Consider the following 71366-nt stretch of genomic DNA (forward strand, 5'->3'; position numbering starts at 1 on the left):
ATTAACGAAATCAGGGCCCTGTCAGTGGCAGGAGATAATCCGAAGCGAAGGAGCTGAGGGGAGGGGGCAAGGGAGAGCAGCGAAGGACAGGGAGTCAAGGCAGGGGATGTGCGGGCTCCCCCAATTCACCGTGGGGGCAGGCTGAGGCTTATTGGTGGTGGTGGGGGGGATATATTCTGCAGAGCCAAGTATGGGTACCTAGGCAGCACCGGAAGGGGTCTTGAGGTCTCCATAACCCATAACTGGACCCAAAGAAATATTTGGGACTCGGGGAGTCCAGGCCCTGATAGATTTGGAGATGGTTTGCTTTTTCATTTCTCAAGGGGGTGGCGGCGGTGCATATGCAGAAGGAGCAGGAGCGCGAGGGACTCTGTGCTCCAGACTTCCTCGGCAATCCGTTCCCTCCAGGCATCATCTCGCCCACCCCTTCCCCATGCCACTTCCACCCACCCACCCTACAATCGTGTGTGTCGCCGGGCAGATAGATCGGGCCTGACAGTCCCTGGCTCCCCCCAGGCCCCCTTCACACATGAGTCAATCTGCTTTGCATTTTTAATTGACGGCGTGTCGCAGCAACAGAAAATTGTACTTAGCTCGCCCGCCCCCCCTTTCTGACTCCCCGGGCCGCCATGTGGACAGCCCTCCTCCTTCTCTTCACAGAGATGCTTCCAGTTATGCTGTGCACCAAGAGGTCCCTTCGGATTGCTAGAGAGCCCCGTTTTTTGTTTTGGCTCCCTCAGTTTTAGCCTCCCAGTGATGGTCTCTGCCAAAATGCCCAGAATGCTCTCTTTCTCTTTTCTCTGCTTGGTCCTGATGTGATAACTGCCTGCAATCTCTCATTTGGGCTTCTCAGTCCTGACCCCAGGACACTGTTGTTTTCCGCCACCCAAAACCATCCGCTCTGATGAGCCCTCTTCAGTGCTGTTCAGTCCTGCAGCTCATTATCATTATTTCATACCAAAACTTTAAAATACATATTTTAAAGGGATCATTTGCCTAAATTCCCTAGCTACAGTATACCTTTAAATCATATATGGTCATATCAAATATCCTGTTTTAAAGCAAATGTGGCATGGTGGTTAGGCTGTTGGGTTAGGACCTGGGAGACTTGGGTTCAAATCCCTACTCACCCGTAAAGCCCGCTGGGTGACCTTGGGCCAGCCACTGTCTCTCTGCCTAACCTCTCACAGGATAAAATGGTGGAACGGAGAGCCGCCTTGAGCACTTTTATGGGAAGGTGGGGGAGCTGAATATAATAAATAAACACTGTGCTGAGAATATCCATCATTTGCATCTCACCAGTTTCGTTTTTGTTTCAATATACAGCAAGCATTCCTGTTGAAAAGTCTTCATTGTTTGTGCTCTTCCTTTCCAAATATCATGCCACAATGTCCCCCACTTTCCTTACCGCCGATCAGTTTGTAGGGAGATTATTGCTGCTTCGTGATTCTCTCTGTAGCTCTTGAGGGTTCATCATTAAATTCTGACCAAGTGCTAATGAGAATTACAAGGCCTCCTCTCCCACTTGGGCTGTTTGGACCATGCCTGATGCTCCTCTCCTGACTACATTTTCTCTCTTGTAGGTTCTTTGGTCTTAACCCGTCACCACCATTATTGCTGGTTTTGGGCTACTGGGTCCTTATGTGCTGTTCCCGATTAGGTATGGATAAATTTCAGTTCCCCACATTTCCATAGGAAATTTTTTTAATCCTTATGAAAATTAATTCAAATTTAGTGCAAATTTATCCCAATGCACACATCTTTGTGCCAAGCTTTGACTAATTTACACATTTTTGCAACTTTCCCTAATGCATTTTTGTGTTATTTTCTCCAATATACACGTTTGTGCACATCTTCCCCCTAATATATGCATTTTTGTACGAATTGGTTAGGGAGGTGTAACACAAAATTCGGAGAAGTACAATTTTCATTTCTTTTTTTTTAAGGTTTTATGATGCAGATTCCTTCCAGTCCTGTGTTACTGTCTAACGAGCAGCTGTTAATAGAAAAATTATAAGTTGTTTCCATATGAAGTCCACATTTGACCGATCAAAAATTGATAAAAGGCACAGCTTGGAGGTTAAAGTCAACGGTACACCTATTGTTCCAAAAACTTCCTTCATTACCTCTTTCCAAAATTTGTGTACATGTTTGCAAGACCACCACGTGCACCAATAAGTCCCTCTTTCATTGCATTCTCTCCAAGAAATAGGGGAGCCGACTCCAGTTACAGTATATGTACAATGCGGACTGGAGTCAATAACCATTGATGGGTTATTTTTAAGGTGGAATGCTCTGTCCCACGAGACTAGGGCCCTGCAGGATTTGATCTCCTTCCGCAGGGCCTGTAAGACAGAGCTATTCCGCCTGGCCTTCAATTTAAATTAGTCTTATCCTCCATTCCCTTTCCCCTTCCCTTTTCTATTACGAAACCCTTCTGGGACCCCACATTTAAACTCTTCCCTGGTCTCCTTGTTGGCCCTAGCAGGACCAACTTGCCAGTTAGCCCTGGCGATCACTTTGATGTTTACTGAACCAGGATTTCCCCCCCCCCCAAAAAAATGACCCTGATTTTTTTTTAAATTTTATTGACATGGATGCTACATTTATGTTGAATTTTATGCTGTTTTTAAGCTGTTTTTTAAAGTCTTTTTTAATCAATGCTTTATATTTGCTGTTAGCTGCCCTGAGCCCGGTTTTAAATTGAGAAGGGAGGGGTATAAATAAAATTTTATTATTATTAAGGCATTTTTCTTGGATACTTGCAAGAAAGGGAGGTTTCGAAGGATAGCTGTGTTGTGGTTCATGTACTGGTTTGAGACATATAAATTCAGTAGTTTCTCATTAAAGTACAAAGTCAGATTGCTCCCGCATCCCTACCAGAGTCCTGTCCTAATTACCTACTCTTTTCTTCTTCTTCGGCTTGTTTCCCAGACCAACCCTTTTTCTGTAGGCCAGGTTTTCCAGCTGTTTTTTGACTACAATTTCCATCATCCCTGACCACTGGTCCCGCTGGCTAAGGATGATGGCAGTTGTTGTCCAACAACAGCCAGAGCTTGGGAAACCCTGCTGTAGGTCGTCCTGCCTTCCTTTCACCTCTCACAAATTTTCCAGCCTTGACCCAACTGGATTGCTGTTTCTGTTCTTTCGTTGCGAGTTGGTAGGTTCTGACCCAATGCTCTGACCCAACCTGCTTTGCCTCTGCTTGTTTTGTTTAACATCAGTGATTGTTAGTCAAAATGGATGGCTACCAGCCATGATAGCTACTGTATGTACTATCTTCACTGTTGGAGACTGTATGGCTCTGAATATTAGTTGCCGTAAGAACAAGATTCTGGACTAGATGGGCTTTCGGCCTGATCCAACAGGACTGATCTTACGTTCTCATAGGTATTTGGAATGTCCATCTTCAGAGGCAATCTGTCACTGAATACTAGTTGCTAGAGGGAGCAGTGAGGAGGGTCCTACTTACAGGCTTCCCGGAGGCACCTGGTAGATCATTTTATGGAAGTCGGATGCTACACATTAGGTCTGGTTTAGCACGGCTTTTTCTTTCTCTCAGGGTGTTCAGTCCTGACCTGATTTCCCCCCTCCCATTCACCTCCTCCTGTTTGCTCTAGCTAATTAGTTGTAATCTGTTGCTGCTGCTTGACCCACAATTTCTGTCTTTCATCTTGAATCCCTGCCCCACCGTGCTTACCTGCCTGTCATCTCCCTTGGGCTAAGTCACGGATCTCTGGCTCTTCTCAGTCAAATCCAGTAGCTTTCACTGCTCTCCTCAGGCCCTATAGATTCTTTCCTTCTGTTCCCAGCGTTGATTTGGGACTGAGATTTATGGATGGAAGAGTAGGATGAGAGCAAAATCTTCTCTTGGGTCTCTGGCTGAAATGGAATCTGTTCTAGCTTGTTGGTTGTCTGAATGAAGATCAAGGCATAGTACATTTGCAGGGTTGGGAATCAGCACTCCTGGTTTCTCTGGGAATGGCACTGAATGTTTCTTTAGTCTGCCTTTATGCAGTATTTTTCGCTCCATAAGGTGCACCTGACCACAAAGCGCACCTAGTTTTTGGAGGAGGAAAGGGGGAAAGCCCCATTTTTTGGGAGATCAGCTCAAAGTTGTGCAGCTTCTTTTGCAAAGGGGAAAAGACCCTTTTTGAGGATCAGCTCAAAGTTGTTGAGCTTACTTTGCAAAGGGAAAAAATCCTGTTTTTATGGGGTTCAACTCACAGTTCTGCAGCTTCTTTAGGAAAGGAAATGGAGCTGTTTCTACAGTTTCCAGACAGATAATCTAATCAGCTAGTCACATGTCGCTGGGGAAACAAACAGCCTCCGTCTGCAGAACATTCAACAATGGAGGCCTGTGCAAGGGGCCGGGGGCGGAAAGGGAGCCAGCAACCGACCACACATTCGCTCCATAAGACGCACAGACATCTCCCCTTACCTTTTAGGAGAAAAAAAGTGCGTCTTGTGGAGCGAAAAATACGGTAATTTCTACACATACTCTCATGGGCCTATGTATTCTGGCAACCAAGAGTCATGATCAAACTTAAAGGCATATTCTACCCAGGCAAAAAACTCAAGGAGGATGTGAAGCAAGGCTGAGATGTACCTTAGGGAGCATCTTACGGAAACAGATAGGCTTGTATGCCCCAGGTCTGATGTTCCCAACCCCTGATTTAGAGGACTTGAGTATAAGAAGTGGGTAACAAAAATTCTTAGGTTATCAGTGAGAGTGCATTATCTGGGGCTTATGTGGCAGTTCAGTACAGAGGAGAATATTGCTCAGTCCACGTTTTTAAGCAAATGGACCTAATTTGCAGCTCCTGGGCTAGTACACGAATCAGAAAACAGTTACCCTTTGGCCTTTTCGCCCTGCCCCAAATTTTGTGATTCAGTTTTCGGATCAGAAACCATATAAAAATGCGTGTTTTAGGACCAACTGCATTAACAGATGTGCGTGTCGGGAGCCAATATATGCATTTCGACAAACATTTTGCGATGAAATATGTATCTATTTATGTATTTTCAGTATTATTGAAATTTCGTATGGATTAAAAAAATTCACAGACTGCGGGAACGGGAGAGGAGAGGCTTAATACGAATAAACAACACGTGTGAGGTTGACGCTGGCTGGAGATAGACGGAGCCATCCATCCCTGTAATTTGGCTGGAGTAAGCGGGGCCTGTGTGAACTTGGGCTCCGGGGTGCTCAGAGGCTGATGGCCTAAGATGAAAGGGGCTGGGAGCAAAGATTCCTGGCTTCTCATTTTTTCCACCCCTGCAGCCTTTGACTTGAAGGTGGAGCTTGCGCCTCTCTCTATGCCGCCTGTCCCATTTCCCCCCTCTCTCCCCATCCCCCGTAGCCCTGACCGGCTATGACAGGCTCCTTCTCTATGATTTCTGCAAGCAACGGCGCATGGTCGGATAGCTGGGGACTTCTCTCTCTTTTGCTCTCTCCCACCCCCCACCCCCGATCCATTGGAGGGAATTAAGTTCAAATCTGACACGACAACTTAGCACAAATGTCACAGCAGCATTGCATCTCCCCCCCCCCTCCTTGGCGCATCCCTATCCTCCAAACCACCCCCACCCCCGTCTCAGTGCCCAGGAATGATATTTATTCCTGTACAACACCCGCCCAAAAGCCATTCTCAGCGCCAAAACAAGAGCGTGCGGGCATATGGGCATTAGGTGCTGCAGAAAGAGAGGCATAAAAGCCCACCATTGGGAGGCCATGTAAACTGGACGGCAACGGACCAAAGGCCGGGGCAAGATCTTCTAAAAAGTAGCCACGGAGGAAAGAGGGGCATTTGAGGGGGCGCCTGACATGATGAGAGGGTAAGGAACGGAAGGGGTGAAAATTAAAAGGTTTTGATGGTGGGGTATAGCCTGGCCACTGGGTGAAAGGGGGAAGAAGGAAGTGGGCACAACGCGGTGGGCACTGCCTAGACAAAGGGTGTGTCATAGTCACATACCCAAAGGGGGTATCCTGCTGAGATTCAAGTACTGCGAAAAGAAGCTTAAAGTCTGGGGTGACCAAGCTGGGAAGGGAAACTAAAACTGGACAGGTGGGGAACAAAGGGCAGGTTTGGGGAAATTATGCCTGCAAGCTTCTATGCGAGGTAGGAACTTGGCTCTTGGTACAAGAGTGGCAGTGGGAGGGGGAGAGGAAAAGGGCGGTAGGTCTGGGGGCAAGAGTGGGATTAAGCTGTTGTTCCCGAACTGCTTTTCTCATTTCCTAGCACAGAGGCAGCACAAAGCGCCTGCCGATTCCTGAACTGCGAGACAGCTTGGTAGAGTTCCTTTTTTGGGTTTGTGTGTGGACAATTTCCCTTTTCTTCCTTCCAGCCAACATGAAGCCCAGGTTGGGTTTGGGCAGTGTCTCGAGATGCAGCCCAGCAGCCCAGCGAAATCCCATCGGTTCATGGCATTTAAGCAATGTGCAGGATGACAGCCCTTGAGAATATTGCTTTTTCTCCCCAGTTCACAAATGTTCTCTTTCGTTGCAGATGGATTGAACCCACTTTGTTCTTAACTAAGTAAGCAAGCAACTGGTACTGACCCGGATATTGCCAGGCACTAATTGTTTACCATCAAGTTCTGCCCGGTTGTAGTTTTCAGAACCAGAGGATTCTAGGTAACTATGGTTATGTTAATTATGTTAATGACTACTGTGTATAAAAACAATCTATGTTATCTGGGCAAGGGAGTGGAATATTGGCAAAAAAAAAATTACCAAATAATTTCCGGGAGAAGGCAGCTGTTTCAGGGTAGAATTTTTTGTTGGTACTCGAACACATCCAAATATGTTGTGGATCGAAGCACCTTGGAATGGATTGTGGATTCTATAGAAACAACTACTCTTGGGACAAAGGTGAAAATGGAGCTCAATCCAGTGGATAAACTGATTTAAGGGACTAGGACTGGAGGAGACATTGCTGGCCCCGAGATCCACGGGGTGGGGGGATATATGTTCGAGGAAGTGTTGTATAATCTCCAATCCCATACTTCGTTTCTGCTCAAAATGTTATTGTGTGATTCCCTCACCCCATGCTTACTTTTGCTCCGTCAAACATTTTCCTGATTGTGTCCATAATTCAAACCCTGCTCTTTCCTTCCCCAAATTTCCTCATTTTAGGTCTGAAAGGATCCTTTACTTCCATGTTACTCTGCAATGGGGCAGGGAGGGCAGCCATTTTTTGTGTGTGTGTTTATCAGTCTGGGAGCAACCCTCACCCTTGCTAGTGTGGACTGCTACGGTTGGGTTTTTGTGTGCGAGTGTTGAGAAGCGGGGGACTGGCTTCCCAACTGAGGGTGAAGAGAGAGGTTGTCTGTTCTGAGGAAAATGGCCGTATGGGGTTTTGAGGTACCTTTGTGAGATGGAACTCATGAATCCAAAGCTCCTATGGGTTTCAGGTGGGGGTTGAAGGAAGAAGATGAGAAACCCGAAAAGTGAAATCCCAATGACTTTTTAAACAGTGTATGTGGGGACAGATGAGTGTTTCCATGTATATTTATAAAAGGAATCTTGTGTGTTTTCCAAAACGGCATTCGTGTGTGTGTGTGTGAGCATTTTGTTATCACCTTAGTGGGTATGTTTGTACATGATGGAAGGCAGGCATGTATGTCAGTGAGAAAACTATGCAATTTGCTTAAGTTTAGTGTATGGCGGCATGTACTGGAGTCTCTCTGTGCGTTTATATAACATCTGCAATAGGCTTGTACACAGCGGCTGCCATAACAAGCGCATGCAGCATGGCGAGGGCTTAAATGGAAGAGGCTGCTACGTTTCTGAACGCGTGCATGCGGCAAACCTTGAGGCATTGCTTTTGTACCGATAATGGGGCTCCCAATCTTCTCCCATGGAGGTGCATATGAGGCCCATTCCTTCTTAGCTTGAGCAACATTTCTGCCTTGGCACATTCAGACCACTTAGTACATAAATAAAGGCTTGCGTGTGCAGAACACACATATAAAGAGGAAGGGGTGTGTGTTCCTGTGCACATTCTGCCCCTCAAAGAGGTCAAGTCCTAGGACCAGCTGACCTTCGAGATGCGGACTTAAGTTCTGGATATGTGTACACGCAGTCTAGGCTCTGCATTATTGAATCTGCTTCTATGATATAGGGTAACTTTGCGACAGCAGAAAAGGAGAGAAGGGTAATTCCAAGAATGGTCGGGGGGGGCGGTCCATCCGTGATGTAGATCCATCTCTCCGAAGCTAAGCAGCCTGGGCCCAGCCTATACCTAGATGGGAGACCAGTTGGGAAACCCACCTCTGCTGCCTTGATTGTAATGGAGGCAGGGCAGGAAATATGATGACAAATAAATACATCCTGAAGACTAGTTATTTGCTTTTTCTGAATGAAACCTGAAATTCTAAAATATGGACCCAGAGAGCAATGCAGCAGAAAGCCTGTGGATTTTGCGGGTGTTTGTATGACTGCTGTTTTGATATTATTGTGTATCACGTCAGTTTTTTGCATTGTGTGCCATGGAGAAGCTGTGGTGGTGCATATCAGGTGTGGCCTGTTCCTGGATGGGTGTGCCCAAGGCATTCTGGGATATTCCCCATGATTTGGTACCCCAGCAGCAGCAGGGCAGTTCTGACTATGCCTACTTAGAAGAAGTATGTCCTACAACTTTGATGAGGCTTATAAGCAAAGTTAGACTAGCCTTCTAAATTTCCAAGGCCAACCAGATGCCCTTAGGAAGCCTGCAGGCAGGGCATGAAAGAAAACAATAATAGCCTGTTGTTGTTCCCAGCAAATGTTATTCAGTGACAAGCTGCCTCTGAACCTGAAGGGTACATATAGCCATTGTGGCTAGTAGCCTTATCCTACATAAATCTGACTCATCCCCATTTCAAGACATCTAAGCTAGTGGCCATCACTGACCAGGGGTGTTGCTCAGGAGTGGCCCAAGGTAGCCTGAGCCCCACATCTTTTACATTAGATATTTGTTTCATAGCATTTAAAGGCAAAAAAAAACAAAACCAACCCTTTGCTTTCAGAGTGGCTCGGCTCACTGCAAACTGCAATGCTACACTCTTAACATGCCCAGAGGTAAAGACAGGGGAGGAATTCAATTCAGTTCCCATTAAAGGTGAACGTACCGGGTTGGCACTTCCCCAAACAAAACGTGAAGTGAAACACAATGAGCTTTCGCAATTTGCAGTTCTCTGAATTTTGCAAGGCTTTCTCCAGCTCAATGTATACAAAAATGCCAGGGTACAGTGTGAAGAAAATGAATGAATATATCAATGAAAGTAACAGACCAAAATGCATTATATTAGGGGAAAGTGCTTTGCAAAAGAATTGTGTAGTAGACACATTTTTGTATGCAATTTTTCCCCATAAGGAGGAATTTACACTAAAATGCTGGTGAATTTTCACAAGGATTCCCCCTCCCCCCAAACAAATGCAAAAATTGATTTGGAGATCTGAACTTAGGGTTGGGGAAAAATTGGAGAGAAACTGAAACTGACAGATTTGCCCATCCCTACCTACAGGCAAATTTATTGGTTGATTAATTACATTTATATCCCACCTTTCCTCCAAGTAGCCCAAAGAGGCATGTGTGCTTCTCCTCCTCTCTATTTCATCCTTAGGACAACCTTGCAAAGTCTAACCACCAACCAATTTGTGTCACGGGCCCGTGCCTGACTTCTTTTTAAGTACCTAGCAACACCCCAGCTGCCACGGCATCTTGGGACAGAGAATTCTGCAAGCTGATGTTCTCCTTCACCTTTCGTAAAAAAGGTTCCGTTTACATTCTCAGCGAGGCAAGTGGTGCTGTTGGTGGTAGGAAGGGGAGAAAACATAGCAGTGCCTGGAGGCATGATTTTGATAGCCTAGAATACAAAAGGTGGATGAAGGGAAAGTCTGGCAAGATGAACAATAGCAGGGCTGCCACAAATTTTTGACGCAATCCAATGACTTTTCTCTTTGAAAGTATACCAAAAACCAATTTTTTTTATTTTCCCCCACAAAGGTGGATGAAGATTGAGCACAAGAATGATACTGAAAGGTTGATAGAAACCAGTTTCAGGGTGTAGAATTTGCTGTTGGATAATGTGGAGTCATGTGTGCATTATTTTCTTTGTCTTGTTGCTGCTGTTTGGCTGGCTTCTATCTGAAATTACACGTGTGACTTAAAAATGTGGCAGTTCCATTGCTTTGCTGTGCAGTTAAAGGCATTTGTGTGTGTCTGTTTCCCTCCTTTATTAGTTAAGAAAAATATAGCTCAAAAGGGGGGAGGGAAGCCCCGCGAACAACAAGACACTGGCGTGATTATTCAGTGCAATGAGTTTTTATCCATTCTGAAGTTCTAATGATGCAGGCATGTAAGATTTCTGTTTGGAAAAATTAAACAATAAATTTTGAAGCAGAAACTCTGAAATACCCTATCTTTCAGGGGATCGGACAAATTTTACATGAGGTTGTGTCTTTCCTCTCCGTTTATTTATAACTCTGATGTTCTTTCTGATTCTGTACTGCACTCATGTTCATGTGCGCTTAGCTCCATCATATTTTTGGTCCATTTTGTATCCCTTTGCTTTTTGATTTGGACCATGGCAAATCATAAAGTATTATGAATGCGTTGCCTGCTGTTGTCTGTAGCTGCGCCTTTGCATTTGTGTTGCTCTACTCAGCTATGCATTATTACCCTGTATTAAACTGAGTTGTAATGGATATTTATTCATCTCTAAGCTATCAGGTTCTGTTGCCTGCTATTTGTCTGGTATGTGACGTTCATCAGTCCGAAAACATAGCAACTTTCAGATGAATGAATCCCATTCTTGTAATGTTCCTTTTGCATTTGTATTTTCAAATTGCTTTCATCTTATCCCAAGAGGTTTGTCTTAAGTGCATTGTTTCAAAAGGTTCAAATAGGAAGGAATGCAAACTTGCTTGAATTAACTAAGCTTTCTGCTGATTTGATTTGTGATTTCCATCTGTTGCTTATGGGGCTATATTGCACATTCATCAGCACTGATTCATCAATATTCTTAATTTTATTGTGCCTTTTATTTTGCTTCCTTGCTCTTTTACAATAACGCGCTTCAAGCAACACAGCCTCCAAACCCAAAATTTCTGTATATCTCAGAACTTGGTTAAATCCCTCAGATTGCCCCCGGAATAGCCAGACTAGATGTTATACAAGAGATCTGTAATCAGGATCTCCTTTTAAAAAGGGGGTGGGGAGCTTCTTGACAATGTGGGGGTCTAAATTTGGACAGGACCAGAGTACTAGGTGTGGGTTGTTCCTACCATTTATCCAGTGCCGTTTTTCCAATTAAAATCCACCCCCGAAGCTGCTATTTGCCACGCAGGTGAAAACATACAGGTTGTCCACCCCCTTGTCTGACCAAAGCTGCTTTTCACATAGAAAAAAATAGAGCTTGTTTTCAACTTGGCGGAACAGCATGAGGATACGGTTAAGCCTGGAGAAGAGAAGGTTAAGGGGTGATATGATAGCCATGTTCAAATATATAAAAGGATGTCATATAGAGGAGGGTGAAAGGTTGTTTTCTGCTGCTCCAGAGAAGCGGACACGGGGCAATGGATTCAAACTACAAGAAAGAAGATTCCACCTAAACATTAGGAAGAACTTCCTGACAGTGAGAGCTGTTCGGCAGTGGAGTCTCCTTCTTTGGAAGTCTTTAAGCAGAGGCTTGACAGCCATCTGTCAGCAATGCTTTGATGGTGTTTCCTGCTTGGCAGGGGGTTGGACTGCATGGCCCTTGTGGTCTCTTCCAACTCTATGATTCTAAGCCCCTCCCCTAGTGCCGTGGTCCCGGTCCAATTCCCAGGCCTTCCCCAATGGCTGTTTCAGACTCCAACAAGCAAAGAGAAACTGTTGGAGAGCCTGAGCTCTAGGAATGAAGGAGAAATTTGATTCCTTTTGCATTCAATGGCGAACTTTCAGGATTCGCATTTTCAGAGACAACATGCGAACTGAAACACAGCCACCCGTTGAAAAATTCGCACTTCTATCTTCAAAGATGGGGGTGGTGATTTTATTGTTTATTAAATTTGTACACCGCCCCCTCCATCCGCAGATCTCAGGGCGGTTCACAACATAAAAACACGACACAAAAGTACAATATGCAGGATAAAAGCAAGAACAAAAAAACCAAAAGCCAATAAACAAAGATACTGAACATGCTGGCAACATCCGCTAACTGCTACTTGGCCCAGGCTGAACAGAGCTGCTCCAATAGGGGTACAGTTTCCTCCAAGGGAACTCTAGTCAATCAGGGCTCATGTCCCTGGCTGGGAGTTGTTGCTTGTGCACATGACGTTATATTCCTTCTAGGCTGGGGTGTGTGTGCAGGGATGTACCTCTAAGCCCATGAGCCTAATCCAGCCTTCCAGTCCTATCCATTTGGCCTAGACACGGTTTTGGGGAAGCAACACCCACCTGCCCTACAACTGACACCAGGGTGTGGGGCAGGTGAAGGTAGGGATTGGCCAAACGAGGCTTTGCAGGGACGGCAGAGTCCTTTGCCAGCCCTGTGCTTGGTGCTTGGGAAGCCCCTGCCTATGTTCGGTACGAATTGTCATGTGTGCAGTCATGTGTGCAGCATACGCCCTGACCGTTGTGCCCCTGTGTGTCTGGCAGATTTGTGTTCTCTGAATGTCGCTGTGAGGCAAATTCTCTTGCGATGCATGTATACAGGCCTCTCCTAAATACAGGATGCGTGCAAAGGACTTTCTTATCCTTGCTTTGCTTTTCACATACTAATTCTGCTGGCTTCGCCCTGCCAAGAGGTGCAGTGAGCTGCAGTTCTGACCCCCACTTACCTGAACTCAACAGGACTTACTTCTGAATAGGCACTGTTGGCGTTGCAGCCTTAGATCGAAGAAGAAGAAGAAGAAGAAGAAGAAGAAAAGAAGAAGAAGAAGAAATCAAGTTTAAAATTTTTTTATGGCGGATCCCATGATTTTATTTCTGCCTTGGGCAGAAAAATTCCCTTGGTCTGCCCTGTCAATTCTTTCAAATGTATGCTAATTTAATATAACTATATAAGTCATTTATATGGGTCACCTGATACTTGGGGCAGCTCACATCGTAAAACGATAAAACACGAAATCATAAAGCAACAAATTGCAGCATAAAGAATAGGCAGCAGCAGCGAGCGAGAAGTGAGCGACAGAACCAGTTTTACAGCCGGACTATAAATGCACAACATGTAAACAGTGGTTCAAAGAGAAGTTAAAACCAAGCCAGGGATCCTGTGTGTCCATTATTGCTTTGTTCCCTTCTGGCATCTGAGGTTGAAAACTTTGCCCAGAGGCAAGAAGCAAACATTTTAAACTTGGCCGCGAGTCTGAAGCCGCCAAGGGGGGAAAGAAACCTCAATGTACAAAGGAAGTGCTGTTGTCAAAGCTGCAAAGGAGCCGTATTCAAAATACTTGCTACTTTTTACACGTCCTTTGTAAACTGAGTACATTTCTTATTTGTGAAACCCAGTATGGTATCCTTTGCCTTTGGTCGCTTCCAAACAACCTCTTTATCAAGCATTCATCCTGATTTGTATGCACAACGTCTGCAGGCAGGTTAGACCAGGTCGGTGATTTATTGAGCGTTCGTTTGTGAGGGGAGCTTAAGGTGATGTCATCTCAAGCAAATGTTATCCCGTGCTTTGCGGTGCATTTCCTCATCGCTTTTCCTATTGCGGTAAAAAAAAAAACCACCCACCGTGGGGGGTGGGGTGGGGTAGGAAGCATTTTCATTGCACGAAAACTCCGATTCAGCTTTAATTGCCCAGCCTGAATTTGCCTGCATGGTGAATGAATCCAACCCGGAAACAGTGACTGTCTGGAAGCACCCTATGTCCTGCAGGCTAAAGGGTTGTGTAATGTGTTTTGGCATCCGCATGCTATGGTATCCACGTAACATTGTAGTCTGGGCTGGGGAAGATGGCACAATGTGTTTTTCTCTGTATGCCAAGTCCTCAGTGTGCAGATGTGGTAGTGACTTCATAGGAAGGGTGAACAACCTTTTTTGGGTTGTTGTTGTTGCTGCTGCTGCTGCAATGGCTGCTATGAGCTGGGCCCAAGCCAGCAGTGGAGAAGACCAAAGCCAAAAGCACACATGAGCCCACTCCTTCCTCCTTTTTCTTGCTTTTCCTGACATTCCCTTTTCTCTGTCCCTCTCTTCCTTTTACACCCAGCAGGGTAAGGACAGATCTTTCACTTGCTGGCAAGGGGGCCGAGGGCCCCCCAAAGTTTCAAGGAGGGGGGCAGGGTCCCCTAAATCTTCTGCAGCAACATGTGCACACTTGTGCATGCACAACATGCGCATGTCACACAGCATGTGTGTGTGACGCAAGCACGTCACGCGCACTGGGCGCCTCTGTCGCGGGGACAGGCTGGTTTGCCTGCTTACTGGAGCCTTGCACTGAACGCTTGCAGATGTCCACATGGAATAAGCCCAGTGTTGGGTCTGTACACTTCTGGGACGCACCTGTTGATGAATGTGGCTGTGAGCTTTCTGTAAGTGGCTGGCGGTTTGTTTCCGGGACCATTTCAAGGTCCTCTTGCTAGTTTTAAAGCTGTACATGACGTAGGCCCCAAGATCTGAAAGACCTCCTCATTCCCTACAGACCCTCCCAGGTGTTATGATTGGCAGAAAGGGGCCCTCTTGGTAGTTTGTTTGTTTGTTTGTTTGTTTGTTTGTTTGTTTGTTTGTTTGTTGAATTTATATACCACCCTATACCCAGAGGTCTCAGGGGGCAGTTCACAGAAAAGATCACAATATATAAAATCAGAATCAGAACAATAACCCAATAACACCCACCCTCCCCCAAAAGAGCCACATTTTTAAAGGGTATAAGATGTCAATCAGGTCAACCAAAGGCCAGGTTAAAAAGGAACATTTTTGCCCTTGCGGCTAAAGGTGTGTAATGAAGGCGCCAGGCGAACTTCTCTGGGGGAGAGCATTCCACAGACGGGAAGCCACTGCAGAGAAGGCCCCGTTCTTGTGTCGCCACCCTCCGGACCTCTCAGGGAGGAGGCACATAAAGGAGGGCCTCAGAAGTTGATCTCAGTGTCCGAGTAGGTTCATGTGGAAAGAGGAGGAAACCTCCCTTAGAGGTTTGGGGTGCTGGCGGCCCAGGAGACGGCATTCTCTGTGGCAGCCCCTGACTTCTGGAATTCCCTCCTGGCCGAGGTTGCATCTGGCTTCTTCACTATCGGTGAACATTGAAGACACACCCCTTTACCCTGGCCTATGACACCTGCGATGTGCATTTTCAGGGCCCACCCTATTCCTGCGACTGCCATCTGTTTTAAAATTCTGAAATTTAAATTGCTATAATCACCCCACACCTGGGATGTGCTGGTGGAAGGTGGGGTGGGAGGTTGATAATAATAGTGGTCAAGAATAGATATATAAAGTGATGGAGTCAATCTCTTGGGTCTCCTCTGATGCTCTTGAGCAAAATTAATAAACACGTCAGATCAGTCGGTTAGAGCATGGTGCTGATAACGCCAAGGCAGTGTTAGAAACTGAGAAACGAAAGCTAGGAGCTAAATTGCACCTTAAACCTAGGTTATGGGCGCAACAACAGAATGTCTAGGCGCACTTTTTTATAACAAGAATACATAGCTGAAAATGAATGAACTGTAGCTAAAATATTCACTAAGCTAAGCCCCAGTTTCAGATAACGAAGTTTCCAGTTTGGGCTGGGACCACGAAATTCCCAGATGTGGTCAAGTCACAGGGTTTTTTTTACACTCTCCGGAAGTCAGAATGTCTGTTTCACAGAGCTGGGGAGCTATTTGGAATATAGCACAATAATGCTCCCAGGAATGGATAGGCTGAGTGTCCAAAGGCATTTTTTGTTTGCTTGTTTGTTTTAAACATACATGCACCTCCCTAAATAAATTTGATTTAAGGGTGGTTTGCCATCAGGGCAGTTTACAATTTGTAAAGAAGGGCTTAGCCCAGTAGAGAGCACACGTTTCGAATGCAGAAGGCTCAGCCAGGACTGAGAAAAGCAAATGATTGCCTGACACCCTGGAGAAGGCAGAGGAAGTGGAGTGAAGAGCGTCATGTGGGCTGACTGGGGTAGGGTGTAACAAAGAGACAGAGAGCATGTTTGATTTATCTGTTCTGAGACCGAAGCCAGAGACGTCCTGGGAATGGGAATGCTGTGAACACTCTCCATCTAGAGTAAAATTGTATAAGTGCAAATAAACCACATATCCAAAGGACACCCCAGTCTCCTCTTTGCCCCATTCCCAAAGGAAACACAGACCCTGGGTAAAGCACACCTAGAACCCCTTCAATCTTCATAATAATGCTTTTCAATGTATCACTTAACAGTGATGTTTTCATTTCTGCAGTTTTGGAGAGTAAAGAGAGGCAGTGTTGTCAGGCTGTCACAATTCCCTTGCACACACCCTTAGTACACACCTGTATTATTATTATTATTATTATTATTATTATTATTATTATTATTATTCCTACTCTGCTCTCTTATTGCACTAATTCAGCAATTTTGCAATTCTGACGTTTCAGTTTTACAGCCTAGGCATCTGAGATGTGATGATTCCAGGGTACCATCAACAGTTGGGCTATACAAACTCTAGGGTCAGCAACCTTTTTCAGCTGTAGGCTAGTCTACCGTCCCTCAGACCATGTGGTGGGCCAGACTATATTTTTTTTTAAATTAAAATGAACAAATTCCTATGCCCCACAAATAACCCAGAGATGCATTTTAAATAAAAGGACACATTCTACTCAGGTAAAAACACACTGATTCCCGGACCATCCATAGGTCGGATTGAGAAGGCTATTGGGCCGCATCTGGGCCCCGGGCCTTAGGTTGCCTACCCCTGCTCTAGGGGGAGCAGCTCCCTACTCTGTTCCTAATCTAGGTACTGCCTTGTTTTTCTGCCCTCTCTCCCAGCTTTTCCTGGGAGAGGGAAGGCGAAGGGTGAGGACGGCCCTCTGTTCAAAACTTTCACTGCAGTTCTTATCCGACGCTGCTGCACTACGGATTAACTATGGGTGCTTTTAAAAAGAGTCAACAAAACAATTGCCCACACCCGAGTTCTAAAAATCTGGCGGTGGCAAGCTAAGGTCAGTTGTTTCAGAGCAGATGGGAAACCTCTGGACTGCTAAGCATTGCTGAACTACAACTCCCATCATCCCCTGCAAGCATGACCAGGGGATGATGGGAGTTGTAGTCCAACAACGTCTGGGGGGTGAAAAGTTCCTCACCCCAGTTTGAGAGGCTTGGTGTCAAGCTATTGGCTGTTTAGGGCCCGTACAGGTCAGTATGGCAGGAGGTGCCTGGGGCAGGAGGGCTGATATCAACACATTCATGCAACATATGCCCGTCTCCCAAATTCATGATCCACAAACACTTCATCTGCCCAGCCACATGCAGCTTCTGCCTGCCTGCCTGCTCTCCCTTACTTAACCAGCTACTACAATTTTATCCATTCATATTGCTCACCTGCTTGGGTCTGCTTCCTGCTTTTCCCTCCCTCTTTCCAAGTACAGTACCCTGATATTTCTCCTCCACCTGAATATTTACCGGTAGCTGGGGACCAGGATGGGATGAATGGGGCTAGCAACTGCGGACTACCATCACCTAGAGCATGGGTAAGCAAACTAAGGCCCGGGTTCCGGATCCGGCCCAATCGCCTTCTAAATCCGGTCCGCGGACGGTCTGGGAATCAGCGTGTTTTTACATGAGTAGAATGTGTCCTTTTATTTAAAATGCATCTCTGGGTTATTTGAGGGACATAGGAATTTGTTCATTCCCCCCCCCCAAAAAAAAATATAGTCCGGCCCCCCACAAGGTCTGAGGAACAGTGGACCGGCCCCCTGCTGAAAAAGTTTGCTGACCCCTGACCTGGAGAGAGCGAGAGAGAGAGGGGCAAATGAGGTTTTCAGTGCTAGGAATATCGGGGGGCTTTGGCTGACACGAAGGACTGACAAAGGCAAGAATTTGGTGCTTTTACAGCCCATGGAAAGGGACCCTGCTGGAGGTATGGGTCAGGTGGTGCCGGGCAGCCAGACCCTGTTGATACACCCTGGGTCTGCATCAGCAGCCACTGCTTTCAAGGACACAGCAAGCGGCCCTTGACATGTTGAGAACAGCAGGTCCCTGCGGTGGAGATTTCTGATTGTGCAGTGTGCATGGATAGAGACACATTGCGCTCTGTGTGTCTGTGTGTCCTCGTTGAGCACCCCACCACCAGTAATCCTGGCATGCGGTAGCCATGCATAAAAATGGGGGCAGGGTAGGAAATCAGAGGGAAAGACACACAATTCTCAGTTTCAAACCCTCCAAGTGTCCCTATTTTCCAGGGACGTCCCTGACTTAGAGAAGCCGTCCCGGTTTCTGATTTGATCCCAGGATGTCCAGCTTTTCCTTAGGACATTCCTATTTTCATTGGAGGAATGTTGGAGGGTATGGGGTTATCTGACCCCTGAGCCGTCTGAAGGCAATCCTGTATGGGGAAGGTTTTTTTTTTTGTTTTTTTTAAAGTTTAAAGTTTTATTATGTTTTTATGCCAAACTGCGAGAGGCAGTGAAGGATAGGCGTGCCTGGCGTGCACTGGTCCATGGGGTCACGAAGAATCGGACACGACTGAACGACTGAACAACAACAATGTATGTTGATGGGATGCAGGTGGCGCTGTGGTCTAAACGACAGAGCCTAGGGCTTGCCGATCAGAAGGTTGGCGGTTCGAATCCCTGCGTCGGGGTGAGCTCCTGTTGTTTGGTCCCAGCTCCCGCCCACCTAGCAGTTCGAAAGCACATCAAGTGCAAGTAGATAAATAGGTACCACTCCAGCGGGGAGGTAAACGGCATTTCCGTGTGCTGCTCTGGTTCGCCAGAAGCGGCTTAGTCATGCTGACCACATGACCCGGAAGCTGTACGCCGGCTCCCTCAGCCAATAAAGTGAGATGAGCACCGCAACCCCAGAGTCGTCTGCGACTGGACCTAATGGTCAGGGGTCCCTTTACCTTTATGTATGTTGATAGCTGCCCAGGGTGGCTGGGGTGACCCAGTATGATGTGGGAGGGCTATAAATAGTAAAATTATCAATATAGAATGGGACGTCTCTATTTTCATCGGATTTTTTTGGGGGGGGGGTATGCAGTTTATCATTCAAATCCAGGGCTTTTTTTCCAGCCAGAACTCACCAGAACTCAGTTCCAGCACCTCCTAGGTGGGCACCATTGCCATTATGAGAGAACAAGGTGAAGGTTCAGGGTGAAGTTCCAGCACTTCACTTTCTAGAAAAATAGCACTGCCCAAGACTACATACAGTCTTTTATTAATTCAAATATTTTATTGCTCTCATTCCTCCCCATTCCCTTCTATGTAAAAGGATGTAACAGAGACCTTATTACGAAACTTTCCATTTGCATCCTGTCTTTCTTCCGAGGCATTTGACACAGCATACATGGCGTTTCTTGCCCATTTTGTCCTCACCTGTGAGGTAGGTTAGAATGAGGGCTGGCAACTGGCCAGAAAAAAGCACTGATTACATCCATCAATAATTATTTACTCTGTTTAATTTGTCTTAAAGCTGCCAGTGTTTTCAGCTGTACTCAGTTATTTTCCATATACTCGATAAACATTTTCCAATCTTCTTTAACTCTCACTATAGAAAGTGAGGAGGAATTGAAGAACCTTTTAATGAGGGTGAAAGAGGAAAGCGCAAAATATGGTCTGAAGCTCAACATCAAAAAAACTAAGATCATGGCCACTGGTCCCATCACCTCCTGGCAAATAGAAGGGGAAGAAATGGAGGCAGTGAGGGATTTCACTTTCTTGGGTTCCATGATCACTGCAGATGGTGACAGCAGTCACGAAATTAGAAGACGCCTGCTTCTTGGGAGAAAAGCAATAACAAACCTAGACAGCATCTTAAAAAGCAAGACATCACCTTGCCGACAAAGGTCCGTATAGTTAAAGCTATGGTTTCCCCAGTAGTAATGTACGGAAGTGAGAGCTGGACCATCAAGACGGCTGATCGCCGAAGAATTGCTGCTTTTGAATTATGGTGCTGGAGGAGACTCTTGAGAGTCCCATGGACTGCAAGAAGATCAAACCTATCCATTCTCAAGGAAATCGGCCCTGAGTGCTCACTAGAAGGACAGACCCTGAAGTTGAGGCTCCAGTACTTTGGCCACCTCATGAGAAGAGAAGACTCCCTGGAAAAGACCCTGATGTTGGGAAAGATGGAGGGCACAAGAAGAAGGGGACGACAGAGGATGAGATGGTTGGACAGTGTTCTCGAAGCTACTAACATGAGTTTGGCCAAACTGCAGGAGGCAGTGAAGGATAGGCGTGCCTGGCGCGCTCTGGTCCATGGGGTCACGAAGAGTCGGACACAACTGAACGACTGAACAACAACAACAACAACAACAATATATAAGGGTCTGGTGACTTCTATTTCAGTGTATCTGAAGAAGTGTGCATGCACACAAAAGCTCATACCAAGAACAAACTTAGTTGGTCTCTAAGGTGCTACTGGAAGGATTTTTTTTATTTTTTATTTTGTTTTGACTATGGCAGACCAACACGGCTACCTACCTGTAACTTTAAACGTATGTTCTTCTTGCCCTCTTATTCTATATGTTTCACCTGTCAGTTGCGCATATTCTGTCAACTTAAGTTGCCAATCTTCTTTTAGTCGGGACCTCGCTCCCTTTCCACTTTGGGGCTAACAGAACACAGGCCGCAGTTGTTGTGTACATAAATAACCTTCCTTGGCACCTGGGGATTTCTGGCACCTAGGAAAATGCCTTATTTTTAATTAATTTTTGATATATTTTAATAAAGATTTCTTGGTTTACAAAAAAATGCGTGCATAGTCTCTTTTTCCAAGTTGCATTTTCTACAGATAAGTTTCATTTGTTGTGAGACATTAGCGTTACAGTGTTCGGTTAGGAAGAGAATAGGGGGAAAGAGGGGGGGATGGTAACTGGGGTGGGGTCAGGTGGCAATGCTTCTGTTCTTCTACTTAGTGTATGTGTGGGGTTTTGTGTCACCATCACTTGTGTGGCTTCTCTTACTATTGGCTTGTTGTATTTTCTTGGTGGTGAGAGAAGTTGAGGGTGCCCTAGAGTGTGGTTGGTTGTCTTTGATTGGCTGTAGTGAGATTTGTTTTTCTGTGTGTGTCTGGATCAGGTTAGCTAGATTGATTCGTATGCTGTCGGCAGATTATTGTTGTTGTCTTGTTGGACTATGTATGTGATAAAGCGGAGCCATACCGGGGTGAAGGCGCCTTCTTCTATTTGTCCCCGTGTCAGTTTCAGATTATTGGTTAGTTTTTCTAATAAGGCTGTTTCCTATACTATTTGATACCAATGGTCCATGCTTACTCCTGACAGGTATCTCCAGTTTCTGGCTATGGTGCTTCTGGCTGCTGAGAGTAGGTGGGTTATGGGCTCTTTTTGATGTGAGTGGGCATCATTATTTTGGAAAATGACTTCTCGGCCGTTGGACCCACTCTTGGTCTCTTCTGTCCACTCCACCAAAGCCTGGTACAAAATGCTGTGTGTTAAAGGTGTTGAACTTGGCCGCGTCCATTTAGGTGAACTAGGCAATTGCCTAGGGCACCAAATGGAGGAGGCGCTAGCCAGGCTTGGGCGGGACGGGCTAGCCAGCCCCGTCTCGTCCATTGGGGCTGGTGGTGCAGCGCGCCAGGGCGCCGGCCCCTCCAGGGGCGCCCCACGAGCCTGCTGGCATACCGGGCACCCCCTCCCCAACCCGCCCCCACGGGCGGGTGGGCGGGCGGGCACTCGTGCTGCTGCCGCCCATGCTGCTCCTGGGTGGGCTGTGAGCCAGCCGCCAAGCCCCGTCTTCGAGCGGGGGGAGCCACGCGGCCCCACCGGCGGCCTCCCCCCGCCTCCACGGGCTCTCCCCTGGACGCCCCGGATGCATGGGGGCGCCGGAAGGATCGCCGCACCACGGTGGCAGATGTGCCTGAGATGGCCCTGGGGCTAGCAGCAGCTTCTCCGCTGTAGCGGAGAGGTGCTGCTTGCCCCCTACACCACCACCCCGGCTCCCGCTAAAGCAGGCTTTGGTGGGTGGCAGGACGGGCGAGCAGCAGCTTCTCCGCTACAGCGGAGAAACTGCTGCTTGCCTCTCCACCACCCCCACCTCCTGCTAAAGCAGGCTTTGGTGGGGGGGGGGGGCGCCAGAAGGTGGTTCGCCTAGGGTGCAAGAATATTCCATACTTTTAAAGCACGTAGCTTTTAAAGCACGTAGACTTAGTGGGTGAATTCCTGAATTCCAGGCCCTGTAACTGCGTCCACCTCTTATCTTTGTATTCAGCACCTGTGGACTAATGGTTTCTCTCTCACTCTTATCTTTCAGGTTTATCTGGGGCAGGGCGTGTGCCCTGCAGCTCGTGTCCCTCCAGGTGGGGGGCATCCATCCAGCAGCCCCACTTCCCTTCTCCCTACCCCTCTGGCCTTCAGTTCCATTCCATGGGGGTGGATGGCATGTATGAGAAGAGCAGAATGCTGAACATACAGAACAGCACGTGGGGCAGCCGCCAAGAGTGGTACCAAGACAGTTTGGTGACAGGACCACCCAACCCTGGTATGAAGGGATGGGGGATGAATTCGATTTAGTTCGCGTTTACTTGCTTCATTTGCACTTTCTAAAATAATACATTATTATTATTATTATTATTATTATTATTATTATTATTGAAACAAAATAGAAAATTCTTTTCAGTAGCACCTTAGAGACCAACTGTGTTTGTTCTTGGTATGAGCTTTCGTGTGCATGCACACTTCTTCAGATACACTGAAACAGAAGTCACCAGATCCTTAAATATGGTGAGGGAATGGGGAGGGGTATTACTCAGAAGGGTGGTGGGAATGGGTGATCAGCTCCACACCTATCAGCTGATCACCCATTCCCACCACCCTTCTGAGTAAGCATGGTGTTCATGCTTGTGTTCTTATCCCTTTCTCCAATTTAAGCTGTGTCTCCTTTGTGGCTTTTGCTTCTTTCAGGTTCCCAGTGCTCTGTTCTGGGTTTTTGTATCAACAACAAGTAGCTAGTCCCTCAGAGAAACTCGAGGCAGCAGTCAAGGAAAGAGGGAATGTCCCAGGACTTGGCAGTCCATTGCTGCTCCCAACCAATCAGGGCTGCTTGTTCTACATCTAGGGCCAGTGTCAACAGCTGGCACCCTGGCCCAGTGCCCTCTATGTGCTGACACCTGCCCAGAGCCAACAGGTGCTTGGGTCTAGCCACCATTTAAATGTCCCCACAATGTAACATCACTCACAAGACTTTGTGGGATGCGTTTACAGTGGCTGAAGCCAACCACCTAGTCCTGCTCAGAGAATTGTTGCTGCTTTTGGAACTGCCTGCATCTTGTGTTAAATATCATTGCTGGGTTGGTTTGAGACAGAAGTTCAGGTCAATTTGCTTTTTAATGCAAAACTACTGAATTCACTGGAAGAAAACAGAAGCCAAAAACACAGCTATTGCCCAAAACTTGCATTTCTCTTAATTTTGCGACGCAGTTTTCCCATCAAGTGATGTACACAAAAATATGCATGTTAGGGGGGAAATTGTGTTAAAAATGCACTTAAGTGAGAACAACATACGAAACATGCATGGGGTTAGGGAGAGATTGCTCAGGAAAATGTGTACTCTCTACGTACTCTCTCGGCCCTCCAGATGTTTTAGCTCTACAACTCCCATGATCCCTAGCTAGCAGGACCAGTGGTCAGGGATGATGGGAATTGTAGTCCCAAAACATCTGGAGGGACGAGTTTGCCTATGCCTGCTCTATGTTTTTGTGAGGACTTGCAAAATAAATTGCAAGCTGATGCAAAAATGTGGAGAACTGAACTGAAGATGGGGAAAAGTAGAAGCTAAAGCTAACAGATTTACCCATCCCTAGATGTGGGTATACTCTTGATAACAACAGGCAAACTCTGGGTTTCCCTCAACGTTCTTACCTAAGGAAGTGATGCCCTTTTGCCTGGCAACATTTTGGGTTTTCAGTCTGAAACCTTGGAGAGCCACTGTCCATCAGTGTAGACAGTGCTGAGCTAAGTGGACCCAGTGCTCTGGCTCTGTATATGGGCAGCTTCCCATGCCCCTATCTCAAGGGGTTGCTTGCCTCCGTGCATTGGATGCAATGAGGCATGTTCACACAGAGTCCATAGAAGGCATGCTCTGCAGTCCCATAATTCAGTTATGGGGTCCACTGTCATAAGCTGCGGCAGTAGCCATTGGTTCCAGTGACCACAGTGGGAAGTAGTAACGCTTCTGAATATTAGTCGGTGGAAGCCGCAGGAGGGGAGAGTGCTGTTGTGCTCGGGTCCTGCTTGTAGGTTTCCCACAGGTGGACCACTGTGAGAACACCGATGATGGACTCAATGAGCCATTGGCCGGGTCCAACAGGCTCTTCTTATGTTCTTGAACTGGGATTGGGTTGATTTATGGAGGATAGGCCTCTACGGTGGCTTTATGGAGCAGTATGCCTCTGTAGTTGCTGGGGAAGTGAGATGAAGGGTTGGCACCTTCACATCTCCATCGTGGGCTTCTCAATGGCATCTGTTTGGCCACTTGGGAAGCAGGATGTTTGACTGCACAGACCTTTGGCCTGAGGCAGCAGGACTTCCCTTATATTCTTATACCGCAGATTTCAAATTATTACCCATTGAATCCAATTGGAATAATATGGGATAACTATCCGGTTGTCCTACCCATAAGTAGACAAATATTCTCATTCCCATCTCACATACACATCCCAGAAGTGGAGAACTAGGGTCCTCCAACTTATTATGGTAATAGAATCTTCCTTTTCATAGGTTTTTTTAAAAAATTAAATAGTATGTTACTAGTCCTCATCACTCTAGAGATCTGTTTGGAAAGTGGCTAGAGGGACACTGCTCTCCTCAGTGAATCACCATCTCACTTGAGCAGTTGCCCCTCGGTGGTGCTGTTGGGCGCCAGCAATCTTTGACAGCAGCAGGCTGTTCCTTTTTTTCCTGACGCTGGATCAAATGTACTTAGTAGTGCTAAGTTGTGAGGCATTCATTCATTGGGGTGGATGAACATCCCCAATGTTTGGGTTTTTGTGGGCGGGGGGGGGGGAGTTAGAGGGTTCCTTAATGAAATCCTCAGCCCCAACCTCCTCACTCCTCTTGCTTTTTGCTAACCCATGAGGTTCTGCAGCCTTCTAAAACTATGAGAACTGCCATTGCATAACATAAAGGGGGCTGGACTGGATCCCTTACCACTTGAGCATTGAACAATCCTGCCTAGAGCCTCAGTTCCCGCACCAGCTTTGTTTGCCACCCAGCCTAGTATCTAGATGAGATATGCTGCTCTTTCCTCCCCCTCCTTTCCCAGGCCACAGAGTTTCAGGAGGTCCATCCTGTTTATTGGGAGAGTTTATCTATCATATGTAGATGGAAGAGGAAGTGCCCCAGATTGACCCCTGTGGGGAGTGATTGGTAACATCTGGAGATGCTTTGAGTGGTTTCTTATTCTTATTCTTATTAAATTTATTTAAACTTATTAGTCACTTTTTTATTTTACAAAAAGTAACTCAAAGTGACTTACATGGGTACATGCATACGTAACAGAGAATTTTAAGACAGCATAAAATTAATCAGTGGATAACCTTAAGACAATTGCTGCTGAAATTCTAAATCACCTCCACCAAGTTTATTCCTGTGGCTTATTGTTCTCTAATAATGAAACAACTCATAAGTTGTGATAACCCCTGACAACTGCTGCTGTCCTTCACATGGCTGAGTCACGTGTCACAGATTATTTCCTTCCAGCAGCTAAACCAAACATTGGCGGGTGCAGAACTGACAAGATGCCTTGTTAGTGACCTAGCCTTCTTCCCCCACCAAGACTTCCAGGAAGCAAATATATAGCTTTTCATCTATTGTCTGAAAAACATGTCCACATTTTTTGATAACCAAATAGCCTGTGATTTCATGGAATTGTAGAGTTGGAGGGGACCACAAGGGACATCTAGTCCAACCCCCTACAATGCAGGAATCTTTTGCCCAAGGTGGGGCTCGAACCTACAACCCTGAGATTAAGAGTCTCATGCTCTACCGACTGAGCTAACTCTAAATATGCTGCACAATCTCTGCGGCCCATTTTGTGCCCCTGTCCAGTTGGCGCCTATAGACCCACCCTGGTTATGTAACTTCTGATCCCCTTGATCCACTAGATCACCCACCCGGACTGGAGGAATCTCTCCGGTTTTGGCTTCTCTCCTTCAACCTGCTTCCAACCTTTCCGTTCGTTTTACCCCGTTTCTGCATCGGTTTGCAAATTTTATTTTTCGAAAATAAATTTGTGTGCCTTTTTGTTTTCTTTTCTCTGAACAGATGCGCCTTCTCGAGCAAGTTCCCCAAACGCAACACATTTTTATCAATTCCCCCACCCAAAAAACACACCCACTGTTATGCATGCTTTCTCCAATATATGCCTCTTTTTTGGGGGGGGGTGCACATTCTTTTGCATTTGAAGAACTGTGTTTGAAAATGCAGAAAAGCACAGATTTTGAAGGGCAGCTGTGCTTGGGTTCGCGGTGCAACTTGGATAGGGTTGCGTCTGAACACATTTCTGCCCTGTCCTTAACAACCCACACCACTTCCATCCTGATGTTCCGGGTTCTGTTCTCTACAAAGACAGGCCGTGCCACTGCTGTTTTTCTCTCTGTGTGTGTTTTTCTCTCTGTGTGTGTGTTCGTCCATCTGTGCTGTTTTTAGATCCTATGCATGGCCTCCCCTCTTCTGACTTCCCTTCACTCCTCAACCTCCCCCCCCCCCCCCCGCATCAACCACCACCACCGCCCCTCCCTCCCACCTCATTTCCCCTCCGGGGTTATACAAGTGTGTTTCCTCCTTCTGCATTCTGCAAAGATCTCTCAGCAAAAAATAAAAGAGAGAGAAAAGCAGAGCTGATGGGGATGTGGGGACAGAGCTGGGGCGAGTCGTGGGGGGGGGAATGTGTGCGTTGGGGGCTGAAGCGGAAAGTGGAGCAGCGGGGAAGGGGGGGAAGGGATCCTGACAACACTATGTCTGGGCCCGGGCCAAGCAGAGACACTCTTCACCGAGGGGGCCTTTTGGATCTCATTGCTTCGGGGGCTGCAAAGGACTCGGGGAAGGGGGGGCGAGGGAGCAGGCAGTGTCGCCTCGCATTAGGGCACTGCGGCTGATGCCGTGGCTCTGCGTCGCCTGCGGAGATCTGAGTGCCTGGCTTCGCGGCGGCAGAAGAAAGGTCACCGTTCAGACCACAGCTCCCCTGGGATAAAAAGGTTAAACCCTTGTGGGCTCCCCGAACCCGCCCAGGCCCACCGTCCCCCTTTCCTGGAGACCCCGGTCCCCAAACCCGTGGTGAAACAGTGTCCCTCCCGTCCCTTGCACTGCGCCAAGTGCCTCCCCCCGTGCCCAACTCAGGAGACACAAGGCGCTTCGCTGAATGAGAACTTATCGTTTGCAGAGGCCTGAACTCTTCAGCCTCATCAGCTCGGCCTCTGTCTCCCCTTCCTGCCTCCATTTGTTGGCTTTCCTCTCCCCGACTCTTAACCCCATATGTATTGGGGTCACAGTGGAGGAAAACTCTGGCTATTTCTGCACACACACACACACACACCAATGCTGCAACCGAGTACGCCGGCATCGGTTCTGCACCTTGAGTGTGCAGCGATGGATTAACAAATTCTTAACACTGACTAATTAATCATTCATTAACTCTTTATAAACTATTAACGAACGGTTGTCACTGTGAACAAGCACTATACCAGTTAGCCCTGGGGGGGGAAGAGACAAGACGAGAGAGGAAGGGGGTGCGTGGAAAGCAGGGCTTAGAGGTCGGTAGCAGAGGCACCAACTTCTCTGGAGGTTTGAGGGGGCAGGTCACAATGTCGTGACATGGGCCCTCTAAACATTGAGGGGGTCGTGTCCCTCAAAAAAAGATTGGGGGACCCCAAAGTGCAGCGGCCCCCAGGAGTTGGAGCTCTTGGTCGGTAGGATGAAGGCATGTGGGGTGCAGGTCTGAGATGGAAGATGGGGGGTTCGTGGTGGAGGAGATTAGGGGTATAGCCTCCATGTGGCCTGGCTCTTTGTGTGAGGGTACCCTGGGCAAGGTGCCCTCTGGTGGACTCGCTTGGTCAGCAAGGCCTTGGCAGAGTTAATGGGAGGTGAGGAGGGGAATACGTTTATATATTTTTAAAATTAATTTAATTTATATGCCACCCTTCACCCGAAGATCACAGAGCTGTTTATAGTATTAAAACACATAATAACCAAAGTAACCGAGTGGATCCAGCCGCCGTTTCAATGTCTCATAGTGCCCCAGAGAAATGGTACACTAGAGCATCATGGGAAATCAAAATGGAGCGCCTATTGGGGCAACTGCCCAACTGTGCCAGTTTTTGCAGAGGCGATCAGGGGTTTCCTTAGGTTCTAAACTCCGGCCCTAAAATCTCCCCTCTCAAGGTTGGAATAAAAATTATGCAGGTTCGATTTTGGCCTGACTTTGGCGAGTCTGCCTGATGTTATTAGGATAGTCTACTTCCCCACCTGACGCAGGAAATTTGATTTCATTGGGGAGGGTGGGTGGGAACTGGGGGGGAAGTAAGGTGTTTGTGGGATGTGGTGGGGAGACACACAGCGCACGGCTTAACTCTGGGATTGGCTCCCGTGAAATGGAGTGACGGCCACAGACCTGAATGGCTTTGAAAGAGGATCGGACAAATTCACGACTGTCCAGGGTTTCAGACAGGCTTCTCCAAGGCCTAGCTGAAGATGCGGGGAATTGAACCCGGGATCTTCTGTATGCAAATGAGACACTGTGCCAATGAACTGTAGTCCTTCCTCAGAAGTCCTGGGTTCAAATTTGCAGTGGGTCACTGATGTGCTGAGAGAACTGGCACGGTTTAGTAGTTTGAGCGTCTGGCTAGGACTGTGGATCCTTGGCTTCAAATCAGCGCACAGCTACGAAGCTCACCGGGCGACTTTGGCCCAGTCACTGTCTCTCAGCCTAGCCTCCCTCACAGGGTTGTTGTGAGGATAACATAGGGGGAGGGGGGGACCATGCGCATTATTGTCTTGAGCACCTTAAAGAAAGGGTGAGATATACACCTTTAGACCCCGGGTGAAAACATTCCTCTTCAACCAGGCCTTTGCCAAGAAATGTCCTTTTAAATGTGCTTGAGGAGGGGAATAACTGGTTTGCTTTTATTCTTATTTTTATTATGTATTTTTTATATATATATACACGGTGGTACCTTGGTTCTTGAACGTAATCTGTACCGGAAGACCGTTCGAGTTCTGAAACATTCGAAAACCGAGGTACAAAGGGCTGTCTGCAGATTCAATTGAGAAAATTGAAAAACACACAGTGGAAGCCGTTCAACTTCCAAGGCGCGTTTGAAAACGGAAGCGTTTACTTCCGGGTTTTCGGCGTTTGGGTTCCAAAATGTTTGTCAACAGAGACGTTCGAGAACCGAGGTACCACTATATTGTAATTTTATGATGTGAACTGGCCTGAGATCTATGGATGAAGGATGGTATAATAATAATAATAATAATAATAATAATAATAATAATAATAATAATAATAATAATAATAATAATACAGCTGACCAAGATTTGAACCTGGATCTCCTCAGTCCTAGCCTACCATACTACTAGTTCATTCTCAATAACAATTACAACCACCTTGCACATTTAAAATGCAATAGGAATTATGATTAATAAATGAAGATGATGTAAGGGTGTTTGTGTGTGTGTGTGTGTGTGTGTGTGTGTGTGTGTGTGCGCCTTCCTTTCTTCATATCTCTGTTCTCCATCCCAACCACCAGATAGTTGCCAGCAGCTGGAGAGTGGCCTGGACCCTGAGCACCCGCAAGGCGCAAGCACCCAAGACCTAGATGAGTCCCAAATCCGTTTGCAGCTGAAGCGCAAATTGCAAAGGAACCGGACATCTTTCACCCAGGAGCAGATAGAGGCGCTGGAGAAAGGTGAGGAAGGGACGAACAGGTGAGGTTTCCAGCTGGCTGGAATTTTATCTTTCTGGTTAGCAGCCCGAACTGGAACATTTTGAGCGAAGGAAAGAAAAACGGCGTCCGCTGTTTACACTGTTAACAGACACGTGTGCACATCGTGCGTGCGCATTAACTGAGGTGGTGCAACTGAGAGAGCTTTTCTTAAAGGTAAACAATGCAGACTCATCCATCCCACATTGAACACATGGCAATTGTCTGTGATAAACGGTGTGCAGAGGTGGGCAGCACTGCTTTCTATCTGCACTTATGTGCCGTCGCCACCTCACAATTCATACCTAATTTTAGACCAACCCCACCCACCCCGCAGTGCAGGAATATGCAGCTGTCCCGTACGGGGATCGAACCTGCAACCTTGGCATTGTCAGCACCATGCTCTAACCAACTGAGCTATCCAGAGAGTCACCCAGCTGGCTAGGCTTGGAGTCCACTTACCTTCACCATGAGGTGCCTCTCAGCTGAGCGGCTGCCATCCTTATCTGGCAGGTTATGGTTGGAAATCATCTTATTCCATCCATATTTGATTTGCTACTTGGTTAGCCTGCACAGTGTATGTGTGAATTAGGAAGGGTGCTAATGATCCATGAAAAAGATTGTGTGCGTGTGTGTGCGTGTGTGCGTGTTTTATTGATGTGGGAGACCCCATGACCCCCGCTAGCCTTCCATGGGTATAGCCTCTCAAGTCTTCCCAAGTTGCAGTTCCCTCCAAATGGGGTGTGTGTCACCATGATGTCAATCAGGATGACTCCTGTAGTCTCTTCTACAGTTACGCTCAGTACGGATCGCACTAAATCGCACCCAGAGGATATCCTTAAACTTCCGAACAACTGGACGGTGTGATTTAGATTGATATTTTGTTTTCTGAAAAACCAGGCTCCTCTCACGAGAAACGGTAACTCTGTGTATGTTCAGAGGCACTTCGCTGACAATGTAATAATTTTTTTTAATCAGTTGTCGGCAGTCTTCTTATATCAAGATGGGACCTAAGAGGAGAAGATGTGTGTGGCCATCTGGTGGGCCAGAGTGGTGCTGCAGCCTTAAGGCACAGCTTGTTTGCTTCTCCTGCATTGCAAGCCGTGCCACTTTTAAACACTAAGCTGTTCTGCAGAAATAGGGGACCATTTTCACCCTGAAGGCTGCATTCTCTTCTGGCCAACCCGAGCATGGTGGGCAGGGCCAGCAGGCAGAGCTATGGATGTGAATTTTGTACCGTAGTCTAGTTCCCACACATTCCCCGCTCTCTTATTCTCCATCTGGGCGAACAAGAGGCAGGAGCAGAGTCCAAGGAAACATTCAAGCCAGGCGAAAACACTCAAGGAAGGGATGGGGGAAGGAAGGCCTGGGGAGAGCAGGGGAGCTGTGGAGGGGTGTGGTCAAGGGCTGGGCAGATTGGTCTAGAGGTAGTTGTCTTGGCTGGCCAGGCCCTCCTGTATTGGAAGCAGAGAATCTGCAGCCCATGCCACCTGCTTCTGGTAGTATGTGCTAGTCTTTCTGTGTAATATAGTTCCAGGGAGCCAGAAAAGAAGACAGGAAGGAATGAGCAGCAGCAGGAGTGGGGAGTCAGTGGACAACCCCTGCTTCTGATCAAAGGGGCCTTGCCTGCTTCAGCAGCTGTGGATTTCTACAGCACAGGGAATGCTGGTTCTGCCAGAGCTTCTGGACCAGAGTCCTCGGAGTCAGAGAAGCGATGCTGCTGGCAGAGTGGCTTCCTCCTGAGCTGGTCCAAGCAGGCCTAATCATGGGCAATTCCTAAAAGCCCAACGTCTCATACCCTGAAGAGGAGAAGTTAGATCCTGTGGGCATGACAGTACGTGACACAGTGGGTGACATCTACAGGGTTGTTAAACCCCAGCAGAAGATTGAGAGCATGCCTGCGGAAGTGAATAGCAGGCGTGAGCTGCCTGGAGGATGCAATACCCCTGTGCTCCACTAGGGGGCAGGATGGAGATGGTTCTACCCTTCCAATACATACCCTTCTTGCTGTGTTCAGCTAAGAAATAGTCACGAGCCCATGATACAGTTTTGCAGATTGATTCAGATATGCTTTTGCTGGCATGATAAGGAATTTGAGCACTGACAAAGTAATATGCCCTTAAGGCATGCTGTAACAGGGTGTAAGACAGGCATGGCCCTCCAGATGTTTTGGGACTACAATTCCCATCATCCCTGACCACTGGTCCTGTTAGCTAGGGATGATGGGAGTTGCAGTCCCAACACATCTGGAGGGCCAAGTTTGGCCATGCCTGGTGTAAGAACATGGGAGTAGGTTCTACTTCACCAGGGGCTATAAATGATGGGAAAACAGGGGGGGAACATGTCTCCAAAACTCTTGACTCCCTCGCCCTCCCATCTTCCTCAGAATTTGAGCGCACTCACTACCCCGACGTCTTCGCCCGCGAACGCCTGGCAGCAAAGATTGACCTCCCGGAGGCCCGGATCCAGGTATGGCAAGGGGAGCCCCTCGGCTGTGGGACAGGCCAACCTACACTTGCTTCTCATTCCCCGTTGATTCCATTCCACTGTTCTTTGCCCCCCTTCCAGGTCTGGTTCTCCAACCGCAGAGCTAAGTGGCGCCGGGAGGAGAAGCTGAGGAACCAGAGGCGCCAGGCGGGGGGCACCGGGGGCCACCTGAGCATAAACAGCAGTTTTGGCTCCGCGGGCAGCACTGTCTACCAGTCCCTCCCCCAGCCAACGGGGTCAGGTGAGGGCTGTGGACCCGGCTCACTTGTTCCCATTCCCCCATTCCTTCTTGGCTAACCCATCCCTGTCTGTCTCAGGGAGGCCCCGTTGAACATGGCACTGTACCGCCCTGGCCCCCAGTAAGAAGGGCTATCCACCATTGACAACCAGATGACTTTTCTCTCCTGTTACAGGCACCATGTTGAGCCGTACGGAAAGCGCCCTCAGCAACAACTATGGCGCCCTTCCGCCCTTGCCCACCTTCTCTATGGCCAACAGCCTCCCTATCCAGGTAAGCTTCTCAGAACCCCTTCCAAGCCCAGGAAAGCCCCTAGTCTCCAACACGACTGCCAGATCCAGGGGGGGGGGCATTTTTGTCATCCCGCAACGGCGCCTGACCTGGCAGTTAAGCGTCATTACACAACAGATGAAACATGTACGAACGGTTTTTCGTAATTTTCTTTTCTTCTCTTCTTCCTTAATGCTTCCACTGCCCCCTTGTTTTTATTCAATGCCCCACAATTGCACCTGAGGCTACTATTGCCCCCCCCCTGGACCATTCCAGTGCCACCCCCACCCAGAGGGCAGTATCGCCCACTTAGGGAAACACTGGGCTAGTTTATTATTATTATTTATTGAATTTATATACCGCCTTATACCCGGGGGTCTAAGGGCGGTTCACAGAATAAAATCAAGATATAAAACCACAAAATACCTAATAAAAATATTAACAACAACCCAATAGCCCCCTCCCCCCAAAAAACCATTTTAATAGGACATAGGATGTAAAATCAGATCTACCAAAGGCCTGGTTAAAAAGGACTATTTTTGCCTGGCACCTAAAGGTGTATATTGAAGGCACCCGGTGAACTTCCCTGGGGAGAGCATTCCACAGACGGGGAGCCACTGCACAGAAGGCCCTGTTCTTGTGTTGCTGGCCTCCGGGCCTCTCAGGGAGGGGGCACATGAAGGAGGGCCTCAGAAGATGATCTCAGGGTCTGGGTAGGTTCATATGGAAAGAGGCGGTCCTTGAGGCATTGCTATACTGAGCTGCTCAAGGCTTTATAGGTCAAAACCAGCACTTTGAATTGGGCCTGGAAACTGATTGGTGGCCAGTGCAGTCGGACCAGGATCAGTGTAATATGCTCACGCCTTCTTGCTCTGGTGAGCAACCTGGCCGCTGAATTCTGCACCAGCTGAAGTTTCCCAGCCGTCTTCAGAGGTCTTCCATCTAGATGAGGAAGAGGCATTATCGGATTTAAAGATTGCATGTCCTACCCAGGCAAAGACACCTGGGATGTGAATCAGGACCAGCAAAAGGTGTGGCCTGGGGAGAGGAGGTGTGGCCTGGGGAGAGGGGCGTGGCCTGAGGTGCCAGACCCTGGAGCTGAAGACACCTGCCTTAAAGGCACATGCTCAGGGCCAGGCAGGCAGGAGGGCTGATTGAGATCCTTTGCTGCCGCTAACCTCCTTTCCTCTGTCGCATCTTGTTTGCCCCCAACAGCAGGCCGTACCCCCCGTGGCCAGCCAGACGTCGTCTTACTCCTGCATGCTCCCCGGCGGCTCGTCAGTGCGAAGCTACGATTCATACACGCCCTCCCAGCTCTCCTCTCATAACCTGAGCTCCAGCAACGGGGCCTCTACTGGTAATGGAAGGGCAGGGGGAATGGCAGGTGTGGAGCGAGGGAAGGGATGGGAGCTTGGCACACCAGGGATCCGGGATAAAGCAGGGTTTGCAGCAACTGGTGGGGGAGAGGAGATGGGGCACTGGTCAGCCACAGTTGCTTAACAGCCATGGGAAGTAGAACAAACAAACAACACCCCCCCCCCTCTAAAATGCATTTAGAGCCATGTAGGAAGAAGCACAAGGAAATGCATAATGTGGCTTCTAGTATGCATTTTTAGAAATCCCACCTTCTGCATAAAGCATAAATAAAACAACTTTCCAGTCCTCGCGATGTTGGAGTGCTAGTTAAAAACGTGTGTTTTCAGCTTCTGCTAAAACAAACACAATGTGTTTTTCACTTGTCAAGGCTGGTGTGCACATTCTCCTAGCATAATTTCAGCTACCGCACTCTGACTTAGACTTTTCCTTTATAGAGACCACAAGCCAATACTCAGCCCCAGGAAGGAAAAGATACTGAACATGAAATTTCGAAATCTGTAAAAGACTCCCCAAAGCCAGGCAACTCGGTGAAAGCTGGAAGTGACTTTTTTCTTTCTTTCAAATGGTCAGACATAATCCACTCCAGTTTTGGGTTTTGGAGTGTGGCTGTCCAGCCCTGTCCTACTGCACAGGAGCATAAGAAAAAAAATCCTTCCAGTAGCACCTTAGAGACCAATTAAGTTTGTTATTGGTATGAGCTTTCGTTTGCATGCACGCTTCTTCAGATACAACATAGTTGGTCTCTAAGGTGCTACTGGAAGGATTTTTTTAATTTTTTATTTTGTTTCGACTATGGCACACCAACACGGCTACATACCTGAAACTAGGAGCATAAGAAATTACCGTATTTTTTGGCGTATAAGACGACTGGGCATATAAGACGACCCCCAGCTTTTCCAGTTAAAATATAGAGTTTGAGATATACTTGACCGCAGGTTCTCCACCCGGCGTATAAGATGACCCCCGACTTTTGAGAAGATTTTCCTGGATTAAAAAGTAGTCTTATACGCCAGAATATACAGTATACTAATTCAGACCATGATTTGTCCACCTAACTCAGTATGTGGCCAATACATTCACTGGCAGCAGTTCTCCGGGATTTCAGGCAAGAGTCTTTCTCACTGAGCTACCGCATTGGAATAGAGCTGCATCAGTGCTTTTGCTCTCTGCCATTTGAGCTCTGTAGGCATCCCCCTTGATCTTGCCATTCCTTGTGTGTGAAGGAGCTTTGCCAGTGAGTGGGCTTCCCCCTCCCCTCTGGCTCCAGCTTTGTCCCTGCAGTTTCCCTCTGCTCTGGCAAAAGCTGAAGCACAGAGCATCTCTGTGCATGCCTTGCCGCTTGCACAGCTGCAAATAAGCCCTGGAATGGAAGCTTCTCATGCACAAGAAGCATGCTGTAGTGTCTGGACACTTAGCCACAGGACTCTATTGTGTGCCTCCCATACAAGCAAGCACAATATATTATTTGCAGAAGTGTACTCAATACGCAGGTCAGATCTTCCCTGTCTTTCTTGCCCAATAGTCTGCAGGCAAGATAGGGTAAGTTTTTATTTTAATTTCATAAGGATAGGGAAATCTCTATCAAACCTGAGTGACACAGAGAGGCAGATATAAGAATTGGGGTAAGGTAACATAACCTGCATACGCACTGTGCATTGAAAGCACATGTTGTTGTTTAGTCTTTTAGTCGTGTCCGACTCTTCGTGACCCCATGGACCAGAGCATGCCAGGCACTCCTGTCTTCTACTGCCTCCCGCAGTTTGGTCAGACTCATGTTGGTAGCTTCGAGAACACTGTCCAACCACCTCGTCTTCTGTCGTCTCCTTCTCCTTGTGCCCTCAATCTTTCCCAACATCAGGGTCTTTTGCAGGGATTCTTCTCTTCTCATGAGGTGGCCAAAGTATTGGAGCCTCAGCTTCAGGATCTGTCCTTCCAGTGAGCACTCAGGGCTGATTTCCTTCAGAATGGATAGGTTGGATCTTCTTGCAGTCCATGGGACTCTCAAGAGTCTCCTGAAAGCACATGGCATCCTGCAGATAATTCTGGGAACTATAATTTTTTGGGGTAGGTGCTAGGAATTGCAGCGTTGTGAAGGCTAAGCTACACTTCCCAGGATTCTTTGTGGGCAAGCTATGGTGTGTATGCATCCCATGTGAGCTATGACCGTCAAAAAGCAAGAACTGCAATACTGAATGGCTTTATTAGACTCTACTAAGATTCGATTCTAATCTAACCTTAGAGTCACCCGTGTTTAGAAGCACCCACATCCCCCATAACTCTTCCTCAGGCCTGTTAATAAGCAAAGTGTGGACTTTTATATATTTTTTTAAAGTTCTTGCTTTTTCCTTCCAGCAGCTGCTGATGTGTCTTGAGACACCCCCCTTTCTTTTCTTTCTTTCTTTTTTGCACAGTCCAGGATGTAAACAATTAGCAGCTGTATTCTTGTGCACATTTACCTGAGAGCAAGTTCCATTGAGCACAGTGGGACTTAATAGGACCACTCTGCAAATCAGGTGTACACATAAGCTTTGGGGGGAAAGAAAGAAAGCTAAGATATTTCAGGAGACAGGTAAGGAGTACCTAGACCAGTGGTAGGCAACCTAAGGCCCGGGGTCCAGATGCGGCCCAGTCGCCTTCTCAATCTGGCCCACGGACAGTCCGGGAATCAGTGTGTTTTTACATGAGTAGAATGTGTGCTTTTATTTAAAATGCATCTCTGGATTATTTGTGGGGCATAGGAATTTGTTCTCCCCCCCCCCAAAAAAAAATGTAATCTGGCCCCCCACAAGGTCTGAGTAGACCGGCCCCCTGCTGAAAAAGTTTGCTGACCCCTGACCTAGACTGTGCAGCAGAAAGCCCTCTTCCGCCTAGTGAAGCCATGTCTGTCTATAACCTCTGGATTCTCAGAGCAAGAGGCAGGCGTTTGTGTGGAAGTATTGAGCTGTTGGGAGGGGACATTTCACCTCCTTCCTGGCTGTCTTGATTTAGACAGCAGCGGGTAGTATACGGACCTGCCCTTCCTTTCACAAATTGCCGTTAACAAGGCAGTTGTTGAAACCAAAGGGCTTTGGAGCAGTTCGCAACGTATCTTTCAGGGCCTCAAAAACCTCTGCAAGGGACTTGTCCTTCCTTAACCTTTGTCAGAATATTAATTCTTGCGTTGCCTTCCCTGCAGTCAGGTGTAATAAGAAAAAAAATCTGCCCTTATTCCCCTATGGGGTACACAAGAGCCCTTGTAGAGCCCTCCATCGGTAGGAGAATATAACAGGCCAACCAGAGAAGATTGAGAAGCAAAATATTTATTTTCGCTGTTGCAATAGGGTCCTTTCCTCACACACAGGTGAGCAGGGAAGAACCCAGAACAAAGGGCTCCCTTTCCTTATATAGAAATTTGAAATTGCCCACACTGGAGTTCAAGACCACCGCCAGAAGCATCACACATACATCACACTAAAAGGCGGTCTCCAACAGATTTCAAGAGAAATCTGTGTGCCCTTGTTTACCTTCTGTCTGCCAGTTTGTGATAATGCCTTATCTGATTGCCTTTTCTCAGTAGAATCTCTTTTAATTTAATTCCTGGGCAATTGGGAAGTTCCCTCACCCCCTCTCTCCTTGCAGAGAACATTTGGTCAGTTTGGGAGTGAAAATTGGTTTTCAGGCCTGTCTTCCTGCGCTGCTTCAGACATGTGGCCTTGTTTGCTTGGCACACTTATGAACATTTATTATATATATATAAAAGACCTTGGTATTCTTACAACACAGGGTAGTTCACTAGCGCAAAAACTTTGATTGCTCCTCAAATCCTAAACTCTTTGACTGGAATAGGCCACTGACCCCAACATGTTTAGTTTTTCAGTTTGGCACAGTTGGTTCATGAAGGGTGGTGCCCAACATATTTACTTCGTCCGTGCAAGGACGGGTGGATGCTTGGGCAAATCCCAAATTTGCTGCGGAGGGTTGGGGAAGGAGCCCCTGGAACAGATTTTAGTGGGCACGCAGCAGGGAGGAGAATAGGCAGAGTTCATACCCTCCAGCATGTCGAGTCTCTAAACTGGGACACAAGGCTTCCTGGCCGTGCTCCAGCGGGAGCCATGTGACCTGTGGGAGATCACGGGAGACCAAAAGAAGCACTTTTTTCTCGCCATGTGAGATTGCAGCCCCCCAAGAAAGCACTTTGGGGTGCAAAATCATGGCACCCCAAATGATTGCCATGCACGTGGGGGGGGGGCGGGGAAACAATGTCCTGGGACCTTGTGGGGTATGAGAATTGTGCAACTGCTTTGCACCAATGAAACAAGCTACTTAGTGCTGCAACCCAATATTTATACATTTATTTGCTGCAATGAGAAGACTGAGCTTTGCAGCCTATAACGTTTGGGGGGATTCCTTCTATTTCCTGACTATTTTTCTCCTCTCTCTCTTTCTCTCTCTCTCTCTCTCTCTCTCTCTCCAGGGTTAATCTCTCCAGGAGTGTCCGTTCCTGTCCAAGTCCCTGGTGGGGACCCTGACCTTGCCCAGTACTGGCCAAGGTTACAGTGAGGAAAGAAGTGGAACGGGCAGTGGGGGGGGGGGAATGGAAATGGACGGCGGAAGGAAAGGGGGAGATGAATCGGCTGCTTACACACCACACATTTAAAGTGCATGGCTTCCCCCAGAGAATCTTGGGAAGTGTAGTTCATCCCTGCCGGAGCTACAGTTCATTGCACCCTTAACAAACTATGATTCCCAGGATTCTCTGCGGGACGTAATGTGCTTTAAACGTACAGTGTGTACAGAAGGGGCTTTCCTTCCACAGCGGGGAGGGGAGGGGAATGGCAATATCTGGGGGAAGGAGCATTTGGAGAGGGCCTTCCTCAACTTTGTGTATCTATGTTAGGCAACCTGTCTTTTGGTCACCTTGTCTCTTTCTTCCCAATCCACATTCCGTCTTGTGACTTTCTCCTTCCCTCTCTTCCCTCTCCACCTCCCACCTTGCCCTTTAGATGGCACTAAGAGCGAGGGGAGGGGGAACTGCCGGAAGTATGGCAGGAAGAGAGAGGAAACATTGGGGATTCAGCACAAAGGATTTGGGGCAGACGGGGGGAGAGAACCGATGACCCTTTGGGGAGCTGGAGGAAAACTTGAACCTTGAAAAGGGCAGACAAACCTTGAAATCTAAAGCAAACATTGGGGCAAGTGCCCGGAGAAGGAATGTGGCAACGGCCGCCATTGGAATCCCGTGAAAATAATTGTCAAATTGAGTACCAGCGAAAGATCACATGGGGAACCTTACACACTAGTCCCCTTTCAAGCTGATGGAGGGTAGGCGGAATAAAACTGCTACCATTTGGAAGAATCACCACCACCATCTTATTATTGATATGCCACCCATCTGACTGGGTTACCCCAGCCACTCTGGGCAACTTCTGACAAAATATATTGCTAGACTCGCAGCAGCAGCAGCAGCATCAGTTCTAGACCTCCAAATCCACTTGTGTCTTCTTGGCCGTTCTGCCAGCTGAAGATCAAACAGCTCCTTACAGCTCTTCTGCATCGCGCTCCCTCTCTCTCTCGGTTGGACAGGACTTGCCAAGGGACAGTCTCCACCCACATCGGCTGGAAAGAGCACGGGGAGCAGCTTAACCGCTCAGCAATGCCCACTATTGCCAACAGACTTTGTGGTCACCGTGATGTCCCACCCGACGGAAGTTTCGTCAATCTGACCCTTGTCAGTTGGTGCCAAGCATTAACCCTTCCCATTTTCTGCCCCCCCCCCGTAGAATCTTATGGGATAGATGGCGTTTGTATGAGGCCTTGCCCCCCCCACCCCGCAGATTGGGGACGGTTGCTGTAGCGTTACTTCCTGGGTGTGTGGAGTTCAGTCACTCTTCCCCTTTGCAAGCCGGTCCTATAAACCGTTCCCCACCTATCTCTTTGTTCACTCTGCCTCGCCTTCTCCGTTCCCCTCTTCTCCTCTCCCTGCTCCCCGCATGGATTTCACTTAGCTGCGTTTTCACACAGTTCCTGGGAGGGCTAGGGACCCCCCTTCTCTCTGACCTGCACAAAATGGCCCTCTGTCCAGCCACACATGCACGCTACCACCCGTAGGCGCAAACTGTTTTCACGTGTGTTAATAAAGGACCCGTGTAAATAACGCGTGTGAGTCTGTGCAGTTCCGCAATGCTATGTCAGTTGTGGCTGGTGTGGCACAGTGGCAAAGAGGACCCCCCCCCCCCCCGGGAGAAGGTGGCCAACCTACAGGTGTGAGGTCTGGAACCAGCTGGAACTCGACAAGAACTCAGTTCTGGCACCTGTCAGGTGGGCACCATTGCTATTATAAGAGAACAAGGGAGGTGCTTGTGGAGTTTCGGCACCTATTTTTTAAAGGAAAATTGCACTTGGTGGGACAGTTGTTGCTGCTGTCATGGGCGTACACAAGGGGGGCAGCTGCCCCCCTGAATAGTAATAGCAGTAGTAGTAGTAGTAGTAGTAGTAGTAGTAGTAGTAGTAATAATAATAATAATAATAATAATAATAATAATAATAATAAATTTATACCCCGCCCATCTGGCTTGGTTTCCCCAGCCACCCTGGGCGGCTCCCAACAGAATATTAAAAACACAATAAAACATTAAACATTAAAAACTTCTCTAAACAGGGTTGCCTTCAAATGTCTTCTAAAAGTCAGGTAGTTGTCTATTTCCTTGATATCTGGTGGGAGGGCGTTCCACAGGGCGGGCGCCACTACCGAGAAGGCCCTCTGCCTGGTTCCCTGTAACCTCACATTCTCGCAGTGAGGGAACCACCAATAGATAAAAATACATAGCTAGCTGAGGTTCTGCCCCCTACAACAAAAGGCCTGCCCACCTAACAAATGGACTCCCCCCCCCAAAAAAAAAACACCTAGCTACACCCATGGCTGCTGGGTCAAGAGAGGTGGTTATTCATTTGGGAGAAGCACACCAAAGAAAATTAGAAACAGTTGTGGGCTCCTTCAGAAGTTTGTTCGGCAGTCATTCTGATTTACTGCACAGAGCTTGGTTGGAGCTTAGTTGTCCTGGTCTTTATTTGAGCATTCTCTCTTGTTTGTTTATGGGGCAGTTCTATGACAATAAGCATTCAGCCTGATTTGCTTACAGGATATTTACACATCTTCCCATTAATTTTTTCGTCCGTTCCGCAGTTTCCCATCTGCAAAGAGTTCCTTAAAAAATAAAAAGCAGGTTTGTTGGACTTTACTCCGCTTTAATTTATGCAAAGCTAAATTCCTGTGCTCTGAATCCCTCCTGTGAAATAGTGACAGTTTGTAGGCACCCTGGGTGTAAATAAGAGTGTGGGGAAACTTTGGCTCTCCAGATGTTTCAGGATTCCAACTAATATCAGCCCCAGCCAGCATGACCGAAGGTTATGGGTGTTGTAGTACAGCAACGTTTGGAGGGCAGAAGGTTCCCATCTGTGATACAATGGTACTGATGATCAAAATAAGGATGCAGGAGAAATTCGATTCAGTTTGCATTCGAAGCAGAATCGCTCAAATCTGCACTTGCCGAAACAATGTGAGAACCAAAACATACCTATTCTTCCAAATTCACTTATCCGAATTTTGTGATGCAGTTTTCCAACCAGAGTTTACAAAATGTATATATAAGGGGAAAGTGTGCATTAACACATCCTATTAAGAGAAACTGCTCGCAAAAATGTGTGCACTTCTCACAATTGCATACAAAAAATTATTTATTAGGAGAAATAATACTGAATAATTTTCATGAGCTTTTTTTTTTTTTAAAAAAAATTGCATATTGTTGCCGAAATGTGGAAAACTGAATTTCAGATTTTTTGGGGGTGGGGGTGCGAGAAATGGAGAGAACACACATTGGCAGATCATTCCATCCCCAACAAAGTATGATAGCAAAGCAGATAAAACAAGGGAGGCAGCAAAATTTAACAAACACAAGTTTTAAGATTTATTAAAACAAAGCAAAACTCAAAAGCTCTTGAGACGGATACGGTTGGATTATAGCTTTGGATATTATGTGTGAACTTTGAAAACCCTGTCCGTTACATGCCGTTATTACAGTTTGCTGTTGTTCTCTTTCTGATGCCTTCTTGTGCATCAACACATTTATAGCTATTTCAAGGGTGTTTTCTGTTTGTCCTATGTTTGCTCTTTGCTCAGCAAGCATCCTGCCCCTCACTCCCCCCACTTTTTGGGGTGGTGTTTTTTCCTTGAGCATGTGAGAAGGAAAAGCAACTGTGCCTGTGGTTTTGGGGTGCTAAATAGCAGCGAGGGCTGTGTGTCTCGTGGCTCTGGACCACGTGTAGACTTTGATAGGTTTAAGGCATTCTGCATTCTCAGGAAGCTGTGTAATTGAAGAATCCAGATTTTTAAATTCATCAGGTTGTAGCCAACTCAGTTGTCCCCTTACTGTACTGAAATTGATAGGCCTAAGTCAGTTGTGTCCATTAATTTTAACAGGTCTGCTCTGAAAACGACTAGCATTGGATGCAACCCAGAGCAGCTTTGACTGAATTAGGAAAAGCAAATACAGACTATTGAATCGTGCAAATTTCAGTTTGTATCCTGGCTGCAGGGATGCTTGTTTCTAGGTTTCACAGAGATGACAATCGCAACTCTACAGTAGCACAAGTGCCTGGTTAGCTCACTGTGTAGACACAAACAAGATCTTCAATGTGAGAAGAGAAATCCATTAACACCCCATTGGTGCCAGCGCCAGCTCCAAGCTTTGGGGCAGCCATTGGGCACGATGCCCTCAGTAGGCCCTCACCTCGTACTCGTGCCCATCCCTGTTGCCCTCTACCTCTAAATTGGGCCATGGAACCACCCAAGGCAAGTAGATGCTGCTTCTCCATCTCACTCTTGTCAGTGCATGATTAGAGAGAGCATGAGGCAGGAAGTGACAACACAGAAGAGAAGCAGCAGGACAGGAAGTTCCAGGGATTGGGGTTGGCCGATTGCAGCTGTATATGCCTGTGCTGCTGCTCAGTAATGCCTATCCCTGGCACCAACCTCAATTGCTGCTTTGATTTTGGACACTAAAAGTTTTGATGCTAAATAGGGTATAAGGAGTACATTACTTGGAACAGCAGCTGGTACACAAAACCTATAGGTATTGGGTATTGGGAGCCTTCATCATGAGAATACAGTGGTACCTCAGGTTAAGTACTTAATTGGTTCCGGAAGTCCGTTCTTAACCTGAAGCGTTCTTAACCTGAAGCGCACTTTCCCATTGACAGTAATGGAAAAGTGGATTGATCCGTTCCAGACAATGGAAAACACCCCCTAAAACAGCAAATTAACACGAATTTTACTGTCTTAACGAGACCATTGATCCATAAAATGAAGGCAATAATCAATGTACTGTACTATGAAATAAATAAGACAGTACTGTAGATGGGGGAAAAATAACATTAATTTTTTTCCTTACATGCACTGATGATAGTCATTGTTTGGATGGGGGGCTTTTATCCATTTCTGCAGTCACACAATCAACCAGTGACTGAACTGGGCTCCACACGATCCCCAAAACAATGGCAGAAGGCAGGGTCCCCAAAACGAAGGAGCAAAGCAGAGACAAAAGGCACAGGGCACTCACATAAACAAATCCCAAAATCCCTTGCAGAATCCCAAAATTTTCCACTACCTGCCCTCCCACAGGACAGGTGGGCTTACCTGGCTAGGTGCCACCCATCTTGCTACACCTGGGGGTGTGGCAAGGGTTGGTAAAGGGCTTTTCAGCCCAGGCTCATCTTTGTTTTCTTAACAGCTTCACTACTCTTGGTCTTCATCAGGTAAGTGTTCCTTACCTAACTTTGGGGCTGGGATGCGACCTGCTGGGTATCCTGCAGGTGTCAGGGCCTGGCTGCGGGCATTCACGGGGGCCTTGCAGAGCTCCTGCAACTGGAGGCCGATCGCGGAGCCTCCATAGGCCCCTTGGATGTTGGGGCTTGGTTCCGGGAATTCGCGGAAGCTTCCGAGAGCTCGGAACACTCACTTCCAGATTAAAAACATTCGTAACCCGGAAAAAAACGTAACTTGAGGTGTTCGTAACCAGAAGTACCACTGTATTACAAAAGAGTTTGGGGCAGTGGGTGTCACACAACTTATAGGTCAGTTGTTTGATTAAAGACCTCTTTATCAGTGAGTCGTGTGAGTTTTAGTTGATTAAGAAGTTACTAGACTAGTTAGCTGGTTAAATTTTCAAGTGAGAAAAAACGTTTTTAATAGAAACATTTCTTTGCTTTTCCCACAGTCGATGCTTGCGTTGCAACAGCCATTAGGTCAGAAGAGCCATCTTACAAACATGCCCTCGGGTAATCGGTGGTAGGCTGTGACATGACCTTTAATAAGCCTTGACAAATTAGGTGATGACTTTAAGGGGATTTATTTTTTTGTCAACGATCAGCTACAGTAATAAATTTTAAAATGTTTTGGGCAACTTTAAAAAAGGGTGCCCCAATTAATCAGGCAGTTTGCAAGATTCGTAGCAATTATTTTTAACACAGCACGTTTGAAGTACATTCACGCCCCAGTCAAAGAATTCTGGGCACTGTTTGTTAAAGGTTGCTGGGAATAGTAACTCTGCGAGGAGCCGTAAACGCCTGAAGCAGTTGGAAGTTTCTGAGCTGTCTTAAAGCGCAGCATACCTGCTGCTTCCATGAGAATGGGGGAAATTGCATCATTCATTCATTCATTCATTCATTCATTTCACAAGATTTGTACGCTACTTACAAAGAACCTCAAAGCAGTTTACAAAAATGACAACATTGTGATGCAGACCACGAGGCAAGAAAGAAATCTGTATAAGATGTTATGCAGACAGGAGAGGGATAAAAAAGGGGGGGTACATCTCCTCCCATCCAATCCCCATTCTTTTTGTTCTATGAGGATATCATCTATTAGGCTTCAGCAGTCACACAACAAGCAGAAGTTCAATAAGTGAAGCTGTTCCCATCACTGCTCATCCATGCTGGAGGGAAAACTATACTTGCTGAATTTCAACCCGGGATGGACAAGCTTATTTAATACAAGTTGTAAGATGCCCAGTCAGAAATGCCGGCATTCCTTAAAAAGGGGGAAGGGGGAACTGGGAAATTGGAGATGACAGCAGCAGTTCCAAATCCTGGGCTCTCAGTCTGTGCTCAAGAGTAACGCCGGGTCCTATTTTCTTCGGAAGGTAATTTGGTACTGTTTGCGATGTCGTTCTTCTCATGGCTGGGTCTATTCTTAGTTCCTGTTTATTCGCAGACCCCCCACCCCACCCCACCCCACCCCACCCCGTCCTCCCAACAGCAAGATGTGAGAACCACAAAACACCACACCCTCCTGAGATTGGAGCACCTGCAAGCAGGAAGTGGTTGAAGGCAGTTGGCCAAGGGTGTGGGACCACTTTGTGCATGTGTTTTTGAGTATGCGCCAAGGTGCAGTTGAAGCGGGGACTGGGCATCAGCTTTCAAAAGGTAACACCAACTTACTTGGGAGTCACCGCAAAGGGTTGTGGCAGAAATGTGCCCTCCGTGAGCACTCTCCTGAGAATTGGAGCAGAGGACTAGGGCGTTCGAATCGGGGGGGGGGGCAAAGTAATTGGGGAAGGAACCCCCACCATATAAAATTCATATACTGCTTGATTGAAGGGGAGGCAAGACCTCAAGGCGAATTACAAAATAATAAAACAAGTTTCAAACAACAAATAAAAACCTTCAAAAATAATTAAAATTAACGATAAGCTAGAAGTGCATAAAATCATGCATAAGTGTGTAAAATCATTCATGATGTAGAGAAAATGGATGGAAGTTTTTTTATTATTATTATCTCTGGTCACACCCATGCCATAAGTTTAAAGCACCGAGCTCCCCCAAAGAATCATGGGAGCTGTAGATTACCTTTCACAGGACCATAACTCCCCCGTACTCTTAACAAACTACAGTTCCCAGGATGCTTTGGGGGGGGGGAAGCTATGTGTTTTAATGTGCTCTAGGATATGACTCTTCATTAGAAGACGCCCAATGGTTCCCAAGAGGAAGCACACAGCAGCACACAGATTTAAAACAATGCAATTTGCTACTACAAGTGGTGGTGATTACAGACGGATGATTTCAGAAGGGACGCTTTCAGCCCCAGCTGGAGATGGCAAGGACTGAACCTGGGATCTTCTGAGACCTGCTCTAGAACTGGGCTGTAGCTCTTGCCCCATCCCATCAGCTGTTAGCAAGGTTGGGAACACAATAAGACACCTCAATCAGAGTCAGAGCATTGGTCCATTCAGATCAGCATTCTCGATAGGCAGCTGCTTTCCATGGTTTCAGGCAGGGGGCACTGCTAACCCTCCCTGGAGAGGCCAGGCATTTGAACCCAGAACCTTCTCCATGCAAATCACATGCTCTGCCACCGAGACACGGCCCCCACTACTCCAGGGCAAAAGACAACACACCCTTTGCTGTGTGCCTTTAGGTGCACACATGTGCCTGTGCTATTTGCCCGCATGTGGCAGGCTTGAAACCAATCTTGAGTGTTTTAAGTCGAATTAAATTGTTTAAACCAGGGATGGCCAACAGGTAGATCGCGATCTACTGGCAGGTTGCCGGATGCCTTCGGTAGATTGTGGGACCCCTCCCACCCCCCCAAAAAGCTCAACTACTTTGACTTTCTAAAAGAAGCTCAACAACTTTGGTCAATCCAGTGGGTAGATCACCACCAGTTAGTTTTTGTTTTTTGTTTTTAATATAGTGGGAGTAGATCAGAGTCTCATGGAAGTTGGAGAAGCCTGGTTTAAACTAACACATCTTGGAGTTCATCTGCATGTCACTTGCATTGTGTACACGCACTTTGAACACATTAGTGTACATGCTAATTCCCAATTAGTATCAGACAGCTTTTTTCTATTATAAAAAGTCACATACGCAGGGGAAGGGGGAGAATAGTCTCAATCCACACGCAATGTGCCTGACAATTTACGCCAATGGTTTGCCCAAACTGCAGGGACATAAGAGTAGCCTTGTTCAAAGATTTAAATTTCCCATTTGGGAGATCAATTGGGTATCAGATTAGCTTTTGGTTAGGGGACAGGTGCCCCTATCCCTCTGCAAAAGCAAAGGGTTTCACCTTTTTTTAAAAATACATTTTATTAAGAGTTTATAAAGAGAGATACAAAATTTAATACTGAATATCTTTCTTTGTCCAACCTTAATCTAAATAGAATTAAAACACAGAGAAACGGGAGGAAAGAAAAAGGAGGACGAAGAGAAAAAGAGAAGCGATACGGAGAAAGAGATAGAAAAGAATTTAAAAGAGAGAATAAAAAATAAATAAAGCACAGAAATTAAAGAACTTCTGATTCTTCATCTATATGCTATATATAAAAATTAGTCACTTCGTCCTCTCCAACAGAACATCCAACAAAACCACTTTCCATAAACCAACCTTATCAGAGTGTTTTTGCCTTTAGAGTGGCAGTTTCAAGGAGAAATGCCGGTGGCGACCATAAGTTAGCATTCTTTGGAATACCTGGTTTTTAATCATTATTTTAACCGTGCAATGTCGTTTCATTCTGTCTTGCGTATTACTTTTGCTATGGCCTACCTACGCTACCCCAAAATAAATAGCATGCATCCATATCCATTATCATTATTCATTGCCCACCTAATAAAGCCCCAGGGGTGAGTGACAGCATTAAAACACCATGTTTAAAATAAAATAAAATAAAATAAAATAAAATAAAATAAAATAAAATAAAATCTGGAGCTTGGAGTTCACAGGCAGAGGCAACCCCCCCCCCCGCCCTTGTGAGGACACAGCTTAACCCGCCCTGCCCTTCACCCCCCCCCCAGGCTCCCCCTCCCCAGCTGCTGTTTCCTGTTTACCAGCTGAAGCGGGAGCCTTTCATCAGTGGGTTTCTGAGCTCACTTCCCCCCCAACAGGAAGCCCTGCAGGACACGGCTTCCCGCCACACCCCATCCCGCCACCCCGGGGTGGGGTAGAGAGAGGGCAAGAGGAGCTCGGGGCGGGCGGGGAAGCGGACTTTAAAGGGCTGAGCCTCGCAGCCTTGCTGCCATGCGGGAGCAGCTCCGCCAAAGGCTGGAGGAGGCAGGAAGGGTAAGAGAAGCTTGGAGGGGTGGGGTGGGGTAGGGGGCTTTGCGGGTGGGGTGGGGTGGGGGGCTTGGGCTGGCTGCTTTCCCCTCTTGCCCAGGACGTTGGGTGGGGTGTCCCCTCCATGGTGCCTTCAGTTCTCTCTCTCTCTGCCTTATGAGAAGTAAAACCTGTTGCTGTGCTTGAGGAAACTTCCTTACCTAGTTGAAAAGGTGCTCTAGGATCGCACCTTTTGCAGCAGCACCTTATTACCCCAGCGGGGCTTGCCGCCAGGGAAAGCTTTCACGGCCTTTAAATCAGGGTTTCCCAAACTTGGGTTTCCAGTTGTTGCTTTTTGGACTACATTTCCTAGCATCCCCGACGACTGATACCCAACGTGGAATTAAAAAAAAAAATTCCTTCCAGTAGCATCTTAGAGACCAACTTAAGTTTGTTCTCAGATATCTGAAGAAGTGTGCATGCACACGAAAGCTCATACTAAGAACAAACTTAGTTGGTCTCTAAAGTGCTACTGGAAGGGATTTTTTGTTTGTTTGTTTGTTTTGACTATGGCAGACCAACACGGCTACCTACCTGCAAATGGAATTTCAGATTCTGCAAAAGGCTTCCCAAAGCCAGGCAGATGGGTGAAAGCTAGAAGTCACATTTTCATTTCCAAATGGTCAGACATAATCCACTCCAGTTTTGGGGTGTGGCTGTCCAGCCCTGTCCTACTGCACAGGAGCATAGGAAATTGCCTTAGACTAATTCAGACCATGATTGCTCCACCTAACTCAGTGTATGGCCAATACATTCACTGGCAAGCAGTTCTCGGGGATTTCAGGCAAGAGTCTTTCTCACTGAGCTACCGCTTCGGAATAGAACCATCAACCTTGACCTTGCCATTCCTTGTGTGTGAAGGAGCTTTGCCAGTGAGTGGGCTTCCCCTTCCCCTCCACTCTGGCTCCAGCTTTGTCCCTGCAGTTTCCCTCTGCTCTGGCAAAAGCTGAAGCACAGAGCAGCTCTGTGCATGCCTTGCCGCTTGCACAGCTGCAAATAAGCCCTGGAATGGAAGCTTCTCATGCATCGGAAGCATGCTGTAGTGTCTGGAAGTTTGTGCCGCAAGACTGTATTGTGTGCTTCCCATGCAATCACAATTATTTGCCCAAATGTACTCAATACTTTTTTTTTTTTTTGGTACTACAATTCCTAGCATCCCCGACGACTGGTCCTGCTAGCCAGGGATAATGGGAGCTGTAGTTCAAAAAGCAACTGGAGACCCCAGTTTGGGAAACCCTGGACTAGATCCTTCTCCTTGCACACCAAACTTTTAGAGCAGTGTTTTTCAACCACTGTTCCGCGGCACACTAGTGTGCCGCGAGATGTTGCCTGGTGTGCCGTGGGAAAAATTGAAAAATTACTTTATATATAGTCAATATAGGCACAAAGTTAAATTTTTTAACATTTTCTAATGGTGGTGTGCCTCGTGATTTTTTTCATGAAACAAGTGTGCCTTTGCCCCAAAAAGGTTGAAAACACTGTTTTAGAGCACATCTGTTGCCCATTTAGTTCCCCCCACCCACCCACCCCAAATAATTCTGGAAACTGTTGTTTGCTGGGGTTTCAGGGAAATGTTGCTCCGTGGTTCCCTGATTCTGTGGGGGAAGACGTCTGCTTGAAGTGTATGTTACCATTTATGGTGTGGGTGTAACAAGCAGCTCCTCAGTATTTGGGGGGGGGGGTTAATCCAGCAGTTTTGGGACTACAATTCCTATCATCCCTGACCGCTGTTCCTGCAAGCTAGGGATGATGGGAGTTGTAGTCCAAAAACAGCTGGAGAGACCCAAGCTTGGGAAACCCTGCTCTACATTCGAATTGTGCTGCCTTTCCTTGCGGCTCCCTTGAACTGCGATGTAAAGATTGGGAGCTGCAGTGATGATTGCCCCCCCTGTCTAGGACCTGAGATGGATGAGGGCTAGTGTTGCCACCTTTCACCCCTGGCCTTGCTCCCGTGTTTCCGGCGGCAGCCTGATGTACCAAAACTTATCAGGTATCATTTCCCCCAATACTCTTCTCTTTATCCTATGGAAAGTGTCACTTGCTAAATTACTGTTGAAGGCACCAGGCCTACTCTGCTGTGATGTCTGTTGTGCAATTTTGAGCCAATCGCAAACTTTCAGCCTAGTCCGCCTCGCAGGGTTGTTGTGAGGATGGAATTGGTGGGGGGAGCCATGCATGCCCCGCCCCCTGAGCTTGTTGAAGGAAAGCTGGGATATAGATGTAATATTTGATGGCCTTATTTTCAGACCACCTTCTGGGCTTACAAGGTAGCTGACATAGCATAAAAACACAATTCAAAAGAAAGCTAGATGATTTAATTGTCAGCAGTACAAAAAAAAAATCAATTGAAAACACAGGGCAGTTAAAGAAATAAAAGCAGCAGTATAGATTCCAGCAGCTGAAAAATAATGTTCACATAAATTTACCTAAAAGGACAACCCCCCACCCCCACCCCGTTTCCTTCCTGATGTAGGAGATCTAAGAATTTACTAGACTTTGCAGGTTTGGGAAGCTTTAACATGCATAAGCCTCAGAGACATATCTGGATGGACCACTAAGCAACTAGATGGATTCCCCAAAAATAGTGTGTTCTCTAATTGCTGGAGAAATGTGCTATGTTGAAGTGAACAGGTTTGCCAAATTCGCCTGGTTGGGATAGTTCTGCCAGATATTTCTCACGCAGCTTGCTCTATATAGCAACAGAGGCAACTCATTTGGAAACCTTTTTCTTCAACATGGTAAATTGCCGAGCCACATTAAAAGAGAGAGAGAGAGAGAGAAGCATTGTTTAACACCCAGCAGTCGTTGTGCTGAGCACCCCACTTCCTCAAGAGCTAGGAAGTTCAAAGTCGGTTTCATTGCAAAGGGAGAGTGCTGAATGCTTGTAGGATTTTTGTGGTACATAGGTGATGGAGCAGAGAATAGCAGCAGACAGGCAGGCTGCCTTGGTTCTGATGTAGCATCAGTCCCTAAGTTGCCATCTAGCTTCAAAATTCTTGTGCCCTTTCCCCTTTCCATCCCCAAATAATAAGTGGAATTTGCTACCAAGGAGTGTGGTGGAGTCTCCTTCTTTGGAGGTCTTTAAGCAGAGGCTTGACAGCCATCTGTCAGGAATGCTTTGATGGTGTTTCCTGCTTGGCAGGGGGTTGGACTGGATGGCCCTTGTGGTCTCTTCCAACTCTATGATTCTATGATTCTATGAATCAGTTCCATTTCTCTCCCCCAAAATGTTGTTGTTGTTGTTCAGTCGTTCAGTCGTGTCCGACTCTTCGTGACCCCATGGACCAGAGCACGCCAGGCACGCCTATCCTTCACTGCCTCTCACAGTTTGGCCAAACTCATGTTAGTAGCTTCGAGAACACTGTCCAACCATCTCATCCTCTGTCGTCCCCTTCTCCTTGTGCCCTCCATCTTTCCCAACATCAGGGTCTTTTCCAGGGAGTCTTCCCTTCTCTTGAAGTGGCCAAAGTACTGGATCTGTCCTTCTAGTGAGCACTCAGGGCCGATTTCTTTAAGAATGGATAGGTTTGATCTTCTTGCAGTCCATGGGACTCTCAAGAGTCTCCTCCAGCACCATAATTCAAAAGCATCAATTCTTCGGCGATCAGTCTTCTTTATGGTCCAGCTCTCACTTCCGTACATTACTACTGGGAAAACCATAGCTTTAACTATACGGACCTTTGTCGGCAGGGTGATGTCTTTGCTTTTTAAGATGCTGTCTAGGTTTGTCATTGCTTTTCACCCAATAAGCAGGCATCTTCTAATTTCGTGACTGCTGTCACCATCTGCAGTGATCATGGAACCCAAGAAAGTGAAATCTCTCACTGCCTCCATTTCTTCTCCTTCTATTTGCCAGGAGGTGATGGGACCAGTGGCCATGATCTTAGTTTTTTTGATGTTGAGCTTCAGACCATATTTTGCGCTCTCCTCTTTCACCCCCATCAAAAGGTTCTTTAATTCCTCCTCCCTTTCTGCCATCAAGGTTGTATCATCAGCGTATCTGAGGTTGTTGATATTTTTTCCGGCAATCTTAATACCCCCAAAATAGGTAGGTATAATTTAAGACTGGGATGGGGACAGGGTGGATTTGATTTTAATAAAATCGATTTGAATCATGATTTAAATCATTAGTCAGTAAGACTTGATTTAAATCGTTTGTTTTTTTACAGAAAGATTCATTCTTGCTGGTATAATCTTAATATTTACAACCAGATGAAGGTTTCATTTTTGGAATGGTAAATTTTCAGAGTAGTTTTTACAGTTATATAAAAAATTACTGATTTGGTTATACTATTAGAAATACATAGACAGATAATGATGAAATTATTGTGAGGTTTAATAAGTTAACTGTTTATATTTGGACAACTTTTCTGCTGTACTTTATTGGAAGGAGAAGAATAATCATTTCCTTAATAACAATTTAAACAATTTATTTAACTAAAACAATAACATTATAGCATATGTATCCATGTTTGTTAACTGATGTGGTTAAACATTTTTTTAAACAAAAAAAACTTAGACTGAGTTTTAGCACACATGAAAAACTTAAAACAATTCCTTATTTCCAGATGAATAGCCTTTGGACTATAATGTAAGTTAAATAGAAAACTATTTTTAGAAAGATTTTTTCCTCCAAAAGCATTTTACTTTAAAAATCCAATTTAAATAAAAAAATCTGATTTAAATTTTTTTAAAAATCCATTTTTTTGTTAAAAAAATCATTTGTTTTTATCCACCCTGGATGGGGAACCTGTGACCCTTCCACTGCTGATGGACTACAACTCCCATCATCCCTGACCATCATTCCTGCTGGCTGAGGCTGAGTCTAACAACGTTTGGGAGGGTCACAGTTTTAAGGCACCCTGGTTTAGCTAGAGTAGGTAGGGCTCAACAACTTTCAGGTTTTCCTAAAAAGAGCTCAACATTTTTTGGGGTGGTTTTCTTCTTAAAGTAAGTTCAACAACAACTTTCGGGGTGTTCTGGTTTTTACTTTTTGCGATATGTCAACCCTAAGCTAGAGATGACCAAGATAGGCCATTAGTGACTATGAAATAAATGCCTATTGTTCACCGTGAACCAGCAAGTTATACAAGAAGCTGGGGCAGGATAACTTTATAGAATCAATAAATTGTAGAATTGTGGGGTAAGAAGAGACCCCAAGGATCATCTAGTCCAACCCCCTGCAATGCAGGAATATGCAACTGTCCCATATGGGGATCGAACTTGCAACCTTGGCTTTTTATCAACACCACGCTATCAACCAGGCTGGGAGTAACTTGGTCATAATAACAACACGTATTTTCATAAGCATGTTTGAAGCCACATCCTCGTGGGCCAAAACAACTGTGGTGCAAGCGATCCAGGATTCAATTTCCTGAATCTCTCCCCCCGCCCTTTGTTTTACTTTGCTTCCCTCCCCCCCCCCTCAAATTCTATTTTCCTGCTCTGAATCACTTCCCTCAGTGATCTATTATCCTCACAAAGGGAAATCATGTAAGAATGAATCAGGTTCCTGTATAATTAAACTATTTGTGTGTGTGTGTGTGTGTTCTGTATTAATTACCCCTATTGAGGCTAATACCAGGTTTAGGAGTGCAATTCATTTCAGGAAAATTGTGGTTTGTGTGTGTGTGTGTCAGAGGGAAGAGCTTAATGCCCCCCTTCTCCAGTATTGCTACTTTGATCGAAATAAGAAACCCGCTACTTTAAAGTTTTGGTTTTTTGTTTTGAAGCTCCCATCAACCCCAGCAGGCAAGGCCAGGAATTATGGGAGTTGTAGTTCTGCAACACCCGGAGGGCCAATTGTTTCCCGCACCTGTTAGAGCTCATCCTGGCTCCATCTCTTTTGGCCCTGTACAGTGGTACCTCGGGTTAAGAACTTAATTCGTTCTGGAGGTCCGTTCTTAACCTGAAACTGTTCTTAACCTGAGGTACCACTTTCTGTTCTCATCCTGAGGTAAAGTTCTTAACCCGAGGTACTATTTCTGGGTTAGCAGAGTCTGTAACCTGAAGCGTCTGTAAACCTGAAGCGTCTGTAACCCGAGGTACCACTGTATCTCCAACTAATCTCTGTCATGTACCATTTTATTCTTTCCCTTCCTTTTGAGTGCAGGCCGCTCCACGTCATACAACCTCCCATGTCTCCATTGACTTGGAGCAGGGGTGGGAAAGAGACCAACATGAGTAGGTGCCGCAAGACTGGGGCTGGTGCAAATGCTGTGGCAAGGATAAAATTCTAGTGCTGGTGGTGTTTTCTTCTTTAAATTGCCTGAGAAGGGCCTTATTTTCTGCAACCAACCAAGGAATAATTCCCAGTCTACTCACAGGCAACAAAAGTCAAGTGATCCCTTGCTGGAGCAGCTTAGTGTAGGAATCACTGAACTGTAGAGTTGGAAGGGACCCCGGAGGGTCATCTAACCCAACCCCCTGCAGTGCAGGAATCCTGCCCACAGCCGTCCCTCGAACCACCAACCTTCTGGCTAACAGCCAGGTGCACTGACTCCATTGCGCCACCTGAGATCCGCATGTAAATATGTGGTTGAAATCATACCCACACACCATGTACCTGGGACCAAGTCTCGTTGAACTCAGCGGTGCTTACTCCCGAGAAGGCCTCTCTGGGATTGCATTGCCAATATGCAAGTCTTCCAGGTGCACCAAGGCAGCTGGCCCCCATTTCTGGAAGCTCTCACCTGTCTGCTTTACTTTGTTCACCTTCCTGTGCTCTTGTTAGAGTGTGTGTGTGTGTGTGTGTGTGTGTGTGTACGTGTACCAATACAGAAGTGATTGTCTATGTCAGGCAGTGGAGAACTTGTTCTTGGACTACAATTCCCATCATGCTGGCTAGGGCTAATGGGAGTTGGAATCCAGGAACATGTGGAGGGCAATGCCCTCCCCACCCCTCATCTGTATCTGCCTAGTGTCTCCATCTCTGTCCAACCTTTCCTGTCTCTTCCTTGCTGTCTCTCACCTGCATCCTTAGCATCTCCTACATCAGGCATAGGCACACTCGGACCTCCAGATGTTTTGGGACTACAACTCCCACCATCCCTAGCTAACAGGACCAGTGGTCAGGGATGATGGGAATTGTAGTCTCAAAACATCTGGAGGGCCGAGTTTGCCTATGCCTGTCCTAGATTCTAGCAAATGTGTCTGGCAATAACGTCAAACCGGAGGGCTGGCTTGGAACACAATGATTGCGCGTCTTGTACAAATCCACACTGTGTGCATCAGTCTGTATTGATTTGAAATCGGCTGAGAAAAGTAGCTTCTGGGGTCTGATGCAGAGGAGATGCTGAAGTCCTGTGACTGGGCCTCCTGACTTTCTTTTTCTTTTTTAACTTTGAACTGATGTTGGGGAGCTTCCATTTTGATTGGAGCCACCCTTCTCACCCCTAAGTGACTGCTAAACTTGCAGTAGAACCGGGGGAGGCATGCCCATATATCCCCCCTCCAATCATTGGGGTTGTGCGGCTTGGGGGAGAGGGAGAGCAGATAGCTCCGTTGTTTAGAGCATGTTGCTAGTAACGCCAAGGTTGCAGGTTCGATCCCCGTATAGGACAGCTGCATATTCCTGCATTGCAGGGGCTTGGACTAGATGATCCTCAGGGTCCCTTCCAACTCAACAATTCTGTGAATGCAGTGGGGAAGGGTTGTCGGACTGTCTTCCTGTTCCTGTTGGTCCTCACAGCCCTTGGAGGTCAGGTCTGTTCTGCCCCTGGCAAGCCAAGCATGAGTGTTTAGGCAAATGGTGCTCTGTGTTTGAGGTTGGGGGAAGGAGCTAAATAACAATTGCTCAGGGCCCTGCTGCACAACCTGTGTTTGCAACACACACACTTTGCTTACACCTTGTGTGCATTGCTAAAAATAAGCTGTGGGAGCCGCAAAGCGTGGAGGGAAGGGCAGGTTAGCACATCACTATCTTCCCCATCTTCAAAAATGGTTGTGTATGCAAGAGGGAGAGAGACGCAGACAGGCAAAGTCTTCCATCTTGTCGCTGACCTCTGAATCGGAGATTTGAAAAGGGTGCGTTTGCAAGAAATCCAGAAGCAGGGTATCTCCCAACTATCCAAAAAGTACATCTATCTGCCTTGCATGCAGAAGGTCTCTGGTTCAATCCCTGGCATCTCCAGGTAGGGCTGGGAGGGACCCATGTCTGAAACCTGCATTGCAGAGGGTTGGCCTAGATGACCCCCGTGGTCCCTTCCAGCCCTGCAGTTCTGGGATACCGAACTTGGGCGAATGTAGTGAATAGACTAGGATTAGTTCAGTCGTAGCGCCACCGTGCTTGGGCTTATTTTGCATTCTGTTTAGGGTTTCCCAAACTTGGGCCTCCAGCTGTTTTTGGACTACAACTCCCATCATGCCTAGCTAGTGGGACCGGTGGTCAGGGATGATGGGGTTTGTAGTCCCAAAACAGCTGGAGGCCCAAGTTTGGGAAACCCTGGTATAGACCTTCTTCCCCTATGCTTCCCCTCTTACCTTGAATCCTAAAGTGTGCGTGTTTGGCAACCTCAGGATCTTAGATTCCCCACGATGCTTGGCGTTCGGGCTATTGGGAGTTTATGATTGGAGTTGGAAGTGACCAGTGCACTCTTCTCTGAGGTCTGATAGAGACTCGGAGAGCGTTCAGGCTGCTTGTCCCCTTGATGAGTTAAACCACAAAGGTTCAGGTTGAGCTGATGAGCGCTGGGGCACAGCCTCAAAACTTTTAAAGAAGTCATTGCTTTAGTCGTATCCCAGGTTCCCTCCCATCTGGGGCTGCAGGAGTAAGTGGGAGGCTGGTGGCAGTAAACTGCTGGAAAGTTAAGACCAAGTAGCAGCACTGCAGGGTTGTTGTGTTTCCGCTGGGCAATGAAAAGGGCAGGGAACGCTCTCTTGGGCACCCCTCCTTCGTCACAAGCTGGAGCCCTGCAGAATCTCAAAGGCTCTCCCTGTTCTGTCTGTCCTCCATGCTATGCAGAATTTTAATAAACCTCCTTTCCCCTCGGCCTGCCCAAACTTAAAAGCTCCAACCAGGATTGCTGCCACCGGCTTGCATACAATTCCTGACCCACTTGGGCTGTGGGGCTGGACCCAGATGGTCCCATGTGCAGGGTGGATGCCAGTGCAGATCCCTGCCACGAGAACAGGGTTCCTAGCTCAGTCGCAGAGCACCTGCCATGCATGCAGAAGACCCCCAAGCTCAACTCCCAGGCAGTGTGGTATAGTGGGCAGAGCGTTTGGATTAGGACCAGGGAGATCCAGGTTCAGGCCCCCCACTTGGCCATCACGCTTGCTAGGTAGCCTTGGGCCTGACCCTGTCTCTCAGCCTGACCTCCCTCACAGGGTTGTTGTGAGGATTAAATGCAACAAAAGGGATGGTGGTGGAAAAACCGTGTTATGCACCCTGACCTCCTTAGAGGAACATGGGGTAAAAGTAATAATAACAACAGCAAACAAATCTCCAGTTAAGAGGGACAGATAACAAGTGATGGGCAGCAATCATAGAACTGTGGAGTTGGAAGGGACCCTCAGGATCATCCAGTCCAACCCCCTGCAATGTAGAAATCTTTTGCCCAAGATGGGGCTCGAACCCACGACCCTGAGATTTAAGAGCCTCATGCTCTACTGCTGAGCTATCCCAGCTCTGCTTCAGAGTCTATCCTCCATGCCCATTGTCCCTGCTTGCTGGTGCTGATGGGAGCTGGAGTCCGTCAACGACTTTGGCTACCCTTGGTGTAGGCAGTCCAAGACTTGGGACCCATGTGCTTGGAGCTATTATGCTTGCAAAGCATTTTCATACATGCGCCTGTGAATAGCCACAGTGGTGTGGTGCAGCATAGTGGCTGAGACCGAGTTGAGGAGACCTCATTTCAAATCTCACCTCTGCCGCGAGCTCACTAGAGGCAAGTCTTCGGATCTATTTGTGTACATGCGCGGCCGTTTCTAATGCGGGACAGAAAGTGGTTGTTGTTGTTTTTCAAACCAAACCTCGAATTTACATGCTATAGCCAATGCAGGCTTTGCCTTTGCATTATAGGCGGAGGGCTGGGAGTGCAAGAATTTATTTCGGTTCTGCACCTCTAAGATGAATAGCTCAGAAAGGATTTCCTAAATCGTGAGAGCTGATCAGTTCCCAAGTGGCGATTGCGGCATCTTCATCTTCGCAAGGCTAACCTGCCAGAGATGATTTCGAGTTGGGGCTATCCTGCCTCCCAGCAGAGTTCTGGACTTAAGCCTTTCCCTTTGGAGAGCACTTAACTTCCCTGTGATTGATGGAGGTAAGCGTAAATATTTGTTGTCGTATTTCTTGAACAGCAAAGTGCATTACAACTAGGGGTGTGACGTGCAGTTGGCTGATTTCACTGGTGTATCAATGCAAAACACGTTTATCGACCAAAGGGTTGCCCCCAATTAACCAGACAGCAGATTTTTTTGTTCTGTTCCCCCCCCCCAAAAAAATTTGTTTTACAGCAGTGCTTATTAAAAACTGCAGATGGCAGGAAACCTCTTTGAAAGGAAGCAATCTGTCCTTTATGTGAAAACAGGGGAATATGTGGAAATAAGCCTCTGGAATCCTATAGCCACTTAACCTGGGAGTAAGCCCCACTGAACTCGATGGAACTTGCTTCTGAGCAGATATATCGCAGATTACACTGTCATTAAATATGTACAGCACAATCCTATGCATGTTTACTCAGAGTCCTGTTGAACTCAGCCAACTAATTCCTAGATAAGTGTGCATTCGACTGCAGCCTTCAACTCCTACAATTAATCAATTTTAATTTGTTATAATTGGGTTTTAACCTGTAAGCTGTTACATGGTAGAACCGCGGGGGGGGGGTGACTCATTTTAAATATAATAAATACAGTGAATTTCTTGGACTGGAGCATAACTTTACAGGAAATTCTTATGGTTGCAGGAAGACCTGCTTTGTAAAATCCTGGTGCTTCCCCCACCCCCATCCTTTTTTTTGTTTAAAAATGGAATGTTTTGAGTTTTTATATCCTGGTCCCGTTTGGCAAAGTCCCAGCAAGGCTGGAATCCTTTCCCCCATCTGGCAGAAAGACAAAAGTTTTTCTGCGTACGGCTATGAGGAAAGCAACCCATTATCTTCTGCAAGAGAGACACCCTGTCCCTCCCTCGTAAGAAAATCCCATATACAGTACCAGCATCAACCTCTTTCCTACAGTACCATGAACTAGAGATCTGGTCTGTTCCTTCTGTCTTAGGCTGCTACTAGACAACCTGGTTGGGTGTTTTTTGTTGGGGGGGGGGGTGTCGTTCTGATTTATTTGCAGCGAAGTCAAAGTGTTATCCCGCCCTTTCCAGCACATCTTCCCATCCCTTTGCTTATTGCAAAACCAATCTTTTGGGGTAGTAGGTTTACTGAGCAAGGCTGAGCAAAACAAACTATAATTGCACAGCCTGGGATTGCCGACATGTGACTGAATCCCACCCAGAAACAGCTCTTAAACTTCCAAGAGAGCCACTAATAATCTTTTTTTAAAAAGCGAAAACCGCAAAGCTGTTAATATGGGCGAAACTCTTTGTTTTTATGCTAAGTTGTTTTAGCCTGCTTTTTGGTTTTATGGTCCGATATGAATTGGCTTGATTTGATCTGCTTTTGTTTTTACTGTAATTTCAACTGGTTTATTTGTATTAAATGTATTTAATAACTTTCTGGATCTTATTGAGTACCAGTACATACACAGTTTCATGTTCCTCTGAGTAGCAGAGCATTCTAGGGTGCAGGACCAGTTTCTTGCAGGGAAGGAATCTTCAAGATTTTTAAAAGCCTGTTGCTGCACAAATAGGCAGAGAACAACCTACTTCCTTAGCATTTAAGCACCAGCATTTTTTTAAAAAAACCTGTTTAATTTTTGCCTGGGCATTTAACAGCGTTAAAAAAAAAAAAAACTTAATTGAAGCATGTTGACATTTTAGGATCCTTTACTAATGTGTGTGGTTTATTTTTAAATGTTTGTTAGCTTTGGTTATTTTGTTGAGATTTTATTCTGTGAACCGCCCTGATTATTCTGCCAACTGCCGTGAGGTCTTAGGAAGAACGGCGGCATGTAAATCTAATAAATAATAATAATCAGGGCTCACCGGAACTCAATTCCAGCACCTCACAGGTGGCTCCATTGCCATTATAAGAGAACAAGGGAGGTGTCCATGGTGAGTTCTGGCACCTCTTTCTCTAGAAAAATAGCACTGATTATAATAATAACAACAACGTTATTTTAAGAAGCTGTGACCTGCCGTGCAGCACCGCACGCGAGAAGCATAATAAGCAATATTTAGGCAAGCAGAGTTTCCAAACCAAAGTGGCGATTGCAGCAGCACTCCTAGCGTACGATATTAAAAAATAAAGCAGAATCGTAGAGCTGCTTTCTCTTTCTTCTTGCCAAATTTATAACTCACAAACCTTTCAGTTCCCCCACCTTGAAGGTAGATGGTGCTTCAGTTATTTTCCAAACTGGGGTTTTGTTTTGTTTTAAATAATAATCAAAGAACAAAAGCCTTGCTTGATATGCTCTTAGTAGCCCTAAAGGAAACACCTGGTGCTCACAGCCAAGTGCCAGGTTACACAGAGATCTAGAGATAGAGACAGTTTTGCATAACTGCACACACACTCTCTCGCTCTTTCGTACACACACACACACACACACACACACACACCCTTTAAGATTTGAATTAAGGTGTGAGTCCTTCAGGAGATTTTGGATCAAGGAGGGTTTCGGCTGAAGACCTCAAAAACACTTATTCTCCTCTCATTCCCCGCCTGGTCCATCTCCTTCACCCAGAATCCTCTTGGAATAACAAGGTTGGCCCTCGGAGCCAAATTTAAACGCATCTGCGGCGAAACGATCCGACCTCATACAGAAACCTTGCGGTTTCCCCCTCAGTGTTTCCCATATTACATCTGTGCCAAGTTCATTACGCTTCGCTGACCTTTGGTGAAGACCTTCAGTGGAGAAAACCCAGCCGTCTTTCTAATAGAAGGACACTGCGAGGTTAGGTAACACATGTGTGGTGTTCACCTAAATGAGTGGTTCAGATGAAGTCCAGAAGCGGCTTGACCCTGGTCAGCCAGTGACCCTCACGCCTCAGTGAGGATTTGAATCTGGGCCTCTCCAGTGCTAGGTCCAATACTGTAACCCAGGGCTGGCCTCAAAGACCTGAAAGACCATCTCCCAATACAGACCCCCCCCTAAGGTGTTAAGATCGACAGAGGGGTCTCCCTTGGTTGTCCCACCACCCTCAGAAACTCGGGGTGGCGGCAGCAGCCTGGGAGAGAGCCTTCTCCGTGGCAAACCTCCCAAAAGAGGTGTGCCTGGGTTCTCCACGGCACAACTTTTCAGCAAATGCTGAAACCTGGCTTCAGATAAATATTGAGGACCCACCTTATTTCTGTGATTGTAAATTGTTTTGAACTCTTTTAAGCATTGTGTTTTATTGGTTGTAACCTGCCCTGGGACCTTAGAGTGAAGAGCGGGTGGTGGTAATAATAATAACAACAACAACAACAACAACAATAATGGACCCTCCACGTGTTGTTGGACTCCCATCAGCCCCAGCCAGCATGGCCAACCATTAGGGACAGTGGGAGTTGTAATCCAACAACATTTGGAGGGCCACGGGATTGTTGGCATTTAAATAGTGCTTGCCATTTTCTGCCTCTTCCGTTTTGTCCTTGCAGCTACTCTCTTGCAGCCTAGACTTTGCTGACCGTACTCAACTCCTCTCTCTCTTTTTATAAACCCCCTACAGATCATTACACTCGGATGGACATCTCTTCCCGCCCACTGCACAAGGAAGGGAGTGTGCAGAACTCTCGCCCCCCTCTCTCCCAACCCTTGTACCAGTGCCAAATGTGTCCCCCACTGGTACAGAGGATGGAAGGAAGGGTGGTGCAGAGACACAGTCCTCTTTGGAGCCTTCCCTCCTCAACTCTGATGACAGCTATAAGCCAGCATCTTCCAGCACCCTCTTCCCTTCAACCAGCTCTGAAAGCCAGGCAGCCTCATCTTCTCCCTGCGCTCACTCATAACCACTGGCTCTGCTGATAAGGTTCCCAGCGTGGCATCCTCAGACATCTTTAGAGCCTATCAAGGCCTCCTGCCCTTAAGAGTTGCCTGTTTTGTTTTTGCCTTCTGGATTTTTTTTTGGGGGGGGGGGAAGGGGTATAGGAGCCTTGCCTATTTTTTATTTGCATTGACACTTCTGTGAAATTTTGTGGTACCCATGACAGGTAATGCGATTTCCAAATGTGACCCCCTCCCCACTCCGGGCACAAAATAATAATAATAATAATAATAATAATAATAATAATAATAATAATAATAGGGACCTCTGCCTGCTAAGCCCAGCCTTAGCCAAAGGAAACCATCTCTTCCTAGCTTCACACAAATTCTTCTTCTGAGATTGTATTAGCTGGCCAAATTAAAAATTGTTCTCGACATGATCGGAAGGATTGTCATTTTTTTTGCGGACTGGTTTTGGGAGGGAGAAGTGGGGGGACTCTAGCAGGATATGAAACACAATCACAGACCACATCTGGACCTCACCATTTAAAACGCTATGATGCCACTTGTAGCCGTTATGGCTTCCCCCAAGGAATCCTGGGAACTATAGATTGTTAAGCATGCTGAGAGCTATTAGGAGACTCCTTTTTCTCTCAAAGAACTACCATTTCTAGAGTGGCTTAGCCATCAATCCCTCTTCCCAGGGAATGCTGGAAATAGTAGCTCTTTGAGGGGAATAGGGTGGCCTAGCAGCTCTCAGCAGCCTTAACAGATGACTGTTCCCAGAATCCTTTGGGGGGGCAGCCATGATTGTTAAAGAGGTATAACAGTGCGGATGTGACGGAGGCTAGAGAAAGGGCAGTGAGTAACTGGGAATGGGGCGACTGGAGAAGGTGTTTGTGACAGCCTGTTTTGTTGGTGACTGCAACTGTGTGGCAGAGTGGGAGAAACGCGCTCTCTGCGGGGGAAGCTGGAGGGGAAATGCAGCCAGGCATAAAACCAGGAGTGTGGGATGGGAAAGAGGGGACTGCAAGACGGCAAGGTAGAAGAGTCGTCCAAGACATTTCGCCACCTGAGGCGGAAAACCGAACGGCGCCACCTACAAAGTCAAGGTGCCTAGTACTCAAGGCCAGCCAAGTCATTTTGGCGGCTGAGGCAGAAAACGTCATGCACGCCTCTCTGGCAGTAAAAAAAATAAAAAAATAAACAACAATAAAATTAAATAAACAGAAAAATTTTCTGCCCTTTCATGACACCCAAGTCAGCTTCTTGAGGAGAACCAGTGCTTTTTTTTCTTCACACAAAAAAGTTTAGGGGTACTCTCATTTTCACTCAAGAAAATCACCATTTTATAGTTCAAATCGGGAAAAATAAATGCATACAGTAAATGGACAAAAGTACAAAGATTCACAAAATGTTTAGGGGTATGCGTACCCTTGCGTCTCCCCAGAAATAAAGCACGGAATCAGGACTACTTCACCACACAGAAACACTTCTTCGCAAAATGCATCATTTGGGGGTAGGGGTAACTTATGCTGGACTGCACATCTCCCCTACTCCATTGCCATTAGCCCTGCTTGCTGGGGCTGATGGGAGTTGAAGTCCAGCCAACACTTCAGAGGCCACAGCTTCCTCATCCCTGATTGGTGGAATTCAAGAAGCGGCAATGGCCACTGGCCAATGTGGCTTTAAAGGTGGTTGGGCAAATTCATGAAGGAAAAGGCTACGGGCGGCTCTTAGCCATGATGGTTAAATTAAGCCTCCATGTTTTATAGAGGTAGTGTGGAGCTGAATCCCAGGGAGTCAGGGCCGAGGACTATTTATTATTTTATTTATCGAACAGATTTAGCCATCCTCCCATCTACACAAGCAGCGGGGAACCTGTGGCCCTCCAAGTGTTGGACTTCCAACTTGCCTCAGCCCCAGCCAACCACCACCAGTCTTAAGGAATGATGGGAGTTGTTGCCTAAGCAAACTTGGGGGGGGGGAGGTCACACGGTCCCCACCCTTGCTCTATGAAAAACAAGTGGACCAGACTGAAGAACTGCTTTAATATGAAAATGCCTGGTTAATTAAATAAGATCTGACCCGGCTTCGAAATGATTGTAGTGTTGGCTCCAGTCGTACTCTTTTAAGCGGACGGCATTTTGCAAATGCTGGCGGGGCGATCACTCTCAAAAAGCAGAATAATTTGCAGGATTTACCAGCCCTTTTGGCATGATCCTGTGCTTTGGGGGAAGTTTCCATCCTAGTAGGACTGTAGTCCCAACTGTGGGATAAAAACTGCCACTGGGTTCCAATGGTCTCTGCATTTTGGCTCAAATGTGGTGTTTTTGGCTCAAAAGTGTGGTGTAGTGGTTAAGAGCGGTAGACTCGTTATTTGGTGAACCGGATTCGCGTCTCCACTCCTCCACATGCAGCTGCTGGGTGACCTTGGGCTAGTCACACTTCTCTGAAGTCTTTCAGCCCCACTCACCTCACAGAGTGTTTGTTGTGGGGGAGGAAGGGAAAGGAGAATGTTAGCCGCTTTAAGACTCCTTCGGGTAGTGAAAAGCGGGATATCAAATCCAAACTCTTCTTCTTCTTCTTCTTCTTCTTCTTCTTCTTCTTCTTCTTCTTCTTCTTCAAAGCATTGCAGTCGTCGTCGTCCCCTTATGCATCTCGAGGCCTGTTTACCTTTCCGTTCCATGCTGACAAGCCCCTATGAACTCTTCCTAGCAGCCTCCATTTCCACTGCTCTAAATAGCAGCACTGCTCCAAGCACATTGTGACTGTTCTAACTTAGGCTCCCTTGCTTCTTGTTTTTTTTTTAGTCACAGTCATCCTCTGCTGCCAATGGGAATGGAGGAGGAATTGGATTCAGTTCGCATTTAAAGGAAAAATCCACCGAATCATACTTGCTGAAACAAAAACGTGAACCAAAATATAGTTCGCCTTCAAAATTCACTTTGCTATTCAATAAATGCATTAAAAAAATGATGTGTGTGTTTGTGTCCGTGTGAAAATGACATACAAAAATGCATTTTTAAAGGAAACTGCTTTGCAGAAATGTGTCATGTTAGGCAGAAGTGCATACAAAAATGTGAATATTGGGAGAAATTCACGCCAGGAGGATTTTAATAATAATAATAATAATGCAAAGTGATGTGGCAGTGGGGAGGACTTGAACTTAAAGATCGGGGGGAAATGAGAAACACAAAGGAATCGAAATTTTCAGCACGTTCAGCATCACTGGGTGACACAGAAGTTTGGGGCCCCTGTGCTCTAGGAAAACTTAATTTTGGTGGATAACTACTCAAATTTGTCTGTGGAGAAGCTATACTAATTATTAATGTCTTAAGAATATTCTTGACACCACAAACTCAATGTCATTTTTGTGTGTGTGGAGATTGTATAACTACACACTTGTATCCAGTTACTGTTGTTAAAAGTTTTATTATTTTGGAAAATATTTTTTTTTATTAATTAAAACAGCCTTTGGTGGGGGAAATGTGCCACGGCACCATTGGTGGCATAGTGGTGCATTTTTGAATTTCAGGAGCTCATCCCGACAGCTCCTAGTGCCAGGCAGGCACCCCAAATCCGAAAATCCAGGTAGCGGTGTTGATCCATGATTACCCACATCTGGAAGAGAAGTGCCATCTAGATGTTGAACTCCCAACTGCTTTCCGTGCCAGCAAGCAGTGCCAGTGATCAGGGCTGATGGGAACTGTAGTCCAGCAGCACCTGGAGGGCCCCAGACATAGCACAACACCCACTGTGATTATTATCTGCAGGGCTCTAGTCCTACGCGAAGTTTACTGGGTGTAAGCCGCACAGCTCACTGATGCTAACAACCTCTGACTATGAAGATTTGGCTTGTTGTAAGACACATTGAACTTTAAAGGAAGATATCCAGCCAGCCCAAATTCAACGTTTAGTATTTAATTCAGGATCAGGGAACAAGTTATCCTCCCATTGTTGCTGGACTGCCTCTGTCATTATCCACTTCATTGGCCATGCTAGTTCCAGCTGATGAGTTTGAGCCCAGCAGTTTGAGCCCCTCTCCCCAACCCCGTTTAATTAGAAATGCTAACAATCTTACAAAGGAGCTGTGGGTGGCACTGTGGTCTAAACCACTGAGCCTCTTGGGCTTGCCGATCGGAAGGTTGGCGGTTCGAATCCCCGCAAAGGGATGAGCTCCCGTTGCTCTGTCCCAGCTCCTGCCAACCTAGCAGCTTGAAAGCACACCATTGCAAGTAGATAAACAGGTACTGCAGTGATGGGAAGGTAAACGGCGTTTCCGTGCGCTCTGGTTTCTGTCAGTGTTCTGTTGCGCCAGAAGTGGTTTAGTACTGCTGGCCACATGACCCAGAAAGCTGTCTGCGGACAAACGCCGGCTCCCTCAGCCTGAAAGTGAGATGAGCGCCGCAACCCCATTGTTTTTTTTTTTTTAATAAGATTTTATTATTTTTCCATGAAACAAACAAAACAACATTAAACCTACATATATAAACACCATAAAAACATAATAAACAAACAATAACCAAAAAAGTACAATAAAACCATATAACAAGACAAACTTATACAAACCTTACTCAATCCTTATCTCTGTTTCTAAACTTGTTTTAACTTCTTAGGGGGACTTCCCCTGGTCCCTCCTCTGTCTTCAAAAACCTATATACTTTTAAGGTAGCTTCATTTCTTTTATCATTAACTTAAACTCAACATTCTAATATTTCTTAAAACTATCTAGACAAAAATATTCCTTAACTTATATTCTACATTTTATCATCTTCTTATACAAATAGATCTATCCAATCGAATATTATCTTCTTTGACATTTATAACTCTACTTAGACTTCAAAAGCCGATTCTTTTATATATTTCTGCACAAACATTCAGACATTCATTTTAGCATGATTAACTAAATAGTCTTTATATTTCTTCCAATCTTGTGACACCTTCTCCTCCCTCTGGTCTCGGATTCTGGCGGTAAGGTCTGCAAGCTCCATGTACTCCATCAATTTCATCTGCCATTCTTCAATAGTCGGTATCTCTTCGCCCTTCCAAGTTCTTGCCAATAGAATTCTAGCAGCTGTTGTGGCATACATAAAAAATACTCTGTCCTGACTGGGTATCTCCTCATTGGTCATGCTCAAGAGAAAAGCCTCTGGTTTCTTACAAAAGGTAATTTTCATTACCTTCTTAAGCTCATTATAAATCTTATCCCAGAAGGCCTTTACCCCTGAACACGACCACCACATGTGATAAAAAGTACCTTTTGACGATTTACATTTCCAACACACATCCGACATTTTAGAATTCATTCTAGCTAGCTTAACTGGTGTCAGATACCATCTATATATCATTTTCATTACATTTTCTCTTAAACTATTACAAGCTGTGAAATTAATATCTTTCCTCCACAATCTCTCCCAGTCATCCATCATAATATTATGACCAACATCTTTTGCCCAATCTATCATTGTTGATTTAACCAACTCATCTTTAGTATGCCACTCTAGCAACAAATTGTACATCTTGGAAAGGTTTTTTGAGTTCGATTCAATCAGTTCTGTTTCCAGTTTTGATTTCTCCACCTGAAAACCAACTTTTTTATCTAGTTTAAAAGTCTCATGTACTTGATGATATTGCAACCAGTCAGGGACTTGACTTTTGACTTGATCATAGCTTTTCAGCTTAAATGAGTCCCCTTCTTGTTGCAATATGTCCATATATCTCAACCATCTAGCAGACATATTTGGTCTCTTGTAGGCCTTAGCCTCCACTGGCGATATCCATCTAGGTGTCTTTCTCTCCAATAAGTCTTTATACCTAATCCAAACCTGATACAGAGATTTCCTGATTATATGACTCTTAAAAGTTCTGTGAATTTTAACTTTGTCATACCAAAGGTATGCATGCCAACCATTGTTGTCTCTGACTGGACTTAACCGTCCAGGGGTCCTTTACCTTTACCTTTTACTAGCTGCTAAGGTGAAGAAGCAGGACGCGGGTGGCGCTGTGGGTTAAACCACAGAGCCTAGGGCTTGCAGAAGGTCAGCGGTTTGAATCCCCGCAACGGGGTGAGCTCCCGTTGCTCGGTCCCACCTCCTGCCCACATAGCAGTTCGAAAGCATGTCAAAGTGCAAGGAGATAAAAAGGTACCGCTCCGGCAGGAAGGTAAACGGCGTTTCCGTGCACTGCTCTGGTTCGCCAGAAGCGGCTTTGTAATGCTGGCCACATGACCCGGAAGCTGTTTGCCGGCTCCCTCGGCCAGTAACACGAGATGAGCACCGCAACCCCAGAGTTGGACATAACTGGACCTAATGGTCAGGGGTCCCTTTACCTTTACCTAAGGTGAAGAAGGAACCCTGTTGAATAAAAGAAAAGAGCTATCCAACCTCTGCTTATCCCTGCCAGCCCCACTTCCTGGATGTTAATCTTTCACAATCAATAATGAAACCTGAAAGTCTCATTATCAACTCATTCATTGCCCACAGAAAGGATTAATTAAACTCCGAGTTTTCCTGCTATGAAAAGACCTCTTTTGGGTTATCCTCTACATGACACTACTGGAAAGCTAGGGAAAGACTATACCTGCTTTTACACAGGTGTTAAAGGGGAGAACACCTGCCCTGCACCCCTTTTATCGCATCTGATCACCCAGATCTTGCTTTGGCAGTTCACAGCAGATTTACACACGCATCCCTCCCCAGGACTGTGTTTCAACCTGGGCTCAGAAAGAAAAAATGCCACAGAACACCATAGAGAGAGCACAATGTTAATTCCTCCTCCTCTTCATGCCCACCGAGACGTTCCCATCACCTGCCAGATTCTATATGGATAGGTTGTGCAGGGGTGGGGGGTGCAATCTGTACACGCACAGGAGCACATTGATGCTGTTATTCACTCGTGTGTTTTATTCACTGTGTTATTTTCAGTCCCGGCACTAAGCTCACAGGTCCCAAAGTAAAGAGCTCTGCTAAACTACAGGTGGGCTTTTGCCCTTGCAAACAATCTCGGCAACCTCTTTTCATGTCTCAGTCATTTTGCTTCGGTCTCTTGTAATGTGCTGCCACCCAGTGGCCTTCCTGGCAAATTGCATCAGGTAATTCAGAGGTGGATCACAACATAACCTTTCCTTGCCTCTCATTCTGTCCCGCTGACCGTTGCTTGGTAAGGGCTGCAGGTACTTTCCATAAGCAGACCTTTCTCCTTTCCCCAGGCCAACTCCGTCAGGGCTGTTGCTCACTTCCATGCCTCAATATGACCTTGGATGGAATGATGTCTTGATCTATGTAGCTAGGAGGGAATGGCTGATGAACATTTACTTATTTATTGTGTCTATATTGCACCTTTCCTTCAAGGAGTTCAAGGTGGGATACCTGGTTTTCTCCCTTTCCATTTTGTCCTGTGAGGTTGGTCTTGCTAAAAGACTGTGGCTGGTCCAAGGTCACCCAGGGACCTTCGTGGCTGAGCAGATTAAGTTTTGAGTTAAGCAAATCCCTGCTTTTATCAAACTCAAGAAGCTTAAAGATACTTTTGTGTGAATATCTGAGTTCTAGTGGAGGGCTGGAGTAACACTGGAACTTCTTGCTACAGTATTTGGAAATGATCAAAAGGTCTAAGAGACTCGGGGGGGGGTCCTAACTTTTTGGCTTCTTGTGAAGCATAGGAGCTTAAAGAGTTTACAAGATATGTTTTATTTTTTCTTAAAAGAAACTCTGGAGATCTTTGGCCAACAACTGCTATCTATGATAACGGAATACAACTGTGAAAAAGCTGGTTTCCATGCTGAGGATCCTTAGGAAAGGGGTTGAAAATAAAACTGTCAATACCATAATGTCTCTATACCAATCTATGGTGTGGCCACACTTGGAATGCCATGTAATTTTCTGGCTGCTGCACCTCAAAAGGGTATATTGCAGAACTGGGAAAGGTTCATAAAAGAGCTATCAAAGGTTACAAAAGTTTTGTCCCAACATTTGAGCATCTCATTTATTTTGGAGGCTGCAGCAGCCCCTGGTGGACAAGGACCCACATCCACCAAACAGGGTTATTTTAGGGAACAAACATTTATCCAGGTCCTTTTCCAGCCCCTCGTCCTGCAGCCACAGCCACCCAAAGCATCACCATCTAACGAACACAACAGAGATCACAAGGAAGGACGAATGCAATATTGGATCAAATTTTGTTTATAACATTTAAAAGATATGCATAAAAGCAATGTACCTCAGTTTGAAGATGGCTTCAAGTGTCATTGCAAAGGTCTTCCGGGGCTCTGGAAGAATTGGCAAGCTTTTGCAAAAAATGCCTCCCCAAATAATGGGTGTAAGGAAACACTGACACATAACCAAGCCATAGTAAGGATGTGAAGAAAGACTTCTCTCTTTCACAGGCTGAGTGAGATCCATCTGCTTAGCCCCAATCCCTTACCCACCCACCCCCAGGGGTGTAGGAAGTGGGGCGGTGGGGGCGGCCCACCCCGGGTGTCATCCAAGAGGGGGGTAACAAAATCCACCCCCGGGTGCATTGCCGCGCACCGACCGGCCCCCCGATCGGTGTGTGTGCCGCTCCAGGTGCCGAAGAAACTAGCTCCACCGCTGCCCATCCCGATTCCTCAATAGGTCCCGAGGCCTAGTAGGCTGAGGCTGAAGAACAACACCAAGAAAGAGGGCAGAGAACACCACCGGAATAATCCTGACACATCATTATTTGTGTTCCTGATACTACAGGGAGTATCTTTCGTAAGCCAATTTCTAGCCTCTTGGAGCTATAAAGTGAGATGCAAGGATTCTCAATAAATAAAGGCAAAACGTCTGCCTTCGGGTTGGCCATATTGTG

At 46.5% G+C, this 71366-nt stretch overlaps 1 protein-coding gene across 3 annotated transcripts; it reads left to right on the forward strand.

Annotated features, from left to right (window-relative positions):
• Nucleotides 1-5076: 5076 nt before the first annotated feature.
• On the forward strand, nt 5077-38954 carry LOC117059366 (paired box protein Pax-6-like). Of its 3 annotated transcripts, none has more exons than XM_033171038.1 (9): nt 5077-5172; nt 6510-6637; nt 22365-22592; nt 29857-30015; nt 32417-32499; nt 32599-32758; nt 32931-33028; nt 34241-34382; nt 38856-38954. In XM_033171038.1, the coding sequence occupies exons 3-9, from the start codon at nt 22478-22480 to the stop codon at nt 38939-38941; spliced, it is 843 nt and encodes a 280-aa protein (XP_033026929.1). In that variant the 5' UTR covers nt 5077-5172; nt 6510-6637; nt 22365-22477; the 3' UTR covers nt 38942-38954. The 3 variants fall into 3 exon arrangements, with proteins under 3 accessions (XP_033026929.1, XP_033026931.1, XP_033026930.1); XM_033171040.1 differs by lacking the exon at nt 38856-38954 and adding an exon at nt 34837-34899; XM_033171039.1 differs by lacking the exon at nt 5077-5172 and having other exon boundaries at nt 6430-6637.
• The last annotated feature ends 32412 nt before the right edge of the window (nt 38955-71366 follow it).

Source organism: Lacerta agilis, chromosome 14 (assembly GCF_009819535.1).
Source record: "Lacerta agilis isolate rLacAgi1 chromosome 14, rLacAgi1.pri, whole genome shotgun sequence".
In the NCBI taxonomy this organism is placed as follows: Eukaryota; Metazoa; Chordata; class Lepidosauria; order Squamata; family Lacertidae; genus Lacerta; species Lacerta agilis.

What these genes read in the sequence shown, in the direction of transcription:
- LOC117059366 (XM_033171038.1), top strand. Translation starts at nt 22,478, where the DNA reads ATGGGGGTGGATGGCATGTATGAGAAGAGCAGAATGCTGAACATACAG. An exon ending in CCCCCAGCCAACGGGGTCAG is followed by an intron (nt 32,759 to 32,930) that starts GTGAGGGCTGTG and finishes CTCCTGTTACAG; the next exon opens with GCACCATGTTGAGCCGTACG. An exon ending in CCAACAGCCTCCCTATCCAG is followed by an intron (nt 33,029 to 34,240) that starts GTAAGCTTCTCA and finishes TGCCCCCAACAG; the next exon opens with CAGGCCGTACCCCCCGTGGC.